General features: G+C 48.1%; 1 protein-coding gene and 1 pseudogene across 1 annotated transcript; one reads left to right on the top strand and one right to left on the bottom strand.

The window, feature by feature from the left end:
• Positions 1-22,475: 22,475 nt before the first annotated feature.
• Positions 22,476-25,438, bottom strand: LOC127330289 (anthocyanidin reductase ((2S)-flavan-3-ol-forming)). Its single transcript, XM_051356550.2, has 6 exons — positions 25,253-25,438; positions 24,605-24,771; positions 24,322-24,528; positions 24,089-24,248; positions 22,738-22,954; positions 22,476-22,632 (listed from the first exon to the last, which is right to left on the bottom strand). Exons 1-6 carry the CDS (start codon positions 25,371-25,373, stop codon positions 22,476-22,478), a joined length of 1,029 nt encoding a protein of 342 aa, XP_051212510.1. The 5' UTR covers positions 25,374-25,438.
• A 23,556-nt stretch (positions 25,439-48,994) lies between these two features.
• LOC127337289 (small nucleolar RNA Z247) lies at positions 48,995-49,103 on the top strand (annotated as a pseudogene).
• Positions 49,104-72,089: the final 22,986 nt, after the last annotated feature.

Genomic DNA, 72,089 nt, shown 5'->3' with positions numbered 1-72,089 from the left:
TCCACCACTTGCAATGGCCATTGTTTGATCTAATCAACTAAACCATGCCATGCCGTGGCATGGCATGCCACCCTCATGCCATCTCCTCACCTGGTCACCTCTGGCCTGCACCGCCATGTCCACTGGCTCCCTCTCACCTCCCTGGACAAGCTCATACCATCCCTTGACCGAGACCGAGCTCGCACGCGTCAGCACACGCGCGCCCAGTGGCGCCCAGAACGCGTCCATGCCGCGCCAGAGCGCGCCTGGCGCCAACCCTGGACACGCCAGGGCGTGACGACGCCCACGGCCCTGCGTCCCCTCCACACTCGCTCTCAACGCCAGTAGACGCACAACGGCTCCCTGCATCGCCTGGACACGCGCACGAGGCCGCGGGAACGCCGCAAACGATGACCGCGTCCACGACCGTCCGCCATGGCCCGAGCACTCCCATCAAGCGCGCCAGCGCCACAGAGCCTCTGCGGAGCCACGATCACGCTCGTCACCCTCGCCAGGACACCAGCCACTGTACGCGCCCATCACTTGCCCCTTGGCGCCCTTGGAACGGCGACGACGACGAGGACCCCCGCTCCGCCCTTCGGTCACCTCTCGCCGCTATAAAAGGGGAGCCCCTCCCACTGAACTGAGCACGCCAACACCTCCCACTCATCCTCACAGCTCTCCTCGACCGCTCAATTTCACCATCTAGCCACCCCACTGCTCCAATCGCAAGATCGACGCCGCCGCCAGTACACGGAGTCCGCCGGAGCAGGAGGCCGCCATTGGAGACGCAACTGCTTCCAGGCGCCTCCTCATCTACTCCAACGTCGCGGCGCACAACTCCGACGACCGCCGGAGCTCCGACGACCTCTCCGACCCCCTACCTCCGCCTCCCGTAAGCCTCCCTCTCGCCGGAGAAGACGACCACCCTCGGCCGTCGATCTCAACTCTAATCGCACGGCCCTCCTCTCCCCGTACCACTTCGGGCGCTAAGTCCCACTGACGCGTGGCCCCCACGCTGTCAGGCGGCCCGCTGCGCTGGACGCAGTACTGGGCCGGCCCATTTTCCCATTTCTCTTTTTCCCGCGCGAGCCCACGATTTTGAATTCAAATCTGGAATTTAGAAAAATACACTAATCTGTTGCAAACTTTGAAATTCAATAGGGAAAAATCTACTCTGCCAAATTTCACAAACTTGATATTGTTGGAAAGCTTAGGATTTTATCTACCCAATGCCACTGGATTTAACCATAGATATATTGTAGTTTTAAAATGACAAAATAAACAAGGCAGGGACTTTTCTGCCTTATAATAATTCTTAAAAATCAACCATAAATGCTTTTCAGTTAATTCCACCTCCAATAATTCACATTTCACCTATACTAATTGTTTCTACAAAAATATGCCATGCTTACCTTGAATGATCATGGCTTAGTTGTTTTAAATGACTTTATGGCTATTTTCTAGTCAAAGATATTGTCCAAAACTAGGAAGAAATCTTATGAGAGAGTTTCTCTCATTTAAATCTTGTCACCATCATTTCCAATTAAAGTAGAGACTCTGGTCATCTAGGTCTCATAGGAAATGTTGGTGATATTAAATCTTGGTTATGCTAGAATTAAATTGTATGAGGTGCTCACCTCATTTAAATCATTTTCTCCAAATGATAAGTGTGAAGAGGTTGACTTGGGTCAACCTAGGTCACATATTATGCATAAGAGAAATTAAATCTTAATAAGATAATGAGAGGAAACTATTTCTCGGAATAATTCAAAGTAACATTTAAAACTAGTATGAGAGGAAATTATTTTTCTGAATTAATAAGAAAAACCCATTCCACCAACTTAATAGTAATATGTGATGCTAGTTTAAGTGTGTGAACCATGTTTGTGCCTAGTTTAGTAAATTAGTTTGGTGTGATGATTGTGTACCCCGTATTCGTATTTTAGACTCTAGTACCGAGGAGTACCAGGAGGAGGAGGAGGTCTACTTCCAAGAAGAAGAAGACCACTTTGACCAGTTTCCCAACCCAGGCAAGATAATACTCTTGCAAAGTGCAAAGCTCACCATGAGCAAAGCATTACCCCATTTACTTTATGCTTATGATCCTATTTCCCAATTTTACTTTACCAGCTTTATTTACTTTTGTTTTATCAAAGTACTTTTTGGTTTATGATTTATCTGGTTAGTATTGAGTTACTACAAGAGTATCAAACTTAGCCTAGAAGCAAAGCAAATACTTAGCACCCCTCATACATAGTTGCTAGTGCTAAATTCAACATGACTACTCTGGATGGGAACATGTGTTGATGAAATGATGATGGTGAAAACCTTGGAATGATGAGTCAGTTCCATTGAAAGATTTTGAAGGTGAATATGACACTGAAGTTGACTTGGTGATTTTGGGTTAAAAACTGATGATTGAGTTGGATGCGATACCTTCCCAATATTTAAGTACCCCCACAATACCTGATTATGGGTAGGGCTTAACCGGAAATTTATGTGTCTTAGTATGGGTTCCCTCTGAACACACATCATAGGGGTTATGCTTGAGGCTGCCTCCGTTGTTGAGAAATGATGTGAATTGATGGTGAATTGTACGGCCAAGCCCTGTGCAGTTCCCGGGTTAACAGTTGGTTTTCACCGGGAGGCCAAGCTCATGGGGAGAGGTGCCTATACTAGGGTGTGTAAGTGAAAGGTTAACGGTTGATGATCCGCGTACTGAGTTACGATTATTCGGGGTTTTATCCCTGACGGATGTAATCAAATGTTGTGGCACAAGTGTGCGACCTCTGCAGAGTGTAGAACTATTCGAATAGCCGCGTCCGCGGATATGGACAATTGGAAAGGCCATTCTATTTCCATCATCAGATTGTATTATCTATGTGACTGGCTTTTTGAAACTTGAACTTGAAAGGTGACGTGGAATTTGAATCACAACTGAGTTGTGGGAATGACACTAATGTTCCCACTTGAGTTAGTTAGCACTTGGGGAGTGGTTTACAAAAATGGTTATCAAATAAAATTGGCTTTATGCAAATAAACTTAGAGCTTAGAACACTTTCAATAGTAATGCTAGTACTTACTTTAGTATTAGATTGCGAGTACTTAAAGTACTCACGGCTTTGTCCCTGGCTATTCAAATGGCCAGAATATGAAGCCGAGCAGCAGTACGAGGATGACGATCAGCAGGACGTCTACCACAACTAGGAGCTCCTAACGTCAAGCGTTGGCCTGTGGACTAGAGAGTCCTTGTATCTTACGTTTCCGCTATGAACTTGTGTTTGTTCGTTGATCATTAGATCAACTATTCGTGTAATATGGATCATGTGATTCCAAGTTGTAAGACATTATGGTTTGTAATGAATGATGACTGTGATACTTAACTATTATGCCTCGCAACAACAATTTCCTAGGATTGCGATGTATGACATAATAGGCATCCGGACTTAAAAATCCGGGTGTTGACAAGTTGGTATCAGAGCCATTGTTTGACCTTAGGAGACCCTAGTTAGAAATGGACGTTCTGAAAAATTCAGTTTCAAAAAGGAATGAAGTATTTCTGAAAATTTAAGTCTTTGTCTTCTCCTTGAGTTCTTTGGAAAAACAAGAAGTCATGCTCTTCCTTAGAAATATAACTAAAATTTTGCCACACTTGTTCACTCCTCTAACTTAATCCTTTACTTCACTTTCAGATGGAGCCCGTGAACACGAAGTTCTATCAGCTCGGGGATGGGGGAAGCTTGATCTTCGAGCACGACCTCAACGCCCTGTCCGACCACCTTGGTCGCCCGCACCCGGAGTTCCACGGAGCCCAGATCGCGAACCAGCCAGGAGGCGAACTGCAGTGGATCATCACCGCTGATTTGAGGGGCAAGATGGAGCCTCCCACTTCTGAGAGGATCCTCTTCTCCTTCATGGAGAGCAACTGGCTGGACGGACTTGCCCGCGCCCTTCAGGAGGGACTCGCACGCTTGTGCGGGATGAGCGGGGAGGCACTCAAGCACCCTCGCTTTTCTCACCTCGCGAGGTGTAACTCTGCTGGAGAGCCCATGGACATGTCATCCCACCCGGAGCTGAAGCACCATGTGGAGCATCTCGACTTCATGCTGTACCACACTCAGCAGGATCTCGACCACTCCCGTGAGTACGCCAACCAGACTCACGCCCGCATCATCGAGCAAGGAGACGCCATCAAGATGCTCGCCAACGACCGTAGGACCCTCCGCCAGCAGAGGGCAAAGAGAGATGCCACCATCACTCGCCTCCGCGCGAAGATAGCAGCACTCGAGGCCACTTTCAAGGCCCAGGAGCAACAGATGAAGAAGATGGAGGAAGATGGAGAAGACATTCAGGGAGGAAGCAACTACCTGAGTGACGACAACGACTTCGAGGAGGATGAGAACACCGAGGGGGAAGACTACGACTTCCTGGACGACGAAGATGATGACCACACCCCCATCGATGTTGATGAGGATGAGGAGTAGTTCACTTATGCACTATCGTAGGTGTGAGTTGTATTCCGCCCCATGTATCGTAGCTTGGAGAAGAAGGGTTCTTAAAACCCTTAGTGTGTTAGCTTGTAATGTGTGTTGTTTGCTATGAATGAATGTATGTTTGTATCATCATGAAAAGACTTCAAGTTTTAAGCTTTTGAACTTAAAAACAAAACAAGCCATAGAAAAATTCCCTCTTATCTCATGATCACTCTCAATGCTCAGATGGCCCCTCCAACTCGCAACGCGAATCAAGACGCTATGATGCAGATGTTGCAAGTTATGCTGGAAGATAGAGAAGCAGAAAGAGCTGAAAGGCAAGCCAACATTGCAGCACTTCAACAGCTTGCCAACAACAATCAAGGCCATCATGATCATCCAGGATCCAAGCTCAAGAACTTCCAGAATACCAACCCGCCAGTTTTCAGCAAGACTGAGGAACCACTTGATGCAGATGATTGGCTCCAAACTATGGAGAACAATCTAGAAGTAGCTGGAGTGGAAGAGAATGAGAAAGTGCTGTTTGCCACGCACTACTTAGCAGGACCAGCAAGAGCTTGGTGGACAAGCACCCGTGCCATGAACGCGGGACAGTTTATCACTTGGACTGATTTCAAGCTCAAATTCAGCAAGTACCATGTGCCCCCGGGTCTGATAAAGAAGATGAGAGATGAGTTCCGTGAACTGAAGCAAGGCCGGATGTCCGTGGTGGAATACCGCGACAAGTTTCTCACACTGTCAAGGTACGCCCCGGACGAGACCGACACATCGAGAAGAGGAAGGAAAGGTTCCTGAATGGACTGCATGATGAGATGCAGACTGTGTTGATCAACATTCCCTTTGCCGACCTCGAAGCCCTTGTTGACTCCGCCATCCAAATGGAAGGCAAACTGCACCAAGCCAGCGAGAACCGCAAGCGCCGCATGATGAATCAGAGTGGGCCTAGCAATGCCCCAAGGTATCGCCCCAACTCAGGCGGAGGCTTCAGGACCAACAAGCCCAATGCACAGATGTCACGTCCGGTTTATCAGAACCGGAGTGGAGGAAACCCCAGGCCAGGAGGCCACTACAACAACAACACCAACAACAACTACAACCGCGCTCCGCCGAGAGCCCCCAACCACAACAACAGCAACAACAACACCAACACCGCACCAAGGACCGGGAGCAATGCGATCCCCGTTGCGAACAAGCAAGACAAGACCACCATCACTTGCTATGAGTGTGGTGTAGTGGGGCATTACTCCAATGAGTGTCCCAAGAGGCTCGCCAAGCTCGTAGGCAACCCCGCACCACCAGCTCAGCAGCAGCGCCGTGTCTCCACCGGCAAGAAGTTCGCCCCCAACAACCCGAACAACCGCGGAGGTCGCCTCTACCACATGAATGCTGAGGAAGCCCAGGAAGCACCTGACGTGGTGCTGGGTATGTTCTCTGTTAACTCAATACCAGCAAGAGTGTTGTTTGATTCTGGAGCATCGCATTCGTTCGTTACAGAAGATTTTGTGTGCACTAGTAAGATTCAACCAATCAGCTTGAAACATGTCATGGTAGTTCAAATACCTGGATCAACAACTAAAGCTAGAAAATTTTGCAAAGATGTACCCATCAGAATCCATGAAATAGATTTTTATGCAAACTTGATTGTTCTGGGAACAAAAGGATTGGAAGTAGTCCTGGGTATGGACTGGATGGCGAAACATCATGGATTGATAGACTGCGCCAAGAAGGCCATCACCATGACAAGTAGCACCGGAATAATAATAGAACACTTGTCTGAAAAACTACCAAGAAAATTTACCTGCAACCAAAGTGTAGCCAAGCCAACTCTGGATCAAATCAGGGTCGTCTGTCGATACCCTGATGTGTTTCCGGATGATCTACCCGGTATGCCCCCGGACCGGGATATCGAGTTTATCATCGAGTTAATCCCGGGAACAGGACCCATAGCCCAGAGAGCCTACAGCATGAACCCCGCAGAGTTAATGGAACTGAAGAAGCAACTGGATGATATGCTGTACAAAGGTCTGATTCGACCAAGTGCGTCGCCTTGGAGATCACCAGTTTTGTTTGTGGATAAAAAGGACGGTGCCACTCGTTTGGTTACGGATTATCGTAAGCTTAACGATGTCACCATCAAGAACAAATATCCCTTGCCAAAGATAGAAGACCTGTTTGACCAGCTAGCCGGTGCCCAAGTTTTCTCAAAGATTGATCTGAGGACAGGTTACCATCAACTGAAGATCCGAGCAACAGATATACCAAAGACTGCCTTTACCACCAGATATGGACTGTATGAGTACAATGTCATGTCCTTTGGACTAACCAATGCCCCCGCTTACTTCATGAATCTCATGAATAAGATCTTTATGGAATTCCTAGATAAGTTTGTCGTTGTCTTCATTGACGACATCCTTATCTACTCCAAATCAGAAGAAGAACATGAGCAACATTTGGAAGTGGTTCTAGAAACCCTTAGGCAGCATCAGTTGTATGCCAAGTTTAGCAAATGTAAGTTTTGGTTGAAAGAAGTAGGATTCCTGGGACACATCTTGTCGGCAGGAGGAATTGCGGTAGATCCCGCAAAAATCAAAACTGTTGAGGAATGGAAAGCCCCAACCACCCAGACTGAAGTCCGAGCATTTCTAGGATTGGCGGGATATTACCGCCGATTCGTTGAAGGATTTTCAAGCATCGCAAGACCAATGACTCAACTGCTGAAGAAGGACCGGAAATTTGACTGGAATGACAAATGTGAAGAAAGCTTTCAGCTACTCAAACTCAGACTAACCACAGCCCCAATTTTGATCATGCCCAATGTCACCAAGCCATTTGATGTCTATTGTGATGCTTCCAAGACTGGTCTTGGATGTGTGTTGATGCAAGAAGGCAAAGTGATATCTTACCTATCAAGGCAACTGAAGCAGCATGAACAGAACTATCCAACTCATGACTTGGAGTTAGCAGCCGTAGTGTTAGCCCTGAAGGTTTGGCGTCATTACCTCATGGGTAATCGATGCGAGATATATTCCGATCACAAGAGCCTGAAGTACATTTTCACCCAGAAGGAGCTGAACATGAGACAGCGCAGATGGATTGAATTAATCAAGGATTACGACATGGAAATTCACTACCACCCCGGCAAGGCCAATGTGGTAGCGGATGCTTTGAGCAGACTGCTGTGTCAGTTGAACTCCATGATCGCAATAGAGCAACCAAGCCTGTACCAAGAGTTTGAACAATTCAGACTAGAGCTAGTGAGCGAAGGATTCCTCGCCAGCATTGAACTCCAACCCACCTTGATGAGCCAAATAAAAGAAGCCCAGAAGGGAAATGCCAGCATTGACGGAATAAAGAGTCAGATAGCTGCAGGAAAGGCACCAGGATTCACCGTTGATGAAGAAGGAGTTCTTTGGTACAACGAACGCCTTTGTGTACCATCAGATTCAGAGTTGAAGCAAGTCATTCTGAAGGAAGCTCATGATACACTGTACTCCATTCATCCCGGAGGAACCAAGATGTACCAAGACCTGAAAGAACAATTCTGGTGGCACGGAATGAAGCGAGAGATAGGAAGCTACATCGCCAAGTGTGATATCTGTCAGCGAGTCAAAGCAGAACATCAACGACCCGCAGGACTGTTGCAACCCTTATAGATTCCGGAGTGGAAATGGGATTCTGTCGGTATGGACTTTATCACAGGATTGCCCAAATCTAGCCGAGGAAATGACTCCATTTGGGTAGTCATTGATAGGTTGACCAAGGTTGCACATTTCATCCCCGTCAAGACCACATACCAAGGCCCAAAGCTAGCTGAGTTATACATCTCCAGAATAGTCAGCCTGCACGGAACCCCGAAGTCAATTGTGTCAGATAGAGGATCACAATTCACCTCAAGATTCTGGCAGAAAGTGCATGAAGGACTCGGAACCCGATTGAATTTCAGCACAGCGTATCACCCGCAGACTGACGGACAGACCGAGGGAGTCAACCAGATACTGGAAGATATGTTAAGAGCCTGTGTGCTAGAGTACGGATCCAAATGGGAAGACTGCTTACCATATGCAGAATTCTCCTACAACAATAGCTATCAAGCCAGCTTACAGATGGCCCCCTTTGAAGCCCTGTACGGAAGGAAATGTCGTACCCCTCTGAACTGGTCGGAAGTCGGAGATAGTCAAGTCTTCGGCCCCGATGTTCTCCGCGAAGCCGAAGAGAAGGTGCACAAGATCTGCGAATACCTCAAGACCGCTCAGTCAAGACAGAAGAGCTACGCCGACAAGAGACGCCGAGAGATGACATTTGAGATTGGAGATTTTGTGTATCTCAAAGTCTCACCCCTCAAAGGAATGCAGAGATTCCAACTCAAAGGAAAGCTCGCCCCCAGATATGTCGGACCATTCAAGATTCTGGATCGCCGAGGAGAAGTCTCATATCAGTTGGAACTACCGGAAGAGATGTCCGCCGTACACAATGTGTTTCACATCTCACTGCTTCGGAAGTGTCTAGAAGTGCCTGAGAAGACCGAAGTATTCAAGAACATCGACCACAGAGCCATTGATATCAACAAGGATCTGACCTACCGCGAAGTGCCTATTCGCATCCTTGAAGAAGCATTCAGGACCACCCGCACCAGAAGTATCAAGTTCCTGAAGATACAATGGAGTAATCACACCGAAGAAGCAACTTGGGAACGCGAGGAAGACATGAAGAAGGAATACCCAGATCTCTTTAGTACCTAGTTTTCTCTAGATCTCGGGACGAGATCTTTTGTAAGGGGGAAGGGTTTGTAACATCCCAAGTTTCAATAAAATGAACAAGAGAGAGAGTTCAAGAATCCCAATTTTCAGAGCCAACAAAAACTTTTTCTCATCATATAGGGCTATGCATATTAGCTCACCTTATTAATTTAATTGAGTGTGCTCTTGCCATGATGCTTGTTTGTGTGCTACTCTCATTCTAAAACCCTAGCAATGATCACTTGATCACCCATAGCCAAATAAAAATAACATAGAAGAGGAATTCTAAAAATCCACTTCACACTCACATAAGGCCTATGCCATTTTTGCAAATCTTTGATCTAGGCCAATTTGGTTTGCACCATCACTTGTAAATGGTTACTAAACACTTATTAACACCTTTGAAATCAAGTCAACTTAATTCAACACAAATTTGAATCAAAATGGAGCTCACATGTGATTATGGTCATATGTGCTATTTTTACCCTGATGGCCACTTTGAGCCCCTGGATTTTTACTTTTCACTTCTAACCTTTGTCAACTCTCTTCACCTCATCCAAGACAACATCAAGCTCTTCAACTTTGCCCAAAGTCACCACCCCAAATTCATTACCAATTTCAAATGGGAAGCAAGCAAAGTTGGAACAAATTCACATATACAAGATCATATGCAAAATGTGATTTTGCATCTCAATTCCATTTTCATCACCACCAACACCAAAATGCTCCATTTAATATATGATTACAACCCACCAAAAAGATTTGCAAAATTCAAAAATTATTTTCTTTCGGGCATTTCCACAAACACTTGGCAGGCAGGGTATCAAATGATGCCCATGATGGAAAATGGAGAGGACTTGGTCCAACCTGAGCCACCACAGCAACCCCTGGACCCTCCTCTCACTTCACAACATCAGTTCCACCACTTGCAATGGCCATTGTTTGATCTAATCAACTAAACCATGCCATGCCGTGGCATGGCATGCCACCCTCATGCCATCTCCTCACCTGGTCACCTCTGGCCTGCACCGCCATGTCCACTGGCTCCCTCTCACCTCCCTGGACAAGCTCATACCATCCCTTGACCGAGACCGAGCTCGCACGCGTCAGCACACGCGCGCCCAGTGGCGCCCAGAACGCGTCCATGCCGCGCCAGAGCGCGCCTGGCGCCAACCCTGGACACGCCAGGGCGTGACGACGCCCACGGCCCTGCGTCCCCTCCACACTCGCTCTCAACGCCAGTAGATGCACAACGGCTCCCTGCATCGCCTGGACACGCGCACGAGGCCGCGGGAACGCCGCAGACGACGACCGCGTCCACGACCGTCCGCCATGGCCCGAGCGCTCCCATCAAGCGCGCCAGCGCCACAGAGCCTCTGCGGAGCCACGATCACGCTCGTCACCCTCGCCAGGACACCAGCCACCGTACGCGCCCATCACTTGCCCCTTGGCGCCCTTGGAACGGCGACGACGACGAGGACCCCCGCTCCGCCCTTCGGTCACCTCTCGCCGCTATAAAAGGGGAGCCCCTCCCACTGAACTGAGCACGCCAACACCTCCCACTCATCCTCACAGCTCTCCTCGACCGCTCAATTTCACCATCTAGCCACCCCACTGCTCCAATCGCAAGATCGACGCCGCCGCCAGTACACGGAGTCCGCCGGAGCAGGAGGCCGCCATTGGAGACGCAACTGCTTCCAGGCGCCTCCTCATCTACTCCAACGTCGCGGCGCACAACTCCGACGACCGCCGGAGCTCCGACGACCTCTCCGACCCCCTACCTCCGCCTCCCGTAGGCCTCCCTCTCGCCGGAGAAGACGACCACCCTCGACCGTCGATCTCAACTCTAATCGCACGGCCCTCCTCTCCCCGTACCGCTTCGGGCGCTAAGTCCCACTGACGCGTGGCCCCCACGCTATCAGGCGGCCCGCTGCGCTGGACGCAGTACTGGGCCGGCCCATTTTCCCATTTCTCTTTTTCCCGCGCGAGCCCACGATTTGAATGCAAATCTGGAATTTAGAAAAATACACTAATCTGTTGCAAACTTTGAAATTCAATAGGGAAAAATCTACTCTGCCAAATTTCACAAACTTGATATGGTTGGAAAGCTTAGGATTTTATCTACCCAATGCCACTGGATTTAACCATAGATATATTGTAGATTTAAAACGACAAAATAAACAAGGCAGGGACTTTTCTGCCTTATAATAATTCTTAAAAATCACCCATAAATGCTTTTCAGTTAATTCCACCTCCAATAATTCACATTTCACTTATACTAATTGTTTCTACAAAAATATGCCATGCTTACCTTGAATGATCATGGCTTAGTTGATTTAAATGACTTTATGGCTATTTTCTAGTCAAAGATATTGTCCAAAACTAGGAAGAAATCTTATGAGAGAGTTTCTCTCATTTAAATCTTCTCACCATCATTTCCAATTAAAGTAGAGACTCTGGTCATCTAGGTCTCATAGGAAATGTTGGTGATATTAAATCTTTGTTATGCTAGAATTAAATTGTATGAGGTGCTCACCTCATTTAAATCATTTTCTCCAAATGATAAGTGTGAAGTGGTTGACTTGGGTCAACCTAGGTCACATATTATGCATAAGAGAAATTAAATCTTAATAAGATAATGAGACGAAACTATTTCTCGGAATAATTCAAAGTAACATTTAAAACTAGTATGAGAGGAAATTATTTTTCTGAATTAATAAGAAAAACCCATTCCACCAACTTAATAGTAATATGTGATGCTAGCTTAAGTGTGTGAACCATGTTTGTGCCTAGTTTAGTAAATTAGTTTGGTGTGATGATTGTGTACCCCGTATTCGTATTTTAGACGCTAGTACCGAGGAGTACCAGGAGGAGGAGGAGGTCTACTTCCAAGAAGAAGAAGACCACTTTGACCAGTTTCCCAACCCAGGCAAGATAATACTCTTGCAAAGTGCAAAGCTCACCATGAGCAAAGCATTACCCCATTTACTTTATGCTTATGATCCTATTTCCCAATTTTACTTTACCAGCTTTATTTACTTTTGTTTTATCAAAGTACTTTTTGGTTTATGATTTATCTGGTTAGTATTGAGTTAGTACAAGAGTATCAAACTTAGCCTAGAAGCAAAGCAAATACTTAGCACCCCTCATACATAGTTGCTAGTGCTAAATTCAACATGACTACTCTGGATGGGAACATGTGTTGATGAAATGATGATGGTGAAAACCTTGGAATGATGAGTCAGTTCCATTGAAAGATTTTGAAGGTGAATATGACACTGAAGTTGACTTGGTGATTTTGGGTTAAAAACTGATGATTGAGTTGGATGCGATACCTTCCCAATATTTAAGTACCCCCACAATACCTGATTATGGGTAGGGCTTAACCGGAAATTTATGTGTCTTAGTATGGGTTCCCTCTGAACACACATCATAGGGGTTATGCTTGAGGCTGCCTCCGTTGTTGAGAAATGATGTGAATTGATGGTGAATTGTACGGCCAAGCCCTGTGCAGTTCCGGGTTAACGATTGGTTTTCACCGGGAGGCCAAGCTCATGGGGAGAGGTGCCTATACTAGGGTGTGTAAGTGAAAGGTTAACGGTTGATGATCCGCGTCGAGTTACGATTATTCGGGGTTTTATCCCTGACGGATGTAATCAAATGTTGTGGCACAAGTGTGCGACCTCTGCAGAGTGTAGAACTATTCGAATAGCCGCGTCCGCGGATATGGACAATTGGAAAGGCCATTCTGTTTCCATCATCAGATTGTATTATCTATGTGACTGGCTTTTTGAAACTTGAACTTGAAAGGTGACGTGGAATTTGAATCACAACTGAGTTGTGGGAATGACACTAATGTTCCCACTTGAGTTAGTTAGCACTTGGGGAGTGGTTTACAAAAATGGTTATCAAATAAAATTGGCTTTATGCAAATAAACTTAGAGCTTAGAACACTTTCAATAGTACTGCTAGTACTTACTTTAGTATTAGATTGCGAGTACTTAAAGTACTCACGGCTTTGTCCCTGGCTATTCAAATGGCCAGAATATGAAGCCGAGCAGCAGTACGAGGATGACGATCAGCAGGACGTCTACCACAACTAGGAGCTCCTAACGTCAAGCGTTGGCCTGTGGACTAGAGAGTCCTTGTATCTTACGTTTCCGCTATGAACTTGTGTTTGTTCGTTGATCATTAGATCAACTATTCGTGTAATATGGATCATGTGATTCCAAGTTGTAAGACATTATGGTTTGTAATGAATGATGACTGTGATACTTAACTATTATGCCTCGCAACAACAATTTCCTGGGATTGCGATGTATGACATAATAGGCATCCGGACTTAAAAATCCGGGTGTTGACACGAACCACGAGCTAACTCCTTCACTAACAAATCGGTCTTCCATTTCCATTCATCTGTCACTTGAGTCGAACTAACACGGCCACTGTACATCCACTCATTATCAGCCATCCTGCTTTATTGCGTGACAAACAACAAATAGTAGCATGAAATTGAATGCATCATATTTTTACTTTTCTACCGGCGAAAACGCGTGCATCAACCTACATCACTACTAGGTGGGCTCCTAGCAGCCCCCGGACCCGTAGTTGGGTACGTTCTCCACGTTCTGCTCGGGTGCGAGACAGAATTTCGGCAGCACCTCCCCGCTGCTCTCCCGATACACGTCTCGGCAAAAAGCCGAGACGATGTGCATCCGGAGAACAACAGGGAGGCGCTGACGAAATCCTGTCTCGCACCCGAGCAGAACATGGAAAACGTACCCAACTACGGGTCCGGCGACTGTCCCGTAAATGCCACAAGCGTTACGGTTCAAAATATGCTGACCACTAATGCATATTTATCCGCGTAACGCTTGCGGACGGGAATTGACACCTAGGTTATGCGACTTGACGGAGAAATGAAATCTAATGACATAAAAAATGCGGAGGGGGAGTCGGCAATTCAGCTCACCCTCGGCTGTAGAGGAAGTAGTCGAACAACCGGCGATGTCGACGACCGTAGAGATGCGCCGCAAGATCCGGGATCGTCACGCGGGATGCTCACTACTGGACCTAGTTAAAATAATAAAAATTTGTCAATGCAAATTCATCAATTCATAAAACAAATGCATTTCTACAAAATTCTAATTTATTTCACTTCAATTTCCATTTCTATTCCTTCATTTTCATTTCAATTTACATTACAATTTCAATTTCAATTTCCAAATTCTTTACTTCATTTCAATTTCAATTTCAATTTGCAAGTTCTATTTCAATTTGCAAATTTACAATTACAATTCTATTTCAATTCTTTACTTCATTTCAATTTCAATTTGCAAATTTACATTACAATTTCAATTTCAATTTGAAAATTCTATTTTACTTCATTTCAATTTCCAAATTCTTTACATGTTTCTTTCAAATTATTTACATTTCAAATTACCTAGCTAATTGCAAATACTAAAAAGCTATAAAAAAAGGTAAGAACCTTACCATGGCCGGCGGGCTGCGGGGCAGGGTGACGGCGGCCGGGAGGAAGGCGGCGGCGCGGGGCAGGGCGGCGGCGGCCGGGAGGACAGCGGCGGGCTGCGGGGCAGGGCGGCGGTGGCCGGGAGGAAGGCGGCGCGCTGGGCAAGCGGCGGCGGCGCTGGGCAGGGCGGGCGGCGGCGGGGCAGGGTACGGGGGGACGGCGGCGGCGCTGGGGCAGCGCGGCGGCGCGCTGGGGCAGGGCGACGGCGGCGCGGGGGTCGGAGCGGCGGCGGCGGGGATGGCGCGGCGGCGGGGATGGCGCGGCGGCGGGTGGCGGTGGGTGGCGGCGGCGGTGGGTGGTCGAGTGGATGCGGTGGGTGGCTCTGCGTGTGTGTGTGGGGTGCGCGTTGGTGGGTCTGACCATTATGGTCGACCCACCTGTGCCGACGGTGATGTTGTGCCGACGGTGACCGTCGGCACAGGCAGTTTTTTTTATTTTTTTTTATTTTTATTTTATTTTTTATTTTCCTTTTTATTTTTTTAAATAAATATTGTCACTATTTACTACAAAAAATAAGAATAGAATAGATCATCTCAAATCATAACCCTAACCCTAACCCTAAACAATAAGTGTAGGAAGTTAGGAACCCCATGTCCGAGAAGCCGGGCACACCCGGAGGGGGTAGCATTGGATATAGAACCATCTTAAATCACTTTTGTGCATGCCATGTGGACACACACAAGTTTTGGGGCCATTCCCTAGGTCTGATGCTCGATTTCTGACGAAACCCTAGTTCTGTTGACCGCGCCGTCTACCCCTTTGACTGCATCCCATCGGGGGTCCCCCGGTGGGCGTATGCCTACGTTTGAGCTTGGTTAGGTCATAGGTACATGTGGAAACAAGGATCATACCCTATGATCCCAAGGTTCTCTCCGGTTCACCTCCGAGGGAGTTCCCCCCTATACATGCAGAATCTGCCTAAGTGTAGGAACCCCATGTCCGAGAAGCCGGGCACACCCGGAGGGGGTAGCATTGGATATAGAACCATCTCAAATCACTTTTGTGCATGCCATGTGGACACACACAACTTTTGGGGCCATTCCCTAGGTCCGATGCTCGATTTCTGACGAAACCCTAGTTCTGTTGACCGTGCCGTCTACCCCTTTGACTGCATCCCATCGGGGGTCCCCCGGTGGGCGTATGCCTACGTTTGAGCTTGCTTAGGTCATAGGTACATGTGGAAACAAGTATCATCCCATATGATCCCAAGGTTCTCTCCGGTTCACCTCCGAGGGAGTTCCCCCCTATACATGCAGAATCTGCCTAAGTGTAGGAACCCCATGTCCGAGAAGCCGGGCACACCCGGAGGGGGTAGCATTGGATATAGAACCATCTCAAATCACTTTTGTGCATGCCATGTGGACACACACAACTTTTGGGGCCATTCCCTAGGTCCGATGCTCGATTTCTGACGAAACCCTAGTTCTGTTGACCGCGCCGTCTACCCCTTTGACTGCATCCCATCGGGGGTCCCCCGGTGGGCGTATGCCTACGTTTGAGCTTGGTTAGGTCATAGGTACATGTGGAAACAAGTATCACCCCATATGATCCCAAGGTTCTCTCCGGTTCACCTCCGAGGGAGTTCCCCCCTATACATGCAGAATCTGCCTAAGTGTAGGAACCCCATGTCCGAGAAGCCGGGCACACCCGGAGGGGGTAGCATTGGATATAGAACCATCTCAAATCACTTTTGTGCATGCCATGTGGACACACACAACTTTTGGGGCCATTCCCTAGGTCCGATGCTCGATTTCTGACGAAACCCTAGTTCTGTTGACCGCGCCGTCTACCCCTTTGACTGCATCCCATCGAGGGTCCCCCGGTGGGCGTATGCCTACGTTTGAGCTTGCTTAGGTCATAGGTACATGTGGAAACAAGTATCATCCCATATGATCCCAAGGTTCTCTCCGGTTCACCTCCGAGGGAGTTCCCCCCTATACATGCAGAATCTGCCTAAGTGTAGGAACCCCATGTCTGAGAAGCCAGGCACACCCGGAGGGGGTAGCATTGGATATAGAACCATCTTAAATCACTTTTGTGCATGCCATGTGGACACACACAAGTTTTGGGGCCATTCCCTAGGTCCGATGCTCGATTTCTGACGAAACCCTAGTTCTGTTGACCGCGCCGTCTACCCCTTTGATCGCATCCCATCGGGGTCGCCCGGTGGGCGTATGCCTACGTTTGAGCTTGGTTAGGTCATAGGTACATGTGGAAACAAGGATCATACCCTATGATCCCAAGGTTCTCTCCGGTTCACCTCCGAGGGAGTTCCCCCCTATACATGCAGAATCTGCCTAAGTGTAGGAACCCCATGTCCGAGAAGCCGGGCACACCCGGAGGGGTAGCATTGGATATAGAACCATCTCAAATCACTTTTGTGCATGCCATGTGGACACACACAACTTTTGGGGCCATTCCCTAGGTCCGATGCTCGATTTCTGACGAAACCCTAGTTCTGTTGACCGCGCCATCTACCCCTTTGACTGCATCCCATCGGGGGTCCCCCGGTGGGCGTACGCCTACGTTTGAGCTTGCTTAGGTCATAGGTACATGTGGAAACAAGTATCATCCCATATGATCCCAAGGTTCTCTCCGGTTCACCTCCGAGGGAGTTCCCCCCTATACATGCAGAATCTGCCTAAGTGTAGGAACCCCATGTCCGAGAAGCCGGGCACACCCAGAGGGGGTAGCATTGGATATAGAACCATCTCAAATCACTTTTGTGCATGCCATGTGGACACACACAAATTTTGGGGCCATTCCCTAGGTCCGATGCTCGATTTCTGACAAAACCCTAGTTACGTTGACCGCGCCGTCTACCCCTTTGATCGCATCCCATCGGGGGTCCCCCGGTGGGCGTATGCCTACGTTTGAGCTTGGTTAGGTCATAGGTACATGTGGAAACAAGTATCATCCCATATGATCCCAAGGTTCTCTCTGGTTCACCTCCGAGGGAGTTCCCCCCTATACATGCAGAATCTGCCTAAGTGTAGGAACCCCATGTCCGAGAAGCCGGGCACACCCGGAGGGGTAGCATTGGATATAGAACCATCTCAAATCACTTTTGTGCATGCCATGTGGACACACACAACTTTTGGGGCCATTCCCTAGGTCCGATGCTCGATTTCTGACGAAACCCTAGTTCTGTTGACCGCGCCGTCTACCCCTTTGATCGCATCCCATCGGGGTCCCCGGTGGGCGTACGCCTACGTTTGAGCTTGGTTAGGTCATAGGTACATGTGGAAACAAGGATCACCCCATATGATCCCAAGGTTCTCTCCGGTTCACCTCCGAGGGAGATCCCCCCTATACATGCTTAATCAGCAAAAGTGTAGGAACCCCATGTCCGAGAAGCCGGGCACACCCGGAGGGGGTAGCATTGGATATAGAACCATCTCAAATCACTTTTGTGCATGCCATGTGGACACACACAACTTTTGGGGCCATTCCCTAGGTCCGATGCTCGATTTCTGACAAAACCCTAGTTCTGTTGACCGCGCCGTCTACCCCTTTGACTGCATCCCATCGGGGTCCCCGGTGGGCGTATGCCTACGTTTGAGCTTGGTTAGGTCATTGGTACAGGTGGAAACTAGGATCATACCCTCTGATCCCAAGGTTCTCTCCGGTTCACCTCCGTGGGAGTTCCCCCTATACATGCAGACCGCCTAAGTGTAGGAACCCCATGTCCGAGAAGCCGGGCACACCGGAGGGTAGCATTGGATATAGAACCATCTCAAATCACTTTTGTGCATGCCATGTGGACACACACAACTTTTGGGGCCATTCCCTAGGTCCGATGCTCGATTTACGACGAAACCCTAGTTCATGTTGACCGCGCCGTCTACCCCTTTGACTGCATCCCATCGGGGGTCCCCCGGTGGGCGTATGCCTACGTTTGAGCTTGCTTAGGTCATAGGTACATGTGGAAACAAGTATCATCCCATATGATCCCAAGGTTCTCTACGGTTCACCTCCGAGGGAGTTCCCCCCTATACATGCAGAATCTCTCCTGCCCTTTTTTTCCCGCCCACCCTTTTCCCGCTGCTTCTCTCCCCCCCATTTTTTACCCCCCACCCTTTCCCGCTCCTTCTCTCCCGCCCATTTTTTCCCCCCCACCCTTTCCCGCTGCTTCTCTCCCGCCCTTTTTACCGCCCACCCTTTCCCGCCCATTCTCTCCCGCCATGTTTTTCCCCTCTGCTTTCAGCCCCTCGTCGGCCTATATATAGCCATGGCTTCTCCACTAACAGCACCAGCAACATTTCTCCCTTCATCACTTCTCTCATCCAATAGAACCACAAAATCCTCTGAGCTGAGCTGCCGCTGAGATGGCTCCTCGTCGCCGTAGCAACACGGGCTTCATCGGCGTTCGCCTGCGGCCTGCGGGACATTTCGCGGCTGAAATCACCGCCGGTGGTACGCGTGTGTGGCTCGGCACCTTCTACACGAAGGAGGCTGCTGCCCGCGCATACGACGTTGCGGCTTGGAGGTTTGGCCGACCGCGCCACGAAATGAACTTCCCGGAGGTCAGGTCTCTGACGGAAGCTCAGAGTCTCTCTACTGAGCCACTACTTCGCTCACAGGGTGAAGCGCGGCGGTACAGGGCTGGCCAGCGGCGGATTGATACCACCGAGGCGGACGAGCAGTTCATGGCACAGTGGCGCAGAGACCATCCCGGAGACGTCGAGGCAACGCGCGCATTCTGGAAGGAGAAGCAGACGTACAGGAGAGAGAGGAGGGCGGGAAAGCGGCAGAGGAAGGCCGAGGTTGAAGCAGAGTACGCCAAAGGAGAGGCGTCGACATGGGGGGAGAATGATGAACGGTGGTTGTGGAACCTCACAACCACCGCTTCAGAGGACACCCCCAGCGAGGATGAAGATTTCGACTTCTCTGATTAATATGTGTGTGTCGACCCAGTGTTAAGTGCTTTGTTCGTGTGTGGGTGTAGTTCTTTAAATGCTTTGGTTTGTGTGTGGGTCTAGTTCTTTAAGTGTTTTGGTTCATATGTGTGGGTGTAGTTTCTTTAAGTGTTTTGCTTCCTCTGTGTGGGTGTAGTTCTTTAACTGTTTCGGTTCGTGTGTGGGTCTAGTTCTGTAAGCGCTTTGGTATGTGTGTGAGTCTAGTTATTTAAGTATTTTGTATCGTGTGTGGGTCTTAAGTATTTTGTATCGTGTGTGGGCCATTCACCCCCTCCGAGGTTCGATTTCTGGCGAAGGGGTTCTATACCGCCCTTATACATATATATAGGTTTCCCGCAAAGGGGTTCGCCAAAATAGCAGTGAGAAATAAATAAAAAAAAAATGATTGGGATTAATAATTATATGGGTAATAATTATCTCTTTGATGCAAAAAAAAATAGAAAAAGAAAAAAATGTGCATAATTGGCTGTGCCGACGGCCTGGTTTGTGCCGTGGGTGACCGTCGGCACAGCAGAAGGGGGACCCAGTTTCCAGTCCCTGTGCCGACGGCCGCCGTTGCGCCGTGGGCTACCGTCGGCACGGTGTAGACGGCGCCGTGACCTCCTAACGGCTGGGCCCGCCTGTCTGCGCGTGTACCGACGGCCGTGGCTGTGCCGACGGTGACCTTCGGGCGCCAACTTTCTGTGCCGACGGTCCGGTTTGCGCCGACGGTGACCGTCGGTGTAGACAGCAGTGTGCCGACGGTAACCGTGCGCCGACGGTCAGCTCCGTCGCCGGTCGACGAGGGCCTCTGTGCCGACGGCCCCGACATTTGGCCGTCGGCACATGGGCTGGCCGTCGGCACATGGAGTTTCTGCCGTAGTGTTATACTTGGCGGTGTTCCTACTTAGGGGAGAGCTCAGTTTCACATGAGAAAAAGTCGTGCACACAGCACACCGTCTAGTAAAAGACACAAATGAAACCCAATATACATATAGCGTGTGGAAAGAAAAAAAGTTGTCCAACAATGAAGGGCGCACTGAAGTGCAATCCGTCTTCTAGTACTGGTAAACTTGTGCTTGCTTTATTACTGATAACTAGTTAAATGCTCGTGCGGTGCTACGACATAAATGTATGCAAATACAATATACTGTTAAATTAAAATAATTGAAGACAATACATGTATATGTTTAATAAATTGGTAATTCTTTGTTTTTTAAGAAATGAACTAAAACATGTATGTTGTTGCCCGCTAGAATGTCTAGTTTCTTCCTTGAATAAAGCAATTAAAACCATGTTGAACACTTACCTAACTGAATGCTGTAATTTGGAAAACTCAAAGGCTGGTGAGGGTTGATCTCACGAACTCTTCTTTCAGGCAATGGAGAACACTAACCTTCTCTTGATCGTCCCTCCCCAGTTTGAGCAGATTACGAACTAACATCGCTGTCGACAGTATAAAAGACATCACCAAATTTAAGTAAACCTTGCCTAGGTAGGACATCAGTTTCAAGATGTATCCTTTCGAGACTTCTATCACGAAAGCAGACCGAACATGCACAAACTAAATCATTGAGCTGAATTGGAGCAACCGGATTTAGCAATCCAATAGAACCTAGCATGAACTAATCCAATAGAACCAGATTCAACATTGCTGAATTGTTGAATGTGCGTTGCTCTCACGCGAGAGCCTGGTTCTCTCACCGCACTGCCCCAACACGTACGGCCGGAACGTCCCAGCGATTACCTTCCCCTAGCAGTGTACTCCAGTCTGGCCTCCCTCCTCTAATCTTTCCTTCTCGACCTCACTGTGTTCCATGGCGATCTGATTCCTGCGCATGTGCGCCCCTCCATTGACCTTGCCGCTCCCCATAATTAACCTTGGCATGTAGCGGATGCCGACATGCCTCGTCCTGTGTACAGTACACGACCTCTGCCGCCGTCGTGAACATCTTGAACACGCGCCCTCGCCAAGTCGACCATCGCCGTCTGCCAACCAAAACTCCGCCGACGAGGGGTCGATCAGGTCTCATGCAGGGCGGTCCGGCCGGGTTCCCGTCAAAGGTCGAACAACGCCAGCGCCAGCTTGGTGCCCGTGCTCTTCCCATAGACATGTCGTCTGCCTTAAGTTGAAGAAGTCTTCCGCGTGGACCACGTCGGCGGTGATCAGGGGCACCTCCTGCTCTGCAGGCGACGTCTCTCCGGCATATAGCTCTCGTCTGGCACCGCCTCCGGCCGGTCTGGGCACCGGAAGGGTCCTGGTTGCATCATCTTCCGGCGCTGGGTTCTGCAGCTCTGCTGATGGAGTGATGGCAGCAGTAGCCTGCGAATTGGCGCTGCGCCTGTCGCAGTTGAACGAAGTTTCTCTGATAAAAGACGATGCCGGGATTCGATTCAGTCCTTGTACTACACGGAAAACAAAGTGTATATGAGTTCTCGCGTGATTTTCTCGTACAGGAGAGCTCGGCAACGACCGACCGACTTTCACGGGACGTTTGGCTGGATTGTCCGAAGACCACGATCAGCACGGCTTGGATAGAATAGATTAAACGTGCTGGACTCCAACACAAGCACGCATCCTTTGACGGGCGATCCATAACCGGCCGGTTTTTTAGCGAGCGTGCTGCTGGTTTTTTTGACGTACCATGGTTCTTTTACGCACGACCACCACCGATTGCAATTTAATAGGTAAGAAATTCTAAGAAAAAACTAGTATAATTTTAAAAATTAGCAGGAAAACTTTGTTTGGGATAAACCTTTCAAATAGAGACGGTGGAACGTTATCACCCACATGACATTAAACCTCATACACATATATAATCTTTCTATATGGTGATCAGGCCTTTAGGATCCCCATGGCCCTAGCGTAGTCGACGACGTCGCCGTATATCTCCTCCAGGGTATTGTACTTGTACTCGAATCCTTCCCTGATGAGCTTTGCCGACGAAACGCAGACTCTCGGCGGCTTCTGATCACCACCAATTTCGCCGACGCTGCAAAGAAATAAACAAGGATTGTTAATCAGGTGCCGTGCATGCGTTCATTCATTCGTACACGAACGAAGGAACGAACGAAGTGTTCCTAGGCACTGTACTTACCTGTCGATCTTGACGTTATACTGTGGGTAATTAGCTGCCAGGAAGCCGGCAAGCTGCAGCACAGTGGTGTTGAGGCTGCAACAGATGTAGCGTCCAGAGGCTGACTCCTCCTCAGCCACGAATATTTCCGCACGACAAAGGTCATCAATGTGAACCATTGGGGTAGAGCCGTTGGCCTTCTCGCTGCGTTGAAGGGTTTGGATCATGGCCTCGTCTCCTGTGAGATTACATACATGATACATATCACACACACGCCACAGGAAAAGCAAATTTAAGCGAATATATATGGGCAAAAATCAGAAGATGTTCGAGCATTCCTGACCGATCCCCTTAGATCGGTTAGAGGATTTTTTTTCCCTTCTCTAACGACCGTAGACGCGTGGCGGAGGAGGCGGAGAAATACGAGGAGTACGCCACAAAGTGACACAGGACCTCGTCTTCTCCGCTTCGGGGCCGTCCTTGTCTAACGTCATCGACCTCGACCTTGACTCCGACTACGACATCGACAAGTAGTCAGTGCCCGTCCTCGACCTCGCAACCCACATGTATGTGGAAATTCTTAGTTGCAACATATGCGCAACTAGAAAAATCTCAGTTGCAACGCTCATGCAATTGGAAAAAAAAAATCAGTTGCAACTCACGTGTAACCGAAAAACCTCAGTTGCAACCCACGTGCAACTGGAAATATGTTGTTTGCAACACACGTGTAACTGGAATGCGCGGTAAGTGGTTCCATGGAAGAGAGAAAGACGTCTTATAGATAGAAACCGTCACCACGAGCCCACTTCACAAAACCCGCAAAAAACAAGTCAGTCCGCTTACACGTCGGGCCAATAACAACACAAACACACACAAACAGCCCAAAAATCAGAGCACGAATCTACAAGCACAAAATACGAATCTCCACGCGCTCGACTTAAACTTATTAAGTATAAGGCGCCTGATTTCCAGCAAATCTGATAAAAAATAGGCTTCTAAGTATTGGTGATCGGTTCTAGCGGCTTTCGATTAGAGGACTAAAATTTTTAATCGCCGCCGAAAGGGGGAAGGAAAGTCTCCTAACCGAAAGGGGATCGGTTAGAGATGTTCTTCGGGCATGTACAATATATGGTCTTATTTTAGTCTTATCTTAGGAATGCCACATAAGATAATTGCTGAGTTGGAGGAGAGAGAAACAAAAAAAAGATCTTTGCCTTCTCTTGGCTCTCTCTTAGCACAATATGTCTCACCATATTTTTAGGAATACACGAGGCTAAAGATAAGACTAAAAAATAACCTATTGTATACCATATTTTGTTGCCATATCAAAAGGCATAAGATAAGACCGTCTTATCAACCATTGTTTAGTTACCAGATAGAAGGGAGACTATCATGGGGATGCTGGCGTGGGCCTTGGTAGCAGGCGCCTTGCCTACGGTGGTGACGGGGCAGACGGTGACCAAGCTGATGCCGTTGTCTAGCGCGAACTTGGAAGCTTCCTTCTCCAGAAGCACCTTGGAGACTGGGTATGCCTGTTCATCATCAGCAGACGATGATTTTGATAAACCAAGAACTAAAAAACGCACATGGATGGGACATACGTACCCAGGCACGGGTTTGCTTGGCGTAGGCTCTGATGAACTCAACGTCGGACCAAGACTCCTCGTCCAGCACGTGCTCTTCGCCTTGCAGCGGCCTCACGGAGACGGCGGTTATCGACGACGTCAAGATCACGCGCTTCACGCTCCCGGCTCTCACGCACGACTTCATCACGTTCAACGTTCCACGAACAGCTGCCTCCACCACATCTTCCTGTCAACCATCGCAAAATTCAACCAATCTACCTATATTAGTATATGCAACCATGATTCGCAAAATTGCTGCTTGCCTCCGGATTCTCTGCATTCATGTCCATCGGAGCAGCAACAAGGAAGGCGTAATCACAGCCGGCAACTGCTTCGTCGAAGCTGCCATCGCTGCCCAAATCGGCGCGGAAAATCTCCAAGGTCCCAAGCGCATGCAAGTCCTTGAAGTGGGAGTTCTTCTCCATGTCATCTGCATACAAAAAGATTTACAAGAATCCATCTTCAGGGTCGAAAATCAAAGATCCCAGGCCCATGAGCTACTCCATCCGTTTCAATATTAGCTGTCCATAATTCGGATGTATCTACACCTACTATTACATAATGCTACTCTTGCAGAATTCTTAGATAGGCATGCTTTGCTGGATGAATCTACCCTAAGAATCCATTTTCAGGGTCGAAAATCAAAGATCCCAATCTCTCTCCGTTTCAATTTAGATGTCGCTAATTCGGATGTATATATACACCTACTACTAGTACATAATGCTACTCCTGCAGAATTCTTAGATAGGCATTCTTTGCTCGATGAATTTACCCTAGCTAAATCATCATTTTGTCAGCACTCCGCTCTAAGGAACATCATCCTCACCTAGTCACCTCCGTGAATGGAATATCACTGAAGTAGTAGTACATGCAACACAAAACTAGATTCAAAGAAAGGCCAAGAACCGTACCAGGGTCTCTAACAGTGGTCTTTACAGTGTACCCCTTGTTAAGCAGCATCTTGATGAGTGCTGAAGCGATGTAACCATTCCCTCCCGTGACGCACGCCGTCTTCCTTCCACCGCCGGACATGGTTGCCTGTCTGCTATGGCCTCTTCTGGCAAGGAGAAACGCTCAATCACCTGGCTTGAACTGGGTTTGCTTTGGTTAGGCTATTGCCATTGAAAGGGATATATACAGAATTATAGATGCATGTTAAACAACCAAGAGAATCTTGGGGGCCAGCAGCGAAGCGTGGTTTATAACTTCAATAATAATGCAGAGTCCACGCTTACCAAACAAAAAAAAAAGCCAGCATGTTCTGTGCGGATAAAAATTCTAAGAAGTATGAAGTTTTCTCTGAGCCTTCTATCTCGTGTCAACTTAGTTTGTAAGAAGCGCAATAATTCCCTAAGTTCAAAATTTTGAATGGTTCTAATTTTCGGATTTCATATTTCCCAAACCTCCAAAAGTTTGATTTTTTTGGTGGACATGTATTATATGTATCTGTATTGGGTATAGAGTTGTACTCCACCCCTGATCCCCTCTGTACTGCCACCACAATGGCTTTTCCCGTGTTATATACACGCACCCGATACCCGGGTAATCGTTTCCGCCACACCAACATGGTATCGGGATTGTGGCCTCTTCCACGGTCTAGACCTAAAACCCAAGAAATTTTTCGCCAATCATGAGTTTCCTGATTGTAGCATCCAAAATCCCTCCGCCGATCGAGATCTTCTCGGTTGCAGCATCCAAAAACCCCAAATCGATCGTCCTTTGATCGTAGCATCTGACAAGAACACTTAGCCACTCGAGATCGTAATAGCATCCCCAAACAATCTAGCAGATCGAGCTAGTCCTTGATCGTAGCATCCCCACAAAAAATCCTCGCCGATCATTGAACAAAGCACCCACCAAAAAGCCAAATCTGTGGTGACCCAGCGTACCACTGCATGGTGTAGTACACAAGTCGTTGATATAACACAAGTGAAACACCGTTCCACTCATATTACATCTCTCAGAGTGGTACAACAGAAACATATGCGAGTCCAAGGTATGTCTATTGAAGTACACACGAACTGTTTACATAAGATCAACACAGCCTCCTACTTTACAGTGAGGTAAAACTTCAAATAAAGCTCCAGAAGAACGACTCGTAGTCATCTTATTGCTAACTCAAGTTTAAGAGCTACTTGGCTTGCTATAGAATTTTAGCTACTTAGGTGCTAGGATTAGGGAAAGGTTCCCTTCTATTACTAGTCTAGGTTTCCATAATAGCTGATGCAGACGTTGACTCCATTGACTTCTTTGATTGGATTCTTCATCTTGTTGCAGATGACTCCTCTATCTTCGAGTTCCATGGTAGTTTCTCCTTCGGTGCCTTTATCTAAGAAGGGGTTCAAATGGGAGGGAATGAGTACGAGCGTACTCAGCAAGTTCATATTAGGAAATAGGTGTATCATGCACTAGCTACAGCCATAGACCAGAAAGTCATAGGCCAATGCAAGTTTTCATAAACATTTCTTCAAAAGGTTTATTTTATTCTGAAAACTATGCCCGTCAGTCTTCACAGGTTGACCAGAACTTCATGGAGTTCCTTTCCTGCCGCGTTCGCAGTTCCCTTCCCGGAACAGGGAGTGACAGTCACAATTCAATACACTCTGCAGAGGTGCGTTACTTTTCCCATAAGAGACCTTATCCTTGTTGCCAACCAGGCGTATACTTTCCCGTCCACACTTCCTTGGTGTGAGGCCTGGCCAGGTGTAAGATCCAAGTCCACACCGCCTTCTCCGCGACCCTGCAAACCCACCCTTTTGTCCAACCGTACACCCCCAGTAGACATCTCCCGATCATACGGCTTTACTCACGGTGTACTTTGGACAATCCATCATAGACCGTAGAGCCCGTCATCCACACGGATGGGGATTTAAAAGGCCATCCCAACCTACGGCAGTGCCTCCAGCACCCCGCGGCTCTACCAGTCCGTTGGCGTGCAGGAGGGAAAAGATACAGCTGACTTCCCCAGAGCCATTATAGATCTTATGGTTAACGCGATATGTACGGCGCTAGAATCACTGGACGGCATTGGTACTTAGTCCTAGATGAATAGTACCCTTGCAATGGAACCTCCACCATAAACACATACCATGGTTTCATTGCCCACCACATAGTCATATTCATAATTGTAAAATAATACTTGCTTTTCAATGCAAGAGTGATAAGTATAGTACCTGCATATAGTTTGATAAAAATAATCAAATGACATGAGCAAGCGATGAACTTGCCTTTCTTGACTGCAAGATTATGCAGGCAAAAGCTTTGATACGTGATAACTCCAAATTCTGAAATACCATCATCGTCCGGTAAGGACAATGTTTAAAGAACTGGCAAAGATGCTATAATGCATAGTATGAGATGCAATCGTCCCGAGCGTAACTTAACCTCGATGATTTAGGATGTATGAGTTGTAAAGATTTCTTTAGGGTGTGTTGCACTTTTAGAATGGTTCTCAAACAAGGTTATTATTAGGGTTGATGATAATAATAGCATAAACAAGTAAGATAATGTATTATAACAATCATACACACAAAAGAATAGTGGTTGAATAATATGTAAAGAAGAGTTGTCAATTTTAAGTTCTACAGAACATGGTTGATGATTACTTATACCATACTTCAAAAGAATAACTTTTGAAGAGCATGTTGTTTAAGAAATAATGAGTATTTCAAAGAAGGATTAGGCTTCTAAGCTTTGATTGACATTTGTACTTAAAAAGAATAACTTTTGAAGAACAGGTTAATAATAATAAGAACTACTTTAAATAGGGGCTATGGCTTTCTAGGGTTTACTATTGGATTCATTTAGTTTCACTAATAGGAACCAGTTGGGTTCTTTAAGTAGAATGGGTTTATATGTAGCAAGTATTGGTAGGGTTATTACTATGGTTTCCCATACACATCATATCAAAGGATGGTTATTAAGATGGTTCCATAGGTTTGTTATTAGGTTTACTATGGCTTCACATTTGCTTTACTAAATAATCACTAATGGCCTCTAAGCTAACTGACTTATCATTTCTTAAGTAGGGTTTAGTGGAATAGGAGCATGTGTTGTGAATTACTACACAAGGTTGGTACTAGGATTCATCTTATGGTTCTACTAGGGTTTGATGGTTGAGGTTGGTTCTAATGGTGTGTGTTGGGGGGATGACCCCCGGTATGCCAAAGGCATGCCAAAACCGGATGGTTTGGGCCATCAAAGTACCGGTTTAAAGTTCATTCCGGATAACACAAGTTGGTTCAGAGAATCATACCGGTATCCCAAGAAGGGGATACCGGAACTTGCTGAGAGCGTACCGGAATATCCGGAAGAGGCTACACTGTAGCACGTCGGCAGAGACCAGTCAAAGATGCTCTCCAGAGCTAGAGGACAAAGATGAGCGAAGCACTTCAGCTTTAATCGAAGCCATGACGCCAAAGGCATAGGATGACGTAAAAGGTGCCGGAGGATGTCACAACTCCTGATTAAAGACATACCGGCATCACCGGTAGCTAAAGTAGCTTTGTAAAGTAGTTTGTCCAGTCAAAGATCCCATTAGGGTTTCTAGGGTTCCTTCCCATGTAAGCCACCCTCTCCCCTATATAAGGAGAGGGGGCACAGCCCTTCGCGGGCACGTAAGAGATTACCTTGCATTTAGACTTCTTGTACACAGAAACTTGTAAGCACTCAAGATGAAGAAATAGAGAGATCTAGTGTTGTTCTTTGATACGTCTCCGACGTATCGATAATTTCTTATGTTCCATGCCACATTATTGATGATATCTACATGTTTTATGCATACTTTATGTTATATTTATGCATTTTCTAGAACTAACCTATTAACAAGATGCCGAAGAGCCAGTTGCTGTTTTCTGCTGTTTTTGGTTTCAGAAATCCTAGTAAGGAAATATTCTCGGAATTGGACGAAATCAACGCCCAGGGGCCTATTTTGCCACGAAGCTTCCAGAAGACCGGAGAGTCAACGAAGTGGGGCCACGAGGTGGCCAGGGGGTAGGGCGGCGCGGCCCCACCCTTGGCCGCGCCGACCTGTCTCCTGGGCCCCTCACGACGCCCCCTGACCTACCCTTCCGCCTACAAATAGCCTTCGTCGCGAAACCCCCAGTACCGAGAGCCACGATACGGAAAACCTTCCAGAGACGCCGCCGCCGCCAATCCCATCTCGGGGGATTCAGGAGATCGCCTCCGGCACCCTGCCGGAGAGGGGAATCATCTCCCGGAGGACTCTACGCCGCCATGGTCGCCTCCGGAGTGATGTGTGAGTAGTCTACCCCTGGACTATGGGTCCATAGCAGTAGCTAGATGGTTGTCTTCTCCTCATTATGCTTAATTGTCGGGTCTTGTGAGCTGCTGAACATGATCAAGATCATCTATCTGTAATTCTATATGTTGTGTTTGTTGGGATCCGATGAATAGAGAATACTATGTTATGTTGATTATCAATTTATACCTATGTGTTGTTTATGATCTTGCATGCTCTCCGTTATTAGTAGAGGCTCTGGCCAAGTTGATGCTAGTAACTCCAAGAGGGAGTATTTATGCTCGATAGTGGGTTCATGTCTCCGTGAATCTGGAGGAGTGACAAGAACCTCTAAGGTTATGGATGTGCTGTTGCCACTAGGGATAAAACATTGATGCTATGTCCGAGGATGTAGTTATTGATTACATTACGCGCAATACTTAATGCAATTGTCTGTTGTTAGCAACTTAATACTGGAGGGGATTCGGATGATAACCTGAAGGTGGACTTTTTAGGCATAGATGCATGCTGGATAGCGGTCTATGTACTTTGTCGTAATGCCCAATTAAATCTCACAATACTCATCATAATATGTATGTGCATGGTCATGCCCTCTCTATTTGTCAATTGCCCAACTGTAATTTGTTCACCCAACATGTTGTTTATCTTATGGGAGAGACACCTCTAGTGAACTGTGGACCCCGGTCCAATTCTCTATACTGAAATACAATCTACTGCAATACTTGTTCTACTGTTTTCTGCAAACAATCATCATCCACACTATACATCTAATCCTTTGTTACAGCAAGCCGGTGAGATTGACAACCTCACTGTTTCGTTGGGGCAAAGTACTTGGTTTGTGTTGTGCAGGTTCCACGTTGGCGCCGGAATCCCTGGTGTTGCGCCACACTACATCTCGCCGCCATCAACCTTCAACGTGCTTCTTGGCTCCTACTGGTTCGATAAACCTTGGGTTTCATACTGAGGGAAAACTTGCCGTTGTACGCATCACACCTTCCTCTTGGGGTTCCCAACGGACGTGTGCTGTACGCGTATCAAGCTCTTTTTCTAGCGCCGTTGCCGGGGAGATCAAGACACGCTGCAAGGGGAGTCTCCACATCGCAATCTCTTTACTTTGTTTTTGTCTTGCTTTATTTTATTTACTACTTTGTTTGCTGCACTATATCAAAATACAAAAAAATTAGTTGCTAGTTTTACTTTATTTACTGTCTTGTTTGCTATATCAAAAACACAAAAAAATTAGTTACTTGCATTTACTTTACTTATTTCATCATGTTTCCTCCTAAGTTTGTTCTTAAAGATGTACCGGTAGGCCGAGGGTCTATCCTTGGGAGAAATAATATAGAAGAATTTTTCAATCATGTTAGTACCGTTGAAGATTTTGAAGATAGACACTTGGTAGAACTTGCTCCTACTTATGAAATTGCTGCTGCTGCTTTAGTTCGCATGTTGGAAACAAAATTTGTTAATCTCAATCATATAATCCAACACATGTTTCTTACACTCGGTGATATGGAAGAAGGGGAAAAGAAAGATTTTGTTTTAGAAACCCTTCTTAGAGAATTTGGTGGTATAGCAAGAGAGGCTAGAAAGGTCTTTATTAAATATAAGATGCTTGGTTCTTATACCAATTTTGTTAGTCTCCTTGAAAAGATGGACATGGAGAGAATAAGGTACACTAATAATATTAATGATGGTGGGGAGATCAAAGCACCAATACCATGTAAGCTCCTAGCGATGAATGACGCACTAGAAAATAACTATGCTTGGCTTGTTCCTGAAAATTTGTTTGATGAGAGTAGCAAGCCCAAGACTAATGAAAAGGGAGCCGCTAAAACTTATGTATCCAACATACTATGCATGGTTTAGAAAACCCCACACCCCGCTGTAGATGCACCATCTTTTGATAATACTTGATACACACTTTCTGCGCCTAGCTGAAAGGCGTTAAAGAAAAGCGCTTATGGGAGACAACCCATGTTTTTACTACAGTACTTTGTTTTTATTTTGAGTCTTGGAAGTTGTTTACTACTGTAGCAACCTCTCCTTATCTTAGTTTAGTGTTTTGTTGTGCCAAGTAAAGTTGTTGATACTAAGGTTCATACTAGATTTGGATTACTGCGCAGAAACAGATTTCTTTGCTGTCACGAATCTGGGCAAAATTATCTGTAGGTAACTCAGAAAATTATGCCAATTTATGTGAGTGATCCTCCGATATGTACGCAACTTTCATTCAATTTTAGCAAGTCTGGTGCCTCAATAAAATTCGTCTTTACGAACTGTTCTGTTTTGACAGATTCTGCCTTTTATTTCGCATTGCCTGTTTTGATATGTTCGATGGATTTTTCGATTCCATTGACTTTCAGTAGCTTTGTGCAATATCCAGAAGTGTTAATAATGATTATGTCACCTCTGAACATGTATATTTTGATTGTGCACTAACTCTCTAATGAGTTGTTTTGAGTTTGGTGTGGAGGAAGTTTTCAAGGATCAAGAGAGGAAGATGATACAACATGATCAAGGAGAGTGAAAGATCTAAGCTTGGGGATGCCCCGGTGGTTCACCCCTGCATATATCAAGAAGACTCAAGCGTCTAAGCTTGGGGATGCCTTCCCCTTCTTCATCGACAACATTATCAGGTTCCTCCCCTGAAACTATATTTTTATTCCGTCACATCTTATGTGCTTTGCTTGGAGCGTCGGTTTGTTTTTGTTTTTGTTTTGTTTGAATAAAATGGATCCTAGCATTCTTTGTGTGGGAGAGAGACACGCTCCGCTGTTGCATATGGACAAATATGTCCTTAGGCTTTACTCATAATATTCATGGTGAAGTTTCTTCTTCGTTAAATTGTTATATGGTTGGAATTGGAAAATGATACATGTAGTAATTGCTATAATGTCTTGGATAATGTGATACTTGGCAATTGTTGTGCTCATGTTTAAGCTCTTGCATCATATGCTTTGCACCCATTAATGAAGAAATACATAGAGCATGCTAAAATTTGGTTTGCATATTTGGTCTCTCTAAGGTCTAGATAATTTCTAGTATTGAGTTTGAACAACAAGGAAGACGGTGTAGAGTCTTATAATGTTTACAATATGTCTTTTAGGTGAGTTTTGCTGCACCGGTTCATCCTTGTGTTTGTTTCAAATAACCTTGCTAGCCTAAGCCTTGTATTGAGAGGGATTACTTCTCATGCATCCAAATCCTTGAGCCAAACACTATGCCATTTGTGTCCACCATACCTACCTACTACATGGTATTTCTCCGCCATTCCAAAGTAAATTGCTTGAGTGCTACCTTTAAACAATTCAAAATTTATTACCTCTGATTTGTGCCAATGTTTTATAGCTCATGAGGAAGTATGTGGTGTTTATCTTTCAATCTTGTTGGGCAACTTTCACCAATGGACTAGTGGCTTCATCCGCTTATCCAATAATTTTGCAAAAAGAGCTGGCAATGGGATTCCCAGTCCCAAATTAATTAATAAAAATAGACACTCCTCCATGGTATGTGATTGTTGGACGGCACCCGAAGGATTCGGTTAGCCATGGCTTGAGAAAGCAAAGGTGGGGAGGAGTGTCATCATAATAAAACTAAAATAAAAAGGCACTCCTTCATGGTATGAGATTGTTGGCAGGCACCCGAAGGATTCGGTTAGCCATGGTTTGTGAAAGAAAGGTTGGAATGAGTGCCACACAAAAATAAAATAAAATGGGAGCCGCTCTTTGAAGGTTTGTCTGGCAAGGGGGTTAGAGTGCCCACTACCATTCGTTGACAATAACAAACACCTCTCAAAATTTTACTTTTATTGCTCTCTATATGTTTTCAAAATCAAAGCTCTAGCACAAATATAGCAATCGATGCTTTCCTCTTTGAAGGACCATTCTTTTACTTTTATGTTGAGTCAGTTCACCTATCTCTCTCCACCTCAAGAAGCAAACACTTGTGTGAACTGTGCATTGATTCCTACATACTTGCATATTGCATTTGTTATATTACTCTATGTTGACAACTATCCATGAGATATACATGTTATAAGTTGAAAGCAACCGCTGAAACTTCATCTTCCTTTGTGTTGCTTCAATACCTCTACTATGAATTATTGCTTTATGAGTTAACTCTTGTGCAAGACTTATTGATGCTTGTCTTGAAGTACTATTCATGAAAAGTCTTTGCTATATGATTCAGTTGTTTACTCATGTCATTTACATTGTTTGGATCGCTGCATTCATTACATATGCTTACAATAGTATGATCAAGGTTATGATGGCATGTCACTCCAGAAATTATCTTTGTTATCGTTTACCTGCTCGGGACGAGCAGAAACTAAGCTTGGGGATGCTGATACGTCTCCGACGTATCGATAATTTCTTATGTTCCATGCCACATTATTGATGATATCTACATGTTTTATGCATACTTTATGTCATATTTATGCATTTTCTGGAACTAACCTATTAACAAGGTGCCGAAGAGCCAGTTGCTGTTTTCTGCTGTTTTTGGTTTCAGAAATCCTAGTAAGGAAATATTCTCGGAATTGGACGAAATCAATGCCCAGGGCCTATTTTGCCACGAAGCTTCCAGAAGACCGGAGAGTCAACGAAGTGGGGCCACGAGGTGGCCAGGGGGTAGGGCGGCGCAGCCCCACCCTTGGCCACGCCGACCTGTCTCCTGGGCCCCTCGCGACGCCCCCTGACCTACCCTTCCGCCTACAAATAGCCTTCGTCGCGAAACCCCCAGTACCGAGAGCCACGATACGGAAAACCTTCCAGAGACGCCGCCGCCGCCAATCCCATCTCGGGGGATTCAGGAGATCGCCTCCGGCACCCTGCCGGAGAGGGGAATCATCTCCCGGAGGACTCTACGCCGCCATGGTCGCCTCCGGAGTGATGTGTGAGTAGTCTACCCCTGGACTATGGGTCCATAGCAGTAGCTAGATGGTTGTCTTCTCCTCATTATGCTTAATTGTCGGGTCTTGTGAGCTGCCGAACATGATCAAGATCATCTATCTGTAATTCTATATGTTGTGTTTGTTGGGATCCGATGAATAGAGAATACTATGTTATGTTGATTATCAATTTATACCTATGTGTTGTTTATGATCTTGCATGCTCTCCGTTATTAGTAGAGGCTCTGGCCAAGTTGATGCTAGTAACTCCAAGAGGGAGTATTTATGCTCGATAGTGGGTTCATGTCTCCGTGAATCTGGAGGAGTGACAAGAACCTCTAAGGTTATGGATGTGCTGTTGCCACTAGGGATAAAACATTGATGCTATGTCCGAGGATGTAGTTATTGATTACATTACGCGCAATACTTAATGCAATTGTCTGTTGTTAGCAACTTAATACTGGAGGGGATTCGGATGATAACCTGAAGGTGGACTTTTTATGCATAGATGCATGCTGGATAGCGGTCTATGTACTTTGTCGTAATGCCCAATTAAATCTCACAATACTCATCATAATATGTATGTGCATGGTCATGCCCTCTCTATTTGTCAATTGCCCAACTGTAATTTGTTCACCCAACATGCTGTTTATCTTATGGGAGAGACACCTCTAGTGAACTGTGGACCCCGGTCCAATTCTCTATACTGAAATACAATCTACTGCAATACTTGTTCTACTGTTTTCTGCAAACAATCATCATCCACACTATACATCTAATCCTTTGTTACAGCAAGCCGGTGAGATTGACAACCTCACTGTTTCGTTGGGGCAAAGTACTTGGTTTGTGTTGTGCAGGTTCCACGTTGGCGCCGGAATCCCTGGTGTTGCGCCGCACTACATCTCGCCGCCATCAACCTTCAACGTGCTTCTTGGCTCCTACTGGTTCGATAAACCTTGGTTTCATACTGAGGGAAAATTTGCCGCTGTACGCATCACACCTTCCTCTTGGGGTTCCCAACGGACGCGTGCTGTACGCGTATCATTCTTGTTCTTGAGTTCATCATCTTCTTCCTTCGGCCAAGGCTAAGTTCTTGAGGAATCCATCCGGAAACCTCTCCATCCATAACACAAACCCTCCCCCGAATCCTCTAGCGTCCATTCGGCCCCAACTTAAGCCATCCCATGGCATCTGTTTGTTCACCACGACGACAGTTGGCGCCCACCGTGGGGCCAGCAGCGGCGCTTGCTGGAGTTCATATTCGGGCGGGCCTCCTCACCGTCGGCGGCGAGCGTGTCGTCACCGCGCTCGTCAACCGCATCCACGACACTCGCTTCATCAACGACAACACGGGCTGCTTCGCCAATGGAGGTAAGTTCCCCAAGAACGGACGCGTCATCGAGTTCGGCAGCATCCCCGTCTACTACGGCACCGTCCCCGAGCGCCAGCACCTATCGCCGGTGCTGGTGGCGCCGGACCCGCCAAGATCTGCGCTTCGTAGCGACCGCGCCGCCGGCAGCGTCGAGGTGCTGGTCGTCGGCGCGGACGACGCCGTCAAGGGAGCTGCAGCGGAAGGTGTTGGCCGGACGAAGTCCACGCGCACGGCCAAGCCACCCACCGAGTGCAACCAGGAAGTTGCGGGAGCTTCCGCACCACCACCGGAGACTCCACTCCAGGCGGCCATGAGCGTCCTCGCCACGCCCATCGCGCAGAACATCGACCCAGCAGCGGCTCAGGCGGAGCTGGAGGCGCAGCGCCAGACGCTGCTCGCGAACGGAGCCAACATCGTCAGGGCGCAGCGCGAGCTGAACCTAACCCTACGTGAGTACAATGCTACACATGGCTTTGCTTCTGTTAGCGCTCAGGCCGCCAGGATACCGGAAAACCGGCTTAGGGCTCGCAACCTAGATCATGATTTGCATAAGGAGATTCTTACTGGAAAGAGCGCTTCTGCATCATTGAGCATGGTAGAGAAACCTAAGTTTAGCAGCCCGGATAAAACCATAAAAGCTGCTAAAGGGCTATAGTAGAGCTGTGTGAATCGCTTTCCGGAGACGCTTTGGCAAAACAGCAAGAGCGTGTCAGAGAGCTGCTTGACACCATCGAGCAGCAAAATGCCGAGCAGCTAGCCAAGTTGAACAAGGCTGCGGCTTCAAAATCTGTGCATTCAACAAGGAATGCCGAAAGCAAGTCCCATGGGCAGGCATCGTCCCCCCATCCGGACAAGAGAAAAGAAAAAGAGGTGAACGCGCAGCAGATGACTGTGTATGATCCGGTTCATGCCGGAAAACAACAAGCCGGGCGACACGAGGCCGGTAGAAAAAGCCAAGGGGCAGATCGTGGCTACGCCAGATACGGCAACGCCAGAGATGAGTATGCCGGTAGAGGTGAAACCGGGCAAAATTATCGTGCACCAAGAGCTGCTTATGCAGAGGAGAAAATGCCTCCGCCAAGGTACCGGCAGGCAAGGGTCGCGGTACCGGAAAGATACGATGAAGCTGATTCAGCAACCGAAAGAGTCGGCAGCTACCAGAACCCTTTGGAGGAAAGGTTGGGAGAAAGAGTCCTACCAGACCGGGATGCGAGGCACAGGCTGGATAGGATGTATTTGTCTGAAAAGGTTGAGGCAGAAGGTCCGCGGATCATGAAGGAGGAACCACCAGTTCGCAACTTCACGTTGCCCCGTGATACGAAAACGTACAATGGTAGCACTAAACCGGAAGACTGGCTTGCGGATTACGTGACCGCAGTTTACGTTGCCGGCGGCGGAGGAACCGTCGCTGGTGGAGGAAACCGGCGTTGGGCCGTAAGAATTGTACCATCTTTCCTGGTAGGGCCAGCACGCATCTGGCTGAACAACTTGCCGGCAGGAAGCATAAACGGCTGGTTGGACTTTGAGGAAGCTTTTGTAAGCAACTTCAGCAGTACATACCGAAGGCCAAACAGGCCGCAACAGCTTGCCTTGTGCACGCAGCAGCCAAACGAAACAGACCGGGATTACCTGACCTGGTGGAACTCCACAAGAAACTCTTGTGAAGGGGTAATCGAAGCGCAGGCCATAGCTTGGTTTTGCAATGGGTGCAGAAGAGGTTCGCCTTTGTGGCAAAAGTTGCAGAGGAATATGCCAACAACGTTGGCAGAGATGATACGTGTAGCGGATAGCTATGCATTGGGAGACCCAATGCAGCCGGCAGTGCAGGCAGAGCCAACACAAACAAGCCAGCCACGTCAAGATCAATACCGGGATAACCGGCACAACAAAAGAAGGGAAGATTTCCCGGATCGAAGGTACGGTCCGCAGCAAGTTGCTGCTGTACAAGAGAATTCTGGTGCCAGTGGAAGCCAGAGGCAAAAAACCGGATCGCAGCCGTGGGCGGGTCCTAAGAAACAATGGGTTAAAAAGGAGCCCTGGGGCCAGAAAAAGAACTGGCAAGAACATGCAAAGTACACCATGGAAGCAGCCATGGACCAACCTTGCCGGTGGCACACACCAAATCCGGCTAATCCGTCAAACCATTTGACGAAGGATTGTTCCTGGACCAAATACTTGATGCTAAAAGGTGCGGTAAAAGATGCGCAGGCACAGGGCTGTACCACGATACTACCACCGTCGCAAGATATGCTGCATTAGCACCCCTTGCCACCACCACCACCGCTTACCAGTGCAGCCTCAGCCAAACCGGCAGCAACACCAGCAAGTTCACCAGGTGGCTGATGGCAATGGCCAACCGCCGCCACCGGCACCTTTGGGCCGGAATGTATACCACGACCCGGACATGTGCTGCGTTGTGTTTGTTACTGAGCCAACTGACAAGCAAAGCTTATACCGTCGTTCCATGGAATTGAATGCAGTGATGCCGGCAGTACCAAGGTACATGCCGTGGTCAGATCAGGAAATCACCTAGTCGTTCAAGGATCATCCGAAAATCATGCCTAATCCGGGTGGTTATGCTCTTGTTGTGGACCCAATCATGCATGGGCCTACAGCTCGAGTGCGCTTCAGCAAGGTGCTGATTGACAATGGAAGCAGCATAAACATTATGTACCGGCACACCATGCGTACGCTGGGAATCACCGAAAATATGCTGCAGCCAACCCACACTACGTTCCATGGGATCGTTCCGGGTTTGTCCTGCTCGCCCATGGGGAAAGTCCGGGTGGATGTGTCGTTTGGAGGACGTGACAATTGCCGGGTGGAAAATGTTCTGTTCGAAGTGGTGGACCTAGACAGTCCTTACCATGCGCTGCTGGGGAGACCGGCGCTGGCCTCGTTCATGGCCTAAACTCATACGGCGTATCTCAAGATGAAGATGCCGGCACCATCTGGACCCCTAACCGTTGTGGGAAACTACAAAATCTCACTGGAAACCGCTTCCGCCGGATCAAATCTGGCCGAATCGCTGGTAATCGCAGAGGAAAAAAGGAGAATGCAAACTGCGGTTGCGCTGGCTCAGTCCTCATAGTTGTGCTTAGCTGCAATGAGCGCTAACCTCGGCGCACCAGCATTCAAGCTGACAAAAGAAACAAAAGACATCGTGCTGGACCCGGCTTACCCTGAGCGCACCGTTCGTATCGGTGCCGGTCTCAGTGAGGCATAGGAAAGCGCGCTCGTTAACTTCCTCCGTGAGAATCGGAATATCTTTGCCTGGTCTACTGATGACTTGGTAGGTGTTCCGAGGGAGTTGGCTGAGCATTCTCTGAATGTCCGGAAGGATGCGAAGCCGGTAAGGCAGCCGCTGCGCCGGTTTGCTGAAGACAGGAGAAAGATTATCGGAGAAGAGGTGACAAAGTTGTTGGTTGCTGGTTTCATCGTGGAGGTACTACATACTGAGTGGCTGGCCAATCCGGTGCTGGTCGAGAAGAAAAAAGAGGAGAACCTTGAGGCAAAAGCTCCAAAGGTGTGGCGCATGTGCATCGACTACACCAACTTGAACAAGGCTTGTCTGAAAGATCCTTTCCCTTTACCCCGGATCGATCAAGTGATTGATTCCACCGCTGGATGTGAACTGTTATCGTTCCTGGATGCCTATTCCGGTTTCCACCAGATTCCCTTGAAAAAGGAAGATCAAATAAAAACTGCGTTTATCACCCCGCACGGGGCTTATTGCTATGTTACTATGCCTTTCGGTTTGCGCAACGCTGGTGCAACGTACCAGCGCTGTATGAAAAAGTGTTTGTTTGATCAAATCGGTAAGAATGTGCAAGTCTATGTGGATGACATTGTGATAAAAACGAAGGTCAAGGAGACCTTGATCGACGATTTAAGGCAAACGTTTGATAACCTAAGAAGGTTCCAGATGAAACTCAATCCGGCAAAATGCACCTTCGGTGTGCCAGCCGGCAAGTTGCTTGGCTTTCTTGTGTCCAGCCGGGGCATTGAGGTTAATCCGGTAAAAATCCGGGCCATAGAGAGAATGGCTGTACCACAAGAGCTCAAAGATGTGCAAAAGTTTACCGGAAGCTTGGCATCGCTAAGCCGGTTCATAAGCAGATTGGGGGAAAAGGCCCTACCGCTCTATGCTTTGATGAAAAAATCCGATACTTTTGTCTAGACCCCTCAGGCAGATGCAGCGTTCAAAGAGCTAAAGACAATGCTAGCTACAGCGCCTATATTGGCTTCGCCTCTAGAAAGAGAGCCCATGCTGTTGTACATAGCAGCAACAAACCAGGTCGTGAGTGTGGTGGTTGTAGTTGAAAGAGAAGAGGAAGGAAAAACCGTGCAGAGACCGGTATACTACCTGAGCGAGGTGCTCTCCCTCTCGAAACAAAACTACCCTCACTTCCAGAAAATGACCTACGGAGTATACATGGCAGCCTCAAAGCTCAAGCACTACTTTGAAGAGCATCCCATGAAAGTAGTGAGCGAGGCACCAATTTCTGATATCATGGGAAACAAAGATGCAAGCGGCAGGATTGCCAAGTGGGCAATTCAGGAATCACCATATGTACCGGACTACGAAAGAAGGGACGCCATAAAGTCACAAGCTTTGGCTGATTTCTTGGTTGATTGGGCGGAAATGCAATACAAACCGCCGGAACACAAGGTGGAGTACTGGAAGATGCACTTTGATGGATCCAAGCTCAAGGAGGGTCTGGGTGCCGGTGTGGTGCTCACTTCGCCTAAGGGAGATCATCTCCGGTATGTTTTAAAAGTGCACTTCCGAGCGTCGAACAATGTAGTTGAGTACGAAGCTTTGATCCATGGGCTCAAGGTCGCAAAAGAAATCGGTGCGCAACGGATCATTTGCTATGGTGATTCAGATCTTGTGGTGCAACAGTGTTCCGGAGATTGGGACGCAAAAGATGCCAACATGGCCTCATACCAGTTTCATGTGCAAAAGATTGCCGGATTCTTCGAAGGTTGTGAATTTCACCATGTGCCGCGCGCGGAAAACGAAGCCGCGGATACTCTCTCTAAGCTAGGTTCCTCATGGCAGGAAATCCCTCCCGGAGTAGCCTTGGCTCACCTAAGGACTCCGTCAATCAAACCGAGTCCGGAATCAGAGTCAATTTTTGTACCGGAGTCACATGTTGTGCCAATGGATATTGACGAAGGAAACCCGGGGACTGTTCCGGTAAACTCGGGGACTGTTCCGGTAGACCCGGGGACTGCGATGTCTAAGCCAGAAGAAGCTATGCTGGTGGACAGTATGGAGATAGACGTACCGGTATTCCTGGTGCGGGAAACGCCAGCTTGGGTTAAACCTATTAAGGAATTCCTGATCAACGGCACCTTGCCGGTTGACGAAAATGAGTCAAGAAGGATCCAGAGGAGGTCCAAGGCTTACACTATCATCAACGGCGAGGTGTACAAAAGGAGTGTTACCGGTGTCCTCCAGAGGTGTGTGGAACCGGAAGAGGGAAAAGAAATGTTGGTGGAGATTCACCAAGGAGAATGTGGGCACCATGCCTCTTCAAGGGCCTTAGTGGCAAAAGTGTTCCGGCATGGGTTCTATTGGCCCACTGCTTTGGAAAATGCTGAGGATTTGGTACGAAAATGCAACGGCTGCCAGTGGTACATCAAGCAAAATCATACCCCAGCATCTGGCCTCAAAACCATACCATTGACATGGCCATTTGCCGTTTGGTGCCTTGATATGGTAGGTCCATTCAAAACCGCAAGGGGCAACATGACACACGTGCTGGTAATGGTGGATAAGTTCACCAAATGGTTGGAAGTAAAACCTATCGCAAAGTGCGATGGGCATACGGCTGTGAAATTCTTAAAAGATGTGATCTTGCGATATGGATACCCGCATAGCATCATCACTGATAATGGCACAAACTTTGCTCAAGGTGAGTTCAAAAGATTTTGTGAGGATAACAATATCCGGTTGGACTTGTGCTCCGTCGCACACCCGCAAGGCAATGGCTAGGTTGAAAGAACAAACGCTCTGGTGCTTTCCGGTATCAAGCCAAGGCTGATTGAACCATTGGAAAAGTCACCAGGATGTTGGCTGGATGAGCTACCATCTGTGTTGTGGAGCATCCGGACGACACCGAATCGGTCTACCGGATACACTCCATTTTTCATGGTTTATGGGGCAGAAGCTGTAATCCCAACCGATATCATTCATGATTCACCAAGGGTTCAACTCTATACCGAAGAAGAGGTAAAAGAGGCCCGAGAAAATGATGTGGACTTGCTAGAGGAAGCAAGAGAGCTGGCATTGGCAAGAACAGCCATATACCAGCAAAACCTCAGACGCTATCATAGTCGGAAGGTTAACCCGAGGGTGTTCCGGGAGGGAGATCTGGTGTTACGCCTAGTGCAGCGCACTGAGGGATGCCACAAGCTCTCACCCCCATGGGAAGGACCCTTCATTGTGAGCAAGGCTCTGCACAATGACGCCTACTATTTAATCAACGCACAGGAATCAAAGAAAGGCAAGGCGGACAGGTTTGGAGAAGAAACCAAGCGCCCATGGAACATAGCACTATTGCGTCCTTTCTATTCCTGAAGTTGTGCTGTAAGAAGTTCCTTTTTGTACCTTAAATGCTATGAATAAAGATGCCGGAACCTCGAATGAAACTCGGGGACTGCCTCTACCAAAAATTGCATGTAATGTGTTTATTTTTCAGTTTACCGGTTGCTTGGTGAACATTTTTTCTTTCCGGTTTAGTAACGTGCTAAACCTACCGGAGTCTTCGACTATGCTGTTGTCCGCAGACCGGCTTCATGGCAAGCAAGATAAACCGGTAGGAACTAAGCACGTGAAACACGAAGAGGATGAATGGGAACAATCAATCCAGAAAAATTTAACTAACCCCGGTTATACCGGCTTTTTGTGAAAAATTTCGAATTTTTTCTAAGTTCAAGAAAATGCTTGCTTGGCAAAAGAACTTTGTGACTCATACGCCAAAAAACCCAGAGAGGTAGGCAGAGGCAAAGCAAAAGAACCAAGTGTGCATCGGATTGGATGCCGAAACAATTCCGGAATCTTCACAGTGCAAGATCAAAGCAAACCATATGCAAAATGCTAAGTTAGCACATAAAACTTAATTTAAAAGCTTACCGGTAAACAGATACCGGCATAAGCATAATTGTTATACCACACGCAAAAGAAATGATTAGTTTTAACTTACACCATAAACCCCGGCATACCGGGGTAGAATTTAACAAGTTTCAAGCTCTAAGGAAGCAGGCAGGAAGCACAAGATAGCAAGTTCAGGCGGAAGGCTGCTCATCAGCCGCAGGAGCTTCCGGAGGAGCGTCACCTTCTTCCGGATTCGCTGCGCCCTCTTCAGCGTCCTTGTCCTCCTCGTCCTCGACGATTTCCTCGTCATCCGGAATAGTATCCTTGACGTCGGGAGGAGGAGGGATGAAGGTGCGCATGTGAGCGTATTCGGCGATGTGATAGGCGCGGTCTTGATGCTTGGCAACGCGGACCGGATCTTTCTCGGAAGGCGCGTCGCCGCGCAGGGCGTGGAAGGCCTCCAGATCCAGGTCATGGTACCAGGAGCAAGCGATGCGCAGCGCCGCATCCGCTTCGGCACGAGTAGCTGAGCACTTCCACTCGTGGATCCTCCGGCCAGCGTCCTTCAAGCGCTCAGCAACCAGCGTGATGTTGTCGGGCACTGGTTCACCAGGCCACAACACCTTGAAGATTTGGAGCGCAGCATCCGGGAGGTCCTTCATATGCCGGTCGACGGAGCGTGTGTGCCGGATCCGAGCGGAGAGCGCGACCAGATAATCGTAGCCGTCCCAGGGCGCATCCGGGCTCGGCAAAGTTTGCTTGGCCCTGTGCTCCGTGACCTTGGCAATCGCGTGCTTCTGGGAGTCCGGAAAGCTCTCTGCAGAAAAAAGGAAAAGCAACCAGTGTGAGCATATACCGGTATGAACTAACAGTCCTAAACAAGAGAAAAAAGGGAAGGTATCACTTACTGCAGGCAAGGGCATCAATTTGCATTAGCATCTTGTTATAGTCAGCCTGGTCAGCAGTGAGCTGGACGATCTTGTCCTGCGCAGCCTTCCGCGCGGCAGCTTCCTCCTCCAGTTTCTTCCGCAACCCAGCAGTGGAGTCAGTATACTCCTTCAGAGTTTCATCCAATTTGGCTTCTGCTGTGGCTTTGGCCTCTTGAAGCTCGCGTGTGTTCCACAGCTCAGCGTTCACGGCATGCTCCTTCATCTCGCGATGCGCGGTGGTGAGCTGCTCCTTTTCGGCTGAATTCCGGAAGAGCATTATTAACAAAGAGAAATCCGGTAGGATGAAACATGCAAAGGAAGCAAAGGCAAGAAGCGGTACCCTTGAGCGCGGCAAACTCGGCAGAGAGAGAGCCTCGAGCGAAACTTCCGGAAGCACTGGAGCGCAAAAAGTTAGCGAATGCTGAAAAGGGAAACCAACCGGGAAAAAGAAACTGGATGAGCAAGGACTAACCTTGGCACTTGTTGTGCGCTTCGGACAGCTTCTGGTGCTCCCACAGAAGCTCCTCAAAGAGCTCCTTCCGGGCATCCGCCGTGCTCTGTTCAAGTTGAAAAGGTTTTCGGTAAGAAAGAAGCCGGCAAGAAGAAGAGTTTCGCGCTAAGAGCTGCGCTCTCAACCCGAAACTCGGGGACTGGCTATGTCGGTTTTTCACATTTTTAGCAAAGTTTCCCGCTGAGAGCTGCGCTCTCAACCCGAAACTCGGGGACTGGGAGGATATACACCTAGGAGGATATACACAATCTTCAGATTTTGGGAAAGAAAAGACTTCGGCAAAAATGTAAGAAAATTGAAGTTGTGTGACTTACCGTCACGTTGCTGCTGGCATCATGCCAGGCGTTGTCAAACTCCTTCGCCGCGCGCCGCAGCCGGCTAAAATGTTGGACGGTGCTGCGGGGGCCGGAAGCGTCGACCATCGGGAGCTTGTCCTTGCCAAGGCCCCGCGTCGCCGGCATCAGATCCGCCCGATTCCACTTCTCAGCGTAATCGAGCAGATGGCCCAGCTCGGTACCTTGGCGTCGGAACTCTGTTATCCGGCCAAGCTGGGCGGAGTCCGCCTCGGAGGCCACCACGGCGGCATGCCCGGTGTGCAGAATCATCGTCCACGAACCGGAAGATGGATCCGCGGCCGCAGTTTCTGGCGGCGTGGGTTTGGCAGAAGCCGGCTTCCCGATGAAGGTTGCCGGAGGAGGAGTTGGCGTGGACTTGGCCGGAGAGCAGGCTGGTCCGGAAGATTCCGGCACGGCCTTGGAGGGGGAGGAAGAGTCCTTCTGCTTCGAGGCGGGAGGAACCAGAGGTTCCGCCCGCCCGGCTTCTTCGGTGCCGGCGCCGGTGTTGCTGGCGCCGGTATCTTGGGTTTCTGGAGGGGAGACGAAGTCCTCCTCCGCGCGGTGATCAGGAGATTTTGGGGCCGCGCGCCCCGAACTTGTGTTGCCGGCACCAGATGGTGCCGGACCTTGCTGAGGAGGAGGAGAGCCCTTGGCAGTGTTCCCTGAGGCCTCCGGCTTCATACCAGAGCCGCTCTTGGAGATCTTCAAGGGAGGCCTGGAGTGATGAAACAGGAGGAAAGTTCAAAAAGGCAACCGGAAGAGGAGAACCCGGAAAAGAAAAGAATCTGGAAGCAAGAAGACCCCCGAGTCAAAAATAAGTAAAAGCAGAAACTCACCCGGTAGCCACCGGCATCTCCCGCTTCCGGTAGCGCTTGACGGTCACCGGCTTCCCAGCGATCTCGATCCGGGAACGCTTGGCCGGAGGGGCCTCACTGGAGCCCGCCTCAGGCGTGGGCGCCTTCTTCTTGCGGCTCTCAGAGGCGAGCTTCTCCATAAACTCGGCCCCGCACTCGGCCTGAAGCGGGGTGGCGCGCTCCACGACCTGTGGGTTGGCGTCGGTTGAAGGAGCGGCTACAAAAGGATGTGATACATGAGAGAACGGAAAAGGAAAGATACCTCCAGTATCGTAACCTCATCGTCAGAACCGGAGTCCTGGCCAGGAAAATTACCGGGACGCGAGGCCTGGGAGCGGCTCATCTTGCTCTTGGTCCAGATCACGTAGGGATCCGGATCAACCTTGTCCAGATCACGCCTCTGGAAAGGAGCGTGTACCTCCTCAGCGATGCGAGGGAAGCGTTCGCAGACCTGAAAATGAGAAGATTCGGTTAATTATGCGTAGAGAAGTAACCGGAAAACAACCCGGATTACTTGAGTTCTTACTTCATCTATTGGAGGATTCATGGCACAAAGAGGAACGAGGCCCCATTTCCAGTCCAAGGGCATGTCCGTAGGGTCGCGGGGGCCGCACATCTGGCTCATCTTATGAGCTCGGCGCTGGAGAGGAAGCACCCGGCGTGAGATAAACGCGCGGATGATATTGTCGGAGCAGATCCTCGTGTCCTTCTTGAGGCTCTCCAGGAACCGGACTATCCGGTTGGTCTCGATATGGTTGGTCCCCGGATGGAAGCCCCAGTTGGTCTTGGTGGGCGTCGCCGGATTGAAGGCCAGCAAGTTGATGAAATCTGAGGAACCTTTGTTCCTCACATAGAAGAAAGTTTTCTGCCAGGCCCGGCAAGAATCCAGGCCGGAGAACTTGAAGAAGGGGCTCCCCTGGCGGGCGCCCACGATGCAGGACCCGCACCGCACTACCGGTTTGGGCTTGGGGATGTTTTTGCCTTGGACCGAGTTGATCCGAAGGCAGAAGAAGCGAGCGAAAGCTTCTTTGGTGGGAAGGAGGCCAACATAGGCCTCCATGAAAGAAACGTAGCAAGAGAGGTAGAAGATGGTGTTGGCAGGAAGATGGTGGGGTTGGAGTTTGTAAAAGTCAAGGAACTGACGGAAAAAATCGGATGCAGGAAGGCCGAAGCTGCGCTCAAAGTGAGAAACGAAAACAACGAACTCTCTGGGTTCAGGCTCGGGTTCCACCTCATCGCGTGGAATCCGGCAAGATACCTGTGCCGGTATCCTCCGGGAGCGGTACAACCAATCTATGTCTTTCTGAGTCACATCAGAGCCCTTCCAAGCTCCCCGAGTAATGTTGGCCAGGTCCACACCGGAGTCTTGGCGAGAGCTGCTAGCTTCTTGGCCTCGCTTGGAGCTAGAATCCGGAACGGATGAGGAAGCTCCCATCCGGTCTAGCTCAGCTTCAAGCTTACCGGAAGACTGATTCTGCCGGCTGCTGCCGGAAGATTCGGTAAGGTAAAGCTCGGTTGACATTTGGAATAAAGATGTCGGACGCTACTCGCAAACAACTGTCCCAAATCCTAGCCTCGTGCGAAGATCTACGAAAAGGGGAAAAAGCAAGGAAAAACAGAGATAAATATCCTAGCACCCCAAGAACGGAAATGCCAAGAGAAGCAAGAAGATACTGGGATCTAGAGACTAACCAGAGGCGGCGGAGACGCTGGCGAAGTTGATTGCCGGAGGAGCGACGGGCTCGAGGTCATCGGAGAAGGCCGGCGGCAAAGGCGTGCAGAGAGAGCCTGCGAAAACCCGAGGCAATGGCAGGCGAAGATCTTCGAGGAACCTCGCTACGACGGAGGGTCCCCTGTGCAGCACGAGCAGCGGCAGGACTTCGTCGGAACTGGTGCTTCGGCGGAGGATGACGACGGAGGAAGCATGGGAGGCGAGAAGTTCAGAGCGCGAGGAGAATGGGGGCAAGTGCGAGAAGAAGAAGAAAGTGGAACCGCTCCACCTTAAATAGGGAGAGCGCGTAGTGGGCCGAAAACCGCTGGGCCGCGGCGGTTCGGTTCTTGGGCCGCCACGTGTCACGCGGATACACGCGCGGAAAATAAAAAACACAGGGAAGGCCACACGGATCCGGAACGGCCGCGCGGATCCGGTGCGGCGTCATAAATGTTGGCACAGAAGAAGAACCGAAGTGACCACTGACACTGTCGCGCGCCGGGCACAGTGCGCATGTCGCTGACAGGCACGGTACTCGAGATATTCTCGACTTCGTCGAGGAGAGGATTAATGACAAGACATGCCGGAGAAAACCGGTATAGATACACAAGTTCGGCAAGGACGCCGAAGAGTTCGATCCGGATTCCGGAAGAGTTAAACCGGTACCTTGAGAAAGGAAAACCTGGCATGGTCCGTTGGATAGGATCCACCGGACTATACCAGCTTCGGGGACTAATGTTGGGGGGATGACCCCCCGTATGCCAAAGGCATGCCAAAACCGGATGGTTTAGGCCATCAAAGTACCGGTTTAAAGTTCATTCCGGATAACACAAGTTGGTTCAGAGAATCATACTGGTATCCCAAGAAGGGGATACCGGAACTTGCTGAGAGCGTACCGGAATATCCAGAAGAGGCTACATTGTAGCACGTCGGCAGAGACCAGTCAAAGATGCTCTCCAGAGCTAGAGGACAAAGATGAGCGAAGCACTTCAGCTTTAATCGAAGCCATGACGCCAAAGGCAGAGGATGACGTAAAATGTGTCGGAGGATGTCACAGCTCCTGATTAAAGACATACCGGCATCACCGGTAGCTAAAGTAGCTTTGTAAAGTAGTTTGTCCAGTCAAAGATCCCATTAGGGTTTCTAGGGTTCCTTCCCATGTAAGCCACCCTCTCCCCTATATAAGGAGAGGGGGCACAGCCCTTCGTGGGCACGTAAGAGATTACCTTGCATTTAGACTTCTTGTACACAGAAACTTGTAAGCACTCAAGATGAAGAAATAGAGAGATCTAGTGCTGTTCTTGTTCTTGAGTTCATCATCTTCTTCCTTCGGCCAAGGCCAAGTTCTTGAGGAATCCATCCGGAAACCTCTCCATCCATAACACAAACCCTCCCCCGAATCCTCTAGCGTCCATTCGGCCCCAACTTAAGCCATCCCATGGCATCTGTCTGTTCACCATGATGACAGTGTGATACTAAGTATGATAACCAGTGGTGCTAATATATTAACCAGCTAGGGTTTGCTCCTAAGTGATACTAGTGGATCATACAAGGTTTATTCAAAAATAAAGACATGGAATGATGACTCATGGGAATTGGTTATATGTTGGTGGATCATGACTTGTATGTGTTGGTCACATAATAAGATGAAGGGTTTTGTAACAGAGCTTGTGGCGACGGGCAAGAAAGTTTATGATGATGAATTGAAGGACTATATCCTTAATGGGCTTGATGGCGACTATAATCCTGTTGTTGCCTCAATCAATATCGCTCCCTCCACCACCCTTGTTGACATGTGATCGCAGCTTACTTCCTTTGATTATCGTCAACAGATGTTAAACAAGATAGGACATAGCTCCTTCTCTTTTCAGGAAATGTTGCATCACATCGTGGCTCACCAAATCTCCCCACCGGAAGAGGTTACGACAACTAGGGAGATCGCTCTACGTGCATCCAGGAGCATGGTTGAAAGTGCATGGATCCCCATGTGTGGTTTTGGTAATTAATGCCAATCCCTATGGACTAATGTTTGCATTGAGTTATATTTGTAGGAGTTGTCCATAGGCAATGCTTGAACCATATGTGGGCTTCAAGGTTGCAATAAGAAGAAATAAGGTGCAAGTTCAAGATGAGCCAACACGAAGAGATCATATGCTTAAAGCTTGTCATTCATATGGTGTTCATTGATATGTGAACATGTACTGAAGAAGGAGTTCTCCCATAGTGGAGTATGGGGGAGCAATCGGCAAGACTTCATCAAACAAGCACAATCAAGAGAGGCATTCCATCTTGTCGCGGTCAAGATCGTCATCATCGAGCTCAAGTGGAATACGCAAGGTTAAGGTTTGCTCTTGATAGGGTTTCTTTCTTACCGGTCTCGTGGTTTAGTTGGGAGACCGGTTTATAGGATAGTGGCCGTACTATCAAGAGGACTCTCGAGTGAGTAACTCGATCGTATCATTCGGAGAGAGCTCAAACCGTTGCATCCTTGCATCATCTTTCTTGATTGTTATTTGGATCTTATGCATGTGGTGTCTTAGATATTTTGGTTATTTCCATGAAAATCTCTAGTTCATCAAAAACAGGGTTAGCCTGGTAAACTTGTTGCATCTTCAAGGTTGGAGGTTTTCCCGGTTTATCTTTGATAGATAGGTAAAACCTTTCATTATTTGTTTCCGTCCTTCCTTGCTGGACTATGATGGTTCTCTGCATGATCTTGTAGAGCTTGTTACTAACTTCAAAATGAGCCCAAAATCATCAAAATCGGAATTCGGATGCTTAAGCTATGATTGTTTTCGTTTGGTTGTTTCTCCAGCTTTCAGGCTGGGTAGTAGTACCGCCCATGCTCGTGCGGTACTACCGCTCTAGTGCTGTGCTAGCACCTTCCAGGATCGGTATTCTGAGCGGTACTTGGACGGTAGTGACCCGGTAGTGCCGCCTTACTTGCAATAGGTGGTACTACCGCTTGTGGGGCCCGTAGTACCGCTCCTCTATGTTTCTTGTTGTTTTTTGGGTACAGTTTCGTCAGCCTAAGAGGTAGTACTGCTCGTAGGAGAGGTACTACCACCCTGAGAGGTAGTATCGCTCCTAGGAGAGGTACTACCACCATGTCACGCAAGCAACGGTAACATTTGGGAAAGGGGTATAAAAGGGAGTCTTCTTCCCCAAAATCTGCTTTCTTCTTATTCTCCACTTTGCTCTCCTCCATTGTTGACATTTGAGAGCTTCCTCTCCCTCAAATACCTCCATGATTCTTACTCATATTTGAGGAAAAGAGAGAGGAGATCTAGATCTATATTTTCACCAATCAAATCCCCCTCTTTGTGAGGGAATCACTAGATCTAGATCTTGGAGAGCAATTTGGTGTTCCTCTTCATATTTGTTCTTCCTCTCTTATTCCCCCAATAGCTTTAGTAGCTTTGCTGGAATTTTAGAGTGAAGGATTTGGGCGTCTTTGTGGTGTTCATGCCATTACATTTGGTGCATCGGTTTGACTTCTCCGCGGTGATACTTGGAGGTTAAAATTTGTGAGATATTGCCTTCGGGAGCTTATTCCTCTTGGGTCTTTGTACCCTAGATGGCTTAGTGGTCTTTGTGGTGTTCTTGGGGACTTCAATTAAGTTGTGGAGATTCTTGAAGTGCAAGGCCTTTGTGGCAATTTATTGGAAGCCTTCAATTAAGTTGTGGAGATATCCCCAAGCTTTGTGCGGGTTCGGTGACCACCCTCAAGGTTCCATAGTGGATCGAGGACATTCCTTTTGGTGGGAATTCTCGAGGAGAATACGGTGAGGCCTTCATGGATTTTGGAGTGGCTTGTCCTCCACACTGCTCCAACGGAGAGTAGCACTCGCAAGAGTGTGAACTTCGAGATACATCATTGTCTCTGCGTCACCTCAGTTATTTCTATACCCGAGCTCTTTACTTATGCACTTTACTTTGTTATAGCCTTCATGCTTGAAGTTATATATCTTGCTATCACATAGTTACTTGTACTGCTTAGCATAAGTTGTTGGTGCACATAGGTGAACCCTAGTTATATAGGTTTTGTGCTTGGAAAATTAAACTCTAGTTTTATTTCGCATTTTTTAACCCATAATCGTAAAAAAAATTAAACCGCCTATTCACCCCCCCCCCCTCTAGGTGATATGTATGTCCATTCAATTGTCAACAGAGGCCGGTCTCTTATTTTAGGCTTCACCGCCTTGAGAGTAAAGATGTAGGCTAGAGGATTAGTGTCCGATGACACTTTTATATTCGATGGAACAAATTTTGATATATGGAAAATTCACATGCTTAGTCATTTTTGGGCCATTGACCCTCATATGGAGCGAATTGTAGATATAGGTTTTTCTCCTCTGATGGATTCCCAAAATCTATCTTTAGAAGATGAAAAAAATTATATCTCAATGCTCAAGCTTCTAATGTGTTTGTTTATGCTTTGAGGAATGTAGATATTTTCTGAATCTTGCCTTTCCGGAGCGCTCATGATTTATGGACAAAACTTCAAGAAAAATATTATGTGTTCAATATCATTGAGGATGATTGTAATCTCTACGCTTCCGATAGTAATGAACTTTCATTCACTTCACCAAAGTGTTGCAAGACACAAGGAAAAGCCAAGGTGAGTGGTGATGAACAATGCAATGTTGATAGTGTGATTAATCTTGATGATCCTTCATCTCTATCTAATTGCAATGGTTCATATTTGGACTTAAACACATCTAGCATTATAAATGATTTACAGGCGTGTGTTTATAGTCCTTGCATATCATGTGTTAATTGCTTATGTAAATGCCATGGTGATATGCTTGCTATTTCTAGTTGCCATGATATAAATTCTTCTATTTTCTCTAGTTGTTGTGTGTCTAACAATGCAGAGGAAACCGAAGAATCTATTGGCAATGACAAGATCTTGAATGGAGATTCAACTAGCTCTTCTTCTCCATCATCTCAAAGTTCCCATATATGCCTTATGGCTAAGGCTTCTACGATATCTCATACCTTGGAAGCTAATCTTTCTCATGATGATGGAGATGAAGTACATGAAGAAGAAGAGGTTCTGATTGCCTCTTTACATGGTATGGGTGAGGTTGTCTATTGTTCTCTTCGCAACAATAAAATTGCTAGTACTAAATTTGTTGAAATATTAGTTGTTGCTATTGTGAGCCAAAAACTTATTGAGATGCATGAGAACACCATATTAAAAATGTGTGCTCTTGAATGTAAGTCTGCCAATGATGTGGCATCTCTAAAGAATAAACTTGAAGAGGAACAAACCACAAAAGAGTCTCTTGAGGAGACTTTTTCTCTAGAATTGTCTAGAATAAAGGAAAACCATGATAGAGATCTTGAAGTGGCAAACGATCTAAAGCTAAAAAATGATAAATTTGTGTAAGTTAATGCTAAACTCCTTGAGGATTTTGACCAACTCAAAAATGGCTCATGGGTCATTGAGTGAAAAGGTATTAACTTGTCAATGCCTACTGATTGTAGACTAGGGTTTAGTTGCAAGTAGAGGGCAAGTAGATCTCGAAGGTTTCAGCCGGAAAAGTACTCGACTGCTAAAGGCTAGGGTTGTGTTATCAATAAATTCGATCCTCTCTTTGTCCCTCGACTCCCCCTTATATAGGAGGCGGAGCCGAGGGTATCGTATTACACAAGTTTACAGATTCCGGGAGACTCTCTGAGTCCAACCCGTAAAGTTACAAATCTCTGTATTTCCTAATACAACTCTATCTCTCCTTAACAACTAATTGGGCTTCCGAACTTCATATTCTTCGACCTGTGGGCCTTCAGTAAACCCCGGGTACCATCTTCGGCAGGCTCATTGGGGATGCCTATGTCAGTAGCCCCCGAGATTTTGCTTGAATCAAAGAATCAGGGAAAATCTCCAACTTTACAATTATCATATAACTCCTTCGAGTTATCACATATCTTTAATAAAATAGTCATATATTGTACAGGGATAACGGTAATTGGGGCTAGTTCATCTGATGGATCAGGTACTAGTTAACTGCTCTAGTGGCAATCTGCAAAAACCTACTTCAAGATCACGTCCCTGGACATGATCTCGGGATACTAGCGTAACTCGACATGTGCCGCTTAAGGTCTTACCATATGCCGAGTTCCAGTCATGTTTTATCGGGTACCTAATGCGTCTGTTAGGATTTTTCTTCGTATCTGGTGATACGGAAGAAAGTAGCAACCCATCGTCAGAGATGGTGCCACGCCACTCAGGACGGATCCGGGGACTTACCTTCGCAAAGTTTTGCGGCATTCAGAGATTATCTGCGACTGAGGAGCTCTGAGAATATATTGTCGAGTGCCTTTTTCGGCTGATGGAATGGCACATTTATTTTAGTCAAACGGATGACTTGTATATTTTTATATTGTCTTCCCGATGGGAGTATATGAAGAGTTATTTGTAGAACTCGAAATATACTCATCATGCTGTTTCTAAATTCATCAGACACGCGAACAGCGTTCCCGATGGGAGTAGCCCCCGAGGCTACAGCCAAGTACTTGGACTTGGTTGTAGGCTCACCATTTTAACGCCTTTTGTCGCTATATTGTCATCCTTTTCGAGTTCTCCTATCTTTCTTGGGTGCGCGACCAGCGCTCCCGATGGGAGTAGCCCCCGAGGCTATGGACAAATGCTTGCAGTTGATCATAGACTCTCGCCTTTTCTCTCTTGCCATATGCGAGGTTTCCTTTTTTTCCAAAGTAGCCCCCGAGCGTTGTCGATGAAAAAGGATGTATATTATCAATATCTTTACTATACTGAAGCACCGCGAGCCCGCCTCATTAAAAACCTTTCAGCTCCACTCGGTGCCCTGAAAGGAAAAGAGTGCGTCTGAAAACTCGCGGGCATTTCAGTACATTGTATGTTTACAAAGAGGACTATATTTCGACTTCAACCGTAGAATCGCCTAAGTTGCGCCACGTTCCAGGGATTGGGCTCGGCGATTCCTGTCTTCTTGTCCTTTATTCTGTACGCTCCTCCTTCAATTACTTCTATGACGATGTATGGGACAATCCATGGCGACTCGAGTTTCTCATGGCTATTTTGCGTAAGCCGAAGAACTAAGTCGCCTACCTGGAAGGATCTTGGTCGCAAACGTCGACTGTGGTAGTTTTTCAGATCTTGCTGGTACTTGGTGACTCGTGATAGTACTTCGTCTGGAGCTTCGTCGAGTGCATCGACATCATCCTCCAATGCCTTTCTTGAAGTTTCTTCATCATATTCCGCCACTCTCGGGGAATTGTGTTCTATTTCTATCGGCAACACTGCCTCAGCTCCATGGACCAGAAAAAACGGAGTTTCCTATGTCGCTGTTTTTGGTGTTGTTCGAATACTCCATAATACGCTAGGCAGTTTTTCTGACCAGGTGTGTCGAGCTTTTTCCAATGGTGTTAGCAGACGTTTATTGATGCCGTTGAAGATGATGCCGTTTTCTTTCTCGACCTGACCATTGGTTTGCGGATGCGCAACCGAGGCAAATTGTAATTTGATACCTACCTCTGTGCAATATGCCTTGAACTCCTTGGACGTGGAATTGCTGCCGTTGTCTGTGACGATGCTATGCGGGACTCCAAATCGAAAAACGATGCTCTTCACAAACTTGATTGCGGATGCTGTATCTGGTGAATTTATCGGCTTTGCTTCTATCCACTTTGTCAACTTGTCGACAGCTACGAGCATATACTCGTATCCTCCTGGCCAAGCCTTATGCAATTTTCCCACCATATCAAGACCCCATTGAGCGAAGGGCCATGACAGCGGTATTCGCATCAACTCTGTTGCCGAAGAGTGAGGTTTTGCAGCAAACCTTTGGCACGCATCGCAAGTACGCACTATGTCCTTTGCATCCTCGATTGTTGTTAGCCAATAGAATCCTACTTTGAAAACCTTTGCTGCTATAGCTCGACTGCTTGCGTGATGTCCGCACACCCCTTCATGCACATCTTTCAGGATAAGTCTTCCTTCTTCGGGTGTGACGCATCTCTGTAGTACTCCCGAAATACTTCGTTTGCATAGCTCTCCTTTGACCACAGTAAAGGCTCTAGAACGCCTGATAACTCGCCTTGCTTCAACTGGATCGTCGGGTAGTTCATTCCTTAAAATGTATGTTGTGTACGCCTGCATCCAAGGAATTTGTACCATCATTATCACGTCTGGCTCCTCCTCTTCTTCCAATGGTACTGTTTTAGCCCCCAAGGCTTTCTCTCCATTCTCCTCCTTCCGCTGCTTCTTTGCCTTGGTTGATCTTTCAGCTATCTCCTCCCAAAACACGCCAGGTGGAATTGCGAGACATTGCGATCCAATGTTTGCGAGGATATCGGCTTCATCGTTGCTGAGCCTGCTGATATGATTTACTTCGCACCCGTCGAATAGCCTCTCAAGCTCGTTATACACTTCCTTGTATGCTATCATGCTATCATTGACTGCGTCGCATTGATTCATCACCTGTTGAGCCACGAGCTGTGAATCACCAAAGATTTTTAATCGAGTTGCGCCGCAAGCTTTCGCCATCTTCATCCCGTGTATAAGTGCTTCATACTCTGCTTCATTATTTGTTGCATTTGGGAACGTCATCTGTAGCACGTACTTCAACTTGTCGCCTTGAGGTGATACTAGTACCACGCCTGCTCCTGCTCCTTCTAATCTCTTGGATCCGTCGAAGTTCATAGTCCAAGTTCTCGACAAATCTGGAGGTCCCGTATTTTGTAGCTCCATCCACTCTGCGATGAAGTCTGGTAAGATCTGTGAATTTATTGCTTTTCTTTTCTCATATGTGATGTCCCGAGGGGAAAGTTCTATTCCCCAAAGGGAGACACAACCTGTGGCTTCTGGGTTGTTTAGTATGTTGGATAAAGGTGCCTCATTGACCACTATTATCGGATGCGCCGAAAAATAGTGTCGCAATTTTCTTGCGGTTGTGAACACTCCATATGCTAACTTCTGGTACTGCGGGTACCGCTGTTTTGAAGGCGATAAAACTGCGCTGACGAAGTATACCGGTCACTGCACTCCGTGAAGTTTTCCTTCTTCTTCTCTTTCGACTACTAGGACTGTGCTGACTACCTGAGGCGTGGCTGCGATGTATAACAGGAGAGGTTCCTTCTCCTTAGGTGCCACCAAGATTGGTGGTGTCGAGATTGTGCGCTTAAGATCCTCGAAAGCTCTGTCTGCTTCTTCGTTCCACTGGAACTTCTCTCCTTGTTTGATCAGAGCGTAGAACGGCAGCGCCTTTTCTCCTAACCTAGCGACAAATCTGCTTAAAGCTGCGACTCTCCCCGTCAGCTGTTGTATTTCCTTCAACTTTGTTGGCTTTCGCATCGTCACGATGGCTTGGATTTTCTCTGGGTTGGCCTCGATTCCTCTTGCTGATACCAGGAACCCGAGAAGTTCTCCTGCAGGAACGCCGAAAGAACACTTTGTGGGGTTCAGCTTGAGATGAAACTTGTCAAGGTTATCGAAAGTTTCCTTCAGATCCTCGATCAAAGTTGACCCCTTTTTTGTTGTTATGACGACATCATCGATATACACTTGTACGTTCTTGCCAATCTGTGTGGCGAGACACTTCTGCATCATCCGCTGGTATGTTGCTCCCACGTTTTTCAATCCAAAGGGCATTGTTCTATAACAAAACACGCCATAAGGTGTTATAAAAGCTGTTTTGACCTCGTTGTCTTCTTTTAATCTAATCTGATTATAACCAGAATATGCGTCCAGGAAGGAAAGACGTTCTCAGCCTGCCGTGGAGTCGATAATTTGATCGATCCTTGGGAGGGGAAAGTGATCCTTTGGACAATGTTTATTGAGAAACGTGAAGTCGATGCACATGCGAAGGACCTCTGTATTTTTCTTCGGGACCAGTACTGGGTTAGCTACCCATGTGGCCTGTGTATGCAATTCTCTGATAAAGCCAGCTTCTCTAAGTCGATTGATTTCTGATAGCATAGCTTTGCGGTTTGGTTCCGAAAAATGCCGCAAAGGTTGTTTTATTTGTCTTGCTACTGGATCCAAGTTGAGGTGGTGCTCGGCAAGTTCCCTGGGTACTCCTGGCATGTCAGCTGGACACCATGCGAAGATTTCCCAGTACTCACGGAGGAACTCGACGAGCGCGCTTTCCTATGCGATTTCCATATTTGCTGCAATGGATGTCGTTTTCTTTGGGTCTGTCGGGTGAACCTGTACCTCTTTAGAATCTTTGGTGGTGTTAAAAGTTGACTTCTTGAGTGGACTCCCTGCGTCCGGCAACACATCATAGTCAGTTGTTAACCTTGACGCCATATACTCTGCTTGCATCCCGAAAGTTTCTGGCAGTCGATGAAAATCCTTGTCGCACTTATCAGCTAGCGCAAAACTGCCTTTTACTGTAATCGGTCCCTTGGGTCCAGGGAGCCTCCATAACAAGTATGTGTAGTGTGGTACCGCCATAAACCTGGCATAAGCTGGTCGTCCCAACAAAGTGTGATATTGTGATGGGAAATCCACAACCTCGAACTCTAGCCTTTCTATCATGTAATTCTCTCGGGTCCCAAATTGAACATTGAGATTGATCTTCCCTAGCGGATAACTCGGCTTGTCTGGTGTGATCCCGTGGAAACGTGTGTCAGTTGGTTTTAGGTTCACCAGATATATGTTCATTTTCCTCAATGTATCCGCGTACATAAGGTTTAGACTGCTGCCTCCATCTATGAATACTCGTGAAACGTCGAATCCTACGATCACCGCTGACAAAATCAGTGTTGATTGCCCTGGTCGTGGAACTTGCTGCGGGTGGTCCGCTATGGTGAAACCAATGTCCTATCCCGACCAATTCAAGTACTCGATTGTTGATGGAGGCATCTTTTCTGCCATGAAAACTTGTCGCGAAATTACTTTCTGAGCTCTGTTGGATGGCCTGCCTTTCTGAATCATCGAGACTGCCCCGTTGGTGTCGATGTAAGGACCCGGCTGGGGAGCTGCCGCTATTTGTAGCTGGTGTCGATTTTCATTTGTGATCGCGGGAGGGGGTGGAAGGTGGATCTCACTTCTTGGCCCTTGAGGGTTTCTATGTGCTGCCTGTGCATTAGCGTGCCCTGCATATCTGTTCAATGCCTGGAAAGTTCGGCAATCCTTCTGTAGATGTCTCGACTGCCTCTTCCCATTGTTGTCGAGATAAAAATGCATTTGACATGGTCCGTTCATCATATCCTCGGGAGATATATATGGCCTCTGAAACCTTGGACCATTATTTTGTCTGCGGGGACCATCTTTGTAGTCGGTGCGCTGCTCGCTGCTTTTTTGATAATCATCGCGATTGTTTCCTCCATTGTTTCCTCGAAATCCAGCCGATATTTGGCCGGGAGTATCGTAATCTGAGAACTGTCGTGGGAATCGTCGTCTATTTTGAAAGTTTCAGTTGCGGTCCTCCTCAGGCGATCTGTGCCGCTTATTGTGAACAGCATCTTCTCCATCCGCCCACCGATTCGCTATTTCCATGAGTGCTGCTATTGTCTTCGGGTTGGTTCTTCCCAAATCCTCAACAAAGTCTCTCCTCCGAATACCAGAAACAAATGCATCTATTGCTCTTTCGTCAGATATATTCTCTGCCGAATTTTTGATGATGTTCCACCTCTGGATATATGTCCTCATTGATTCATCATATTTATGCCTGCAAGCCCTCAACTGCTCCAATTGTTGTGGGTATACTTTATGGGTATATCAACGGCATGGCCTAGATCCGGCAAGCCCGGGTGGCCCATAGTTGGTGGTGAGGCATGTGGCCCATCGGGCGGCCCAGTTGCTGTAGATCATGAAGGATGAAGTCCAGCCCAGGAACGAGGAGCCGGATCCTAACCGACCTACGAAGGAGGCCGGATCCGTGAAGGCCCATGAAGTATCCGGATCCAGCGTGACCTAGAAGGAAGGCGGATCCTTGACGTACACGGCAAGACTTTGTACCGTAGTTAGGCAACTTGTATTCCGGCTAGGACTCTCCGTGTAAACCCTAGATCCGAGCGCCTATATAAGCCGGATCCCGGGAGCCCTAGAGGCACAACCACAACTCATTGTAACAACGCGAAAGCGCCCAGATAATTCCAGACAAGCAGCAGTAGGCCCTGTCATCGTGCAGGTGTTCCGAAGCTGGGTAACTCGCGTACCACCGTCCCGTGTGCACTCCGCCCTATGGCCCCTACTTCTTCTCCCCCTCGTGAGGATCCCTCCTCGGGGGTACCGTCGATTAGGCAACGACAGTTGGCGCCCACCGTGGGGCCTGTGGCGTCTGGAGGCCGGAACCGGGAGGGTTCCGCCATGGGAAGCTACGACGACACCATCGCTGTGGGGCGCGTCCTCTACGCCGGAAATCTGCCGATCGTCCCTCCGGATGAGTGCTGGATTCCGGCTAGGACAAACCCCGTCAAGCTCTCCATCGTCCCAATAGGCGGCATACACATCTTCATCGGGGAAACCGTCGATTCCGACGGAAACCCACTGGTAAGTAACGCAGACGCGACCACCGCGGAGCTGGACGCTGTCGCGAAGATCCGATCTGAGATGCTGGAGCTTCCCAAGGAAGATTCCGCCTTAGATCTGAAAATTTCAAAGCCCACCCAATCCGCCCCTGAGCAGGAAACAACGGTGGAAGACCAATGCAGATCCGCCTGGGTCTCCCAGGTGTTAGAAAAGCAAAGGTGCCACTTCGTACACTTCTTGGCCCATACCGCCGGAACCGCCCCTGAAGAAGCCGGAGCTGGTCCTGAGCAGGAAGAGGCACCGGAAAACGGCGCAGATCCGGATCAGGCTGAGCCTGTCGGAGAAAGCGAAGCTCCGGTTGAAGAGTCGATTTTAGGCAATCTGAGTCCAATTTCCGGAGATACCCCCTCCATGGATACTGACGAGTTTAACCGCAAGCTAGGGGAGTACGGTTTCGGTGATCAGCCTGAAGTCGACTCCGCCCAGCCTAAGCAGGTTCTCGCAACTATAGCAGCGCTGGGACAAACTGGATCTGAAGAGCCAACCAGCCAATCCGACCCTCAGCCATCCCATCAAGGATCTCCAATGTCACGGGAGCGACCCCGCAGGGATTCTTCCTCGGAGGAAATCCTGGCGGCCGAAGAGATGGTTGCGCGAGCAGTTCTTAACACACCTATAACCCCGGGCGACGCCGCAGATCTAGAGGCTCTAGAAGCCACTAGACAGGAAATGCTGGCCACTGCCAAGAAGCTCGCCGAGACCGAAGCCGCGTTAAGGGAAGAGAGGGCAGAAGCCGCAGGATTGGCGGAAAGTTTCGACAGACAGGACCACGAGATTACTGCCACACTCGAGCAGGTCAAGAGCATGAGGGCTGAGTGGGAAGTAAAGATGATCTATGCACAGGCGGAGGCCGATCGAATTGTTAGAGAAGCAATTCCGCCTCGCAGGATACCCTTCAACACGCCCGCAGAGCACCAGCCGCTGGAAACACCAAAGGACAACATGCAAAAAGCTGCGGAGCTGTTGAAGAAGAAGGACGAAGAAGTTGATATCAACTACCTCCGCACACTTGTCGCTTCAGCAATGCAGCAGCAAAGCAAGGCAGATACTTCGCGCCGGTTGGAATCCAATCCGGATAACTGTATATCCACCGCGCAGAAGGACGCCCGCGCCGATCGGCATCACGATGATGAATCACACACCGGATCCTCGGAGCGCAGAAGAAGAGTCAGGGAACACCCAAATCCGATCCCTGTTCCGTCAAAGACGCCTTCGTCAGATCCAAGAAAGGGAAAGGACGCGATGTACTCTGGGCGGGACAAATATCGCAACCCCTCTCCTCCACCCAATGGTTACCCGCGACCCCCTCGCCGCCGTAGTCCAGCCGGAAACACCAGGCCCCCAGGGCATGGTGGGATTATTATCCGCGACAACGTGCTGCCAAGAAACAAAAACAGGGAGCGCTCACCGGAACCACGCCGGAACCAGAACAATGTTCGTGAGCCCGAGCCCAGGAGGGGTCGGAATGAAGACCGCGGCCCAGAGCCTCACCGGAACCGCGACCCAGAGCCTCGCCGGAGCCGTGACCCAGAGCCTCGCCGGAGCCGTGACCCGGAGCCGCGCCGGAATGACCAGGGCAGCCAGCGCCAGGGCGAAGGCAGCCACAGGAGCCGGAGCCAGCACCAGGAAGGCAGAGGAGAATCAGATGGCGGAAGCAAGAAATCGGACCGCCCACCTCGCAGGTCTCCCTCACCACCACCTAGCAGTGGCGGTGGAGGTGGAGGCGGAGGCGGTGGCCGGAGATCTCGCTCTCGCTCACAATCCCCCCGCCACGACCCGCGCGACGCACGGGATCGCCTTAACGAGTACAGAACCGACTACATTGGTCCAAAGTGCTTTGGCAGGATGATTCGAGAGGAACCAAAGCCAAGGATGAATCTCAAGCTACCCGAAAATTTGAAGAATTATGATGGCACGGAAAGGCCGGATACCTGGATTGAGGATTACTATAATGCTGTAACCTTCGCCGGAGGAACCCCTAACATCGCCTGCCGCATGCTTCAGTTGTACCTTGTAGGTCCAGCCCGGATCTGGCTCAGCGACCTCGAGAAGAATTCCATCTTTTGCTGGTTTGACCTGAAGAACGCTTTCGAGAAACACTTCAGGGGCACCTACAAGAGACCTGCTACAACAAGCGACCTGCAGGCTTGTATCCAGAAGAAGGGCGAAACATCAAGGAATTTCCTCACCCGATGGTTGGCATGCAGAAACGAGTGCGAGAACGTCGACAACCGCACAGCAATGCACGCTTTCATTGGGGGCTTGCAGCGAGGAGGATTGCTGCGACACAAGCTAACTTGCTTGGTCAATGCAAACAAACTGACGTTGGATGACATGATCACCATCGCCAGCGATCACACTGCCGCCGATGATGACGCAGGCGGTGATCTCGCAGCTACAGCAATCCCCCTGCATCAACAAAAGAAGAACCGTGACAACGGTAGTAGCAGTAGCCATAAACGCAAGAACCCTGATGACCAGAAGAGTGGCGGATCCGAGATGGTCGCCATGGCGTTTCAACGCGGAGGTCCAGGAGGCGGAAGAGGACGCGGACGTGGAGGCGGAGCCGGCAGGGGTCAGCAGCATACCTCCGAGGTCACAGCTGGCGGATCCCGCGCTCCGCAAACCTACGAGGAGTACAGAGACATGCCCTGCCTAGCCCACCTGGATCCGGTTACGGGGAAGTCCACTCACACCAACCGCAACTGCAAGTGGGTCAATGATCTAAAGAACGACCCGGAGGCAGGTTACAAGCGCGCCCGGAAGCACCGCCCACGCGGCAAAGGTGGCAAGGGCAAGAACAAGGACAAAGAGGATGATAGTTCCGAGGCGATGGATGAGGATGATAACTCGCCGGATCCCAAGGCAGGATCCGCAGGAAAATCCAACCCATTCGACAAAAAGAGCATGGGGGCTTACCACACTTTCCTCGGGACTCCAACAGTACGCGCCTCCAAGTCAGCTACCCGGATCCTGAACGCCATAGTTCCGGCTGTGCCGCAGTACGTCAGGTGGTCGGAAATCCCGTGCACATTTGATAGGAAGGATCACCCCGCAATTGTGCCAAAAGAATGCTACGCCTTGGTTGTAAGTCCCCGCATAGATGGGTATGACTTCTCCAAGTGCCTCATGGATGGCGGAGCCAGCCTGAACATCATGTACCTGGAGATTCTAGAGCGGATGAACCTCACCAAGGAGCAGCTGAAACACAGCACCACTGAGTTTCATGGCGTGGTTCCGGGTAAGAAGGCGAATTCCCTCGGTAGCATAACACTTCCCGTGGCTTTTGGCGATGTTCATAATTTCCGCGAAGAAAAGATCACGTTTGAGGTTGTGCCCTTCAAGAGCTCCTACCATGTCATCTTCGGCAGGCCCACCTACCACAAGTTCCACGCAAGAGCGTGCTACATCTACAACAAGCTCAAGATTCCGGGTCCTAAAGGTATGATTACCGTATCCGGAGACTACAAAAAGGCTCATGAGTGCGAGTTAGGCGAAGCCGCCTTCGCAGAGTCTGTGATATCTGGAGAAGAGCTGAAAGGCTACAGAGCCGCGGTGGATCCGACTGAGATGCAGACCACCAAGAAGCAGATCTCCGAGCAGAAAACCTACTTCAAGGCCGCGATAGAAACCAAGAAGCACGACCTCATCAAAGGCGACTCTTCCAAGCAGGTTTCAGTCGGAGCCAACATGGACCCCAAATAGGAAGACGCGCTCGTCGAGTTCCTCCGCGCTAACATGGATATCTTCGCATGGCAACCTTCTGACATGTCCGGAGTACCTAGGGAACTCGCCGAGCACTACCTCAACATAAATCCGGGGGCTAAACCGGTGAAGCAAGCTATGCGACGCTTTGGAGATAAGAAGCGCCGCGCCATAGGAATGGAACTAGCAAAGTTACTAGAAGCAGGTTTTGTAATAGAAGTTATCCACACCGATTGGGTCACGAATCCCGTCCTTGTACCCAAAAAGAACACTGAAATACTAAGAATGTGCATCGATTACTCTGGCTTGAACAAGCATTGCCCGAAGGATCCGTTCCCCTTGCCGCGCATTGACCAAGTCATTGATTCGACGGCGGGGGCGGAACTTCTGTGTTTTGTTGATGCGTATTCCGGGTATCATCAGATCCGGATGAAGGAATCCGACCAAAAGGCGACTTCATTCATTACCTCGTTTGGTACTTACTGCTATGTTACTATGCCTTTTGGTTTGAAAAATGCAGGTGCTACTTACCAACGTACGATGCAGCGGTGCCTGAAGGACCAAATTGGCCGGAACGTGCACGCTTACGTCGACGACATCGCGGTCATGACCCGGAAAGGATCCGACTTGATCAGCGACCTAACAGAAACCTTCGACAACCTCCGCAGGTACAAGATGATGTTGAATCCGCTGAAGTGCGTCTTTGGCGTGCCAGCCGGAAAACTCCTTGGCTTCATAGTCTCTCACAGAGGCATTGAGGTTAACCCGGAAAAGATCAAGGCAATCCTGTGCATCAAAAGGCCAACTTGTCTCAAAGATGTGCAACGACTAACTGGTTGTGTTGCAGCAATCAGTAGGTTTGTTAGCCGTCTTGGCGAAAAGGCGCTACCTCTGTACAAGTTGCTGAAGAAAACAGACAAATTTGTCTGGGACGACGCAGCTGACGCAGCTCTTCGGGGGTTGAAGGAAATACTCACCTCCCCACCTATCTTGGCAGCTCCAGCAGAGTCAGAGCCAATGCTCCTTTATCTGGCAGCTACCAACAAAGTCATCAGCCTCGTCATCGTGGTGGAACGAAAGGAAGAAGGTCATGAATATGACGTCCAAAGACCTGTCTACTACATTAGCGAGGTGCTGACGGAATCAAAGCAAAGATACCCTCACTTTCAGAAGCTAGCTTATGGAGTGTTCCTGGGCAGTCGGAAGCTGAGCCACTATTTCCAAGAGCACCCAGTAACAGTTGTGAGCAAGGCTCCGCTGTCAACAATTCTCAACAACGCTGACGCAACAGGACGTACGGCTAAATGGGGCATCGAATTATCCGCCTTCGACATCGCTTACAAGCCCAGGACTGCGGTAAAATCCCAAGTCTTGGCAGATTTCGTTGTAGATTGGACAGAGGCTCCGGACGCAAGTCTGAAGCCGGAACCAGAGACATGGGTCATGCATTTCGATGGATCCAAGCAGCATCAAGGCTCAGGAGCCGGAGTCACCCTGAAGTCCCCTACCGGAGAAGAACTGCAGTATGTTCTGCAGATCCACTTCGAAGCTACAAATAACATGGCGGAATATGAGGCTCTACTACACGGTCTGCGCATCGCTAAGGAAATTGGGATCAAGCACATCATATGCTGTGGAGATTCCGACCTGGTGGCACAACAAGTAGCCGGAACCTGGAACGCCAGAAACTCCGTCATGGCGGCCTACAGAGACGAAGTTGATGAGATCGCCAAGTGCTTCCTCGGATACGAAGTCAAGTACGTCAGGAGAGACGATAACACAGCGGCAGACATGCTATCCAAGCTCGGATCCGGCAGGAAGCAAATTCCGCCTGGCATTTTCCTGGAGCACCTCCGGATACCCTCAGTTAAGGGCGCTAACCCGGAAAACCCAGAAGTGGCAGTATCTCCGGCTAGGGAAGTGATGGCTATCATTCCGGCTTGGACACAGCCTTTCCTGGACTACCTCATCGATCAGAAGTTGCCAGAGGACGAGGTCCTCGCGCGACAGATCGTCAGACGAGCAAGATCCTACACAATTGTTGATGGACAGCTCTACAAACGAAGTGCAACAGGGGTATTTCTCAAATGCGTCTCCAATCAAGATGGCATTGAAATCCTCAGAGAGATCCATGCAGGGGACTGTGGGCATCATGCCGCCCCCAGATCGCTCGTTGCAAAAGCTTTTCGGTTAGGTTTTTACTGGCTCACAGCTAAAGAAGACGCTGACAAAATAGTCAAGACCTGCCGAGGTTGTCAGTACTACGCTACTCAACCAAACGCTCCAGCCCAAGAGCTGAAGACCATACCTATCACCTGGCCATTCGCGGTCTGGGGGCTCGATATGGTTGGTAAGTTAAAAAGATCATCTCCTGGCGGTTTTGAATACCTCCTGGTCGCTATTGACAAGTTCAGCAAATGGATCGAGGCTAAGCCAGTGAGAAAAGCCGATGGTGCTACGGCACTAAAATTCGTCTGCAGCCTCGTGATGAGATTCGGCATCCCACACAGCATAATCACAGATAATGGCACAAACTTCGCTCAAGGCGAGTTGAGGGATTATTGTGAAACGATGGGGATACGGCTAGACCTTGCATCTGTGGCGCACCCACAATCCAATGGTCAGGTTGAAAGGGCTAACGGCCTAATATTATCAGGAATTAAACCACGCCTTGAAGGACCGCTGCGACGAGCAGCTGGAGCTTGGGCTGATGAGTTGGAAGCTATCCTGTGGAGTTTACGAACTACCCCTAACAGATCAACAGGGTTCACCCCTTTTTTCCTGGTATACGGATCCGAAGCCGTGCTTCCCTCCGACATCATCCACGATTCACCGCGAGTTTCCGCCTACAATGAAGAAACAGCTGACGAGGCCAGACAGCTATCTGTGGACCTGATCGAGGAAGCTCGGAACTTAGCTGACCAGCGCTCCGCCATCTACCAGCAGAAGCTCCGACGTTATCACAGTCGTCGAGTTCGGAAACGCTCCTTCATGGCAGGAGACCTGGTCCTCCGCCTTCGACAGGTGAAAGACCATAAGCTGCAATCTCCATGGGAAGGACCCTTCGTCGTTAGCAAAGTGCTTCATAACGGGTCGTACTACCTTGTTGATTTCCGCGAGCTGAGGGACAGACCTGCTAACTGGCACCGGAAACGCAAGCGTGAGGATCCGGATGACATATACGACGAAACAGATCGCCCTTGGAATATCGCACAGCTACGTCCTTTCTACACTTAGCATATTTTTTCCGAGTTACAAACTCTGTAATAGTTATACATGATCAATGAAATAAAGCTTCTGGTTCACTCTTTGAGTCTTTTACCTCCTTTACGTGTTCATTTTAGATCGTGTATGTTTTTTCCGACTAAAACCGCAGAGCTGGATGTTTCCGCCTAGGCGTGTATGAAAGTTGTGATTTTCAAAATCGTCCTTTAGGACGTGAGCTTAAGTTTTCTGGTGGAAATTTTTTTCGTTGCGAACTTGTGGATTCCTGGTAGCGATTTCCGGCACCTAGGCTGGGGGCTTGTTTCCGCGGTTATGGACGGACGCCATTGGGCTTCGTCGCCGCAGGCGAGCGTTTCCGGCCAAAGGTTTTCCGGCTCGTGGAAGGTCAAATGAGTAAGCCGGAAAATTAACAAACCAGCACTTGCTTTTTACAAACGAAACATGCAAATAATTCAAAAGGATAGCAGGATAAGTTTTCCGCCCATGCATAATTGTCTCGTCCCTAGATACTTAAGAATTTAAAGTTATATTACAAACCCTCGCTGGGGCCAAAATGATGCATTGTCTTTCCCACAGGAATAAAAGTTTTCACTCCCCCTTAGCCGGAGAAGACTTGCCCTCAGAATCTTTTTTCTCGGCGTCCTTGGCCGGAGATGACACGTCTTCGTCGCTCTCTTTTTCTTCATCGGAAGCTGCAGTGCTGGTCTTGGGTTCTTCTTGGGGAGCATCCTTAGAGCTGGTCCAGGTATATTGGGTTCCGGATTCCGCAGGTCGCGCCTTCGCGGCGAGCTCCTTCTGAAGTTCCTCTTCCAAGGGCTCGTCTGCCGGAAGAACGACCTTGTCGTAGAATTCCTCATGCTGGATCCTGCGCGCAATGCGGGTGTCGTAGCCGCTCACTGCATCCAGGAGCGCGTCAACATTTGCATCCGGAGGAACGCCCGTGGTTACCACATCAAGATCAAGATCCGGGTTATGTGCTAAGCACATAGCCAACGTCATTGCGGCTGCGCCTCGGGCTGATGATGCTTGCAGATCCGTCACCAGCTCCGGCAGAACATCCATCTTTCCAACAAGCTTGCGAACGTTGCATGTGCGACTCCTCTTGATGGATAAGTTATAGCATATCTTGCGGGAGGCGGAGATGAGATCTTTGCAATCGTCGCCTGCGAGTTGGAGAAGGTCATCTCGTGGAAACAAATTCCGGCGCTGCTTCGGATACCCAAGTGGCTCTGCATAAAGATATTCAGGATATAAGCATGCAGTTTGAGCGCAAAGTAAAAAGTCGGAGAAAACATTTGGGCAAGGTTTCAGTATCGTACCCAAGATGTTCTCGTTGAGCAAGTCCCAGTGATGCTCCGCGGTCTCCATATATTTCCGGAGACCATTGAGCTCTTTCTGCTGCCTCTTGATGGTTTCGCTGTCTGCATTTTTCTTCAGTAACAGCTCGCCCTTTTCCCTGATATGTTCGGAGTTTTTCTCCGCCAGCTGCTTCTCGGCCTGCTCCCTCTTTAGTTCCGCCTCCTTTAATTTCGTTTCCAAATCTTGGTACGAGGAGCGCAGGTTCTCAAGTTCAGATGAGGCTGTAGCAAGGGAAGAGGATGCGCCTATAATAACATAAGTTAACAACAAGTTCTAAGTCGGAATATGACTAATGACGAAGAGGGCAGAAACCAACCTTGGGCGTCCGCCAGTTGCTTGGTCAGTTCCGCATTCTCATCCTTCAGAGTCCGGATATTTTCCGCCTGATTCAGAGTAACGCGGCGCTGGAGCGCAATGTTCTTGTGCAGCTCATAGTGCAGTGCCTGCTGTTCCTGTAAAACATAGACAGAGCAGGAGTAAAAATTCCGCCTGTAAAAAGTGGTTTTCTCCAAAGCATTATTGCCGGAACTTTTCCGCCATAATGCTTGGGGGCTACTGATCCAATTTAACAACCTTCCCGGAAGTAATCTTTCTCTAAGCATCTAAGCGCTAACTATTTTTTGAGTTTCCGCCTACATGCTTGGGGGCTACTGGGGAGTACCTTTTGCTTGCAGATGAGCTGGTCCAAGAACTGGCCGACGTTCTTCTTGAAGTCTTGGATTTCCGATGTCCTGGAGTCAGGCTTCCCCCAGGCGTTGTTCAGCATGGCGTTGAGTGATGTCTACGTTCCCCCTCCTTTCCTGTAGACAGTGTTGGGCCTCCAAGAGCAGAGGTTTGTAGAACAGCAGCAAGTTTTCCCTTAAGTGGATACCCAAGGTTTATCGAACTCAGGGAGGAAGAGGTCAAAGATATCCCTCTCATGCAACCCTGCAACCACAAAGCAAGAAGTCTCTTGTGTCCCCAACACACCTAATAGGTGCACTAGTTCGGCGAAGAGATAGTGAAATACAGGTGGTATGAATATATATGAGCAGTAGCAACGGTGCCAGAAAATAGCTTGCTGGCGTGTAGTTGATGGTGGTAGTATTGCAGCAGTAGTAACACAAGAAAACAAGAAACAAGCAGCGATAGCAGTATTTAGGAACAAGGCCTAGGGATTACACTTTCACTAGTGGACACTCTCAACATTGATCACATAACAGAATAGATAAATGCATACTCTACACTTTTGTTGGATGATGAACGCATTGCGTAGGATTACACGAACCCTCAATGCCGGAGTTAACAAGCTCCACAATTTGTTCATATTTCGTAACCTTATAGTGTAAGATAGATCAAAAGACTAAACCAAGTACTAACATAGCATGCACACTATCGCCTTCATGCATATGTAGGAGGAATAGATCACATCAATACCATCATAGCAATAATTAACTCCACAATCTACAAGAGATCATGATCATAGCCTACGACAAGAACCACACGGTGCACACACTAGTCACCTTTACACACGTGCAGGAGGAATAGAACTACTTTAATAACATCACTAGAGTAGCACATAGATGAATTGTGATACAAAACTCATATGAATCTCAATCATGTAAAGCAGCTCATGAGATCATTGTATTGAAGTACATGGAGAGAGATTAACCACATAGCTACCGGTACAGCCCCGAGCCTCGATGGAGAACTACTCCCTCCTCATGGGAGTAGCAGCGGTGATGAAGATGGCGGTGGAGATGGCAGCGGTGTCGATGGAGAAGCCTTCCGGGGGCACTTCCCCGCTCCGGCAGCGTGCCGGAACAGAGACTCCTGTCCCCCAGATCTTGGCCTCGCGATGGCGGCGGCTCTGGAAGGTTTCTGTGGTTTTCGTCAAGCGTGTCGAGGTTTTTAGGTCAGGGGCTTTATATAGGCGAAGAGGCGGCGCAGGAGGGCTGACAGGGGGGCCACACTATAGGGCGGCGCGGCCCCCCCTCTGGCCGCGCCAGCCTGTAGTTTGGTGGGCCTGTGGCCCCCCTCTGGTCCCTCTCGTGTGTTCTGGATGCTTCCGGGGATTCTAAGATCTTTGGCGTTGATTTCGTCCGATTCCGAGAATATTTCGTTACTAGGATTTCTGAAACCAAAAACAGCAGAAAACAGGAACTGGCACTTCGGCATCTTGTTAATAGGTTAGTTCCAGAAAATGCACGAATATGACATAAAGTGTGCATAAAACATGTAGATAACATCAATAATGTGGCATGGAACATAAGAAATTATCGATACGTCGGAGACGTATCAGCATCCCCAAGCTTAGTTCTGCTCGTCCCGAGCAGGTAAAACGATAACACAGATAATTTCTGAAGTGACATGCCATCATAAACTTGATCATACTATTTGTAAAGCATATGTAGTGAATGCAGCGATCAAAACAATGGTAATGACATGAGTAAACAACTGAATCATAAAGCAAAGACTTTTCATGAATAGCACTTCAAGACAAGCATCAATAAGTCTTGCATAAGAGTTAACTCATAAAGCAATAATTCAAAGTAAAAGCATTGAAGCAACACAAAGGAAGATTAAGTTTCAGCGGTTGCTTTCAACTTATAACATGTATATCTCATAGATAGTTGTCAATGCAGAGCAATATAACAAATGCAATAAGCAAGTATGTAAGAATCAATGCACAGTTCACACAAATGTTTGCTTCTTGAGGTGGAGAGAAATAGGTGAACTGACTCAACAAGAATGGTCCTTCAAAGAGGAAAGCATCGATTGCTATATTTGTACTAGAGCTTTGGTTTTGAAAACATATAGAGAGCATAAAAAGTAAAGTTTTGAGAGGTGTTTGTTGTTGTCAACGAATGGTAATGGGTACACTAACTACCTCGCCAACCGGACTTCCAAGAGCGGCTCCCATGAATTATTTTATTTTTGGGTGGCACTCCTTCCAACCTTTCTTTCACAAACCATGGCTAACCGAATCCTCGGGTGCCTGCCAACAATCTCATACCATGAAGGAGTGCCTTTTTATTTTAGTTTTATTATGATGACACTCCTCCCAACCTTTGCTTACACAAGCCATGGCTAACCGAATCCTTCGGGTGCCGTCCAACAATCACATACCATGGAGGAGTGTCTATTTTTGTTAATTAATTTGGGACTGGGAATCCCATTGCCAGCTCTTTTTGCAAAATTATTGGATAAGCGGATGAAGCCACTAGTCCATTGGTGAAAGTTGCCCAACAAGATTGAAAGATAAACACCACATACTTCCTCATGAGCTATAAAACATTGACACAAATCAGAGGTGATAAATTTTGAATTGTTTAAAGGTAGCACTCAAGCAATTTACTTTGGAATGGCAGGAAATACCATGTAGTAGGTAGGTATGGTGGACACAAATGGCATAGTGGTTGGCTCAAGTATTTTGGATGCATGAGAAGTATTCCCTCTCGATACAAGGTTTAGGCTAGCAAGGCTATTTGAAACAAACACAAGGATGAACCGGTGCAGCAAAACTCACATAAAAGACATATTGTAAACATTATAAGACTCTACACCATCTTCCTTGTTGTTCAAACTCAATACTAGAAATTATCTAGACCTTAGAGAAACCAAATATGCAAACCAAATTTTAGCATGCTCTATGTATTTCTTCATTAATGGGTGCAAAGTATATGATGCAAGAGCTTAAACATGAGCACAACAATTGCCAAGTATCACATTACCCAAGACATTAATAGCAATTACTACATGTATTATTTTCCAATTCCAACCATATAACAATTTAACGAAGAAGAAACTTCGCCATGAATACTAAAAGCTAAGAACACATGTGTTCATACGAACCAGCGGAGCGTGTCTCTCTCCCACACAAGCATGATGTAATCCAATTTATTCAAACACAAACAAAAACAAAAGCAAACCGACGCTCCAAGCAAAGCACATAAGATGTGACGGAATAAAAATATAGTTTCATG

Source organism: Lolium perenne, chromosome 2 (genome assembly GCF_019359855.2).
Source record: "Lolium perenne isolate Kyuss_39 chromosome 2, Kyuss_2.0, whole genome shotgun sequence".
Classification (NCBI taxonomy): Eukaryota; Viridiplantae; Streptophyta; class Magnoliopsida; order Poales; family Poaceae; genus Lolium; species Lolium perenne.
The sequence above is the reverse complement of the archived record's forward strand: the minus strand, read 5'-3'. Positions and strand labels throughout refer to the sequence as shown.

What these genes read in the sequence shown, in the direction of transcription:
- LOC127330289 (XM_051356550.2), bottom strand. Translation starts at nt 25,373, where the DNA reads ATGTCCGGCGGTGGAAGGAAGACGGCGTGCGTCACGGGAGGGAATGGT. An exon ending in CCAAGCAAACCCGTGCCTGG is followed by an intron (nt 24,249 to 24,321) that starts GTACGTATGTCC and finishes GATGATGAACAG; the next exon opens with GCATACCCAGTCTCCAAGGT. An exon ending in TATAACGTCAAGATCGACAG is followed by an intron (nt 22,633 to 22,737) that starts GTAAGTACAGTG and finishes ATTTCTTTGCAG; the next exon opens with CGTCGGCGAAATTGGTGGTG.